Consider the following 72,089-nt stretch of genomic DNA (forward strand, 5'->3'; position numbering starts at 1 on the left):
TGCTTAGTGTACACTCTATCCCCTTCTCCAGGTTGTTGATAAACATGTTGAGTAAGACTGTGTTGTGGTGCATTTATTACGTTTCTTTCTCTCGGAGTTGATCATAATGTGTAATCTTTCTATCCTCCTCTCAGCATTCTAATGGTTCATTCTTAAAGTTGCTCCCTCCTAGTTTACTGTCAATTCCCCTAAAAATCCCACTTATTGTCTGAAGTTCTGTTATTTTCCTCCCCTTAGCTGTTATACCTACCCATTCTTGTTCATAACTTCCTCATACCTACCCATTCTTCTAGAAAGTTTTGTGTCCATATTATGTTCCTCAGTGCCACATTGGTTTATGTGAGTTATCCCCTCCCCTGTCATCTTGTGTTTTGTCACATTGTGTTTTGTTTACTCCCTCCTTCCTTAATCTCCTCCCCCATAGTACCCTCATTAGTTGATACCCTCCCATCTAACCTCCCCAGTTTATAAGTTGCTACAGAGCTGTGTCTGGGGTCTTCTGTCCCTAGATCCTCTAGATATTAAAGATATTTTCTAGAATTCATACAGAAGGCCTCCTTGCCTCTTTGCTCTTAACTGCACCCAAACATCATAGAGCAGCTACTCTAAAGCTGTCTCTAGGAGGAAATTAACTCCTAGGGATACCCACTCGTCATAGTGAGGATTGAACGAGCTATCCACTCCAGCGCTGCAGCAAGACTGGACTCAGCATTGATCCCAGGAGAAAACCACTGACCACAGGCCTCCAACTGGATGGTACCCCACTGATTGTGATCTTCTGAGTTCTGACATTTAGCCAGATCTTAATCCACCTCACTGTCCATTAATCCAGCCTACATTTTCTGATCTTACCTAGGACGGTATTATGTGAGACACTGTAAAAAGCTTTGCTGAAGTCAAGGCAGACTACATCCACTGCTTTCCCCTCATCAATCCATCTTCCATGTCATCACAGAAGACTATCAGATTTGGCCAAACATAATTTCCCCTCAGTGAATCTATGCAGTTCTTAGGTTCCTAATAACACAGCTGTAAATCTGTGTATTTATGACTATTCTGCAATATAAAAAAAAAAGAAGAAAAAAAAACAACAAAAAACAAACCGTACCTGGAAAATCTAACCCAAGAGCAAACCACACACAGAGACATGTCAGCTTCCAGCCTGCAAGAGTTCACTGACTGTGCCCTTGCTGACTATAAGCTCATCTTACACAGGACACCCCAAATGGCAGTAAGAGCCATGCACAGCCTCCTGGAACAGAAGGGATGGGATGGGATGGGATGGGATGGGATGGGATGGGATGGGATGGGATGGGATGGGATGGGATGGGATGGGATGGGATGGGATGGGATGGGATGGCATGGCATGGCATGGCATGGCATGGCATGGCACAGCATGGCATGGTATGGCATGGCATGGCATGGCATGGCATGGGTTGGGATGGATCAGCAGCTCTGAAGCAGCACAGCTCACCCAGCTGCCATAGCACCATTGCCTCACAAGGAGGCAATCCACTGATGCCTAAATCAGCCAGATAGAAACTTTCCAATATAGTTTTGAGTACTAGAAAGCAACAATTCTTTATTACAGCATGTTGTTCACCTCGAGGATCCTTCTTCCATTCCAGTGTTCAATGAGCAGAGATTTTATCATGCATACTGATTACATATTCATTATCTATCCCCACCTCCTGGAATTTATTTCACATAATCACATTGGAAGTTCTTGTATGAGTCTCTGGGATCTGTCTTCAACATCCAGTGGATCTGTCTTCAACATCCTTTTCATGTGGCTGTTCCTCTACTGACTGCTTTTAAGCACAGTATCTTTGTTTTGCATAACTCCTACTTTGTCAGACTTACAGAACTGAGCTGGCTAGCATTTTTCATGAGTTCTGTTTCCCTAAGTTGCATCCTTTATTTCTCCAAAGCTGAGCAGTTTTGTTTTGGGGTCCTTGATAAAAGTAAAGGTTGTACTGTTCTACTATTCTTATTGAGTGAGTAAAATGCTGTTCTAGTGTCCATAGGAGGAAAGAGGTCAATCTGACCCTGTGCTTGTGCTGCCCTTGTTTTATTCTCTCTGTCCCTGCTAGGACATTTCACAGGTGGAAGGCAGCAACTTTACTTTGATCCCTGTATAACACTGTAAGCTCTCCGAAACCAGAAGACTAAGATATTGCAAGCAGTTTCCTGTATAAATGTAAAAACTGAATTGGAAGGGAGATTTGTCTCTCTTTTCTGTATTAAAATAAGAAGAAAGATATGTAACAACAAGCAAGTGTCCAAATACAGGTATTAAACTTCTGTAAACTGTTCCATGAATATTATGCATGACATAACACCAACAAAATTTTAGAAACATGTCATTAAAAAAAAGTAATATTTCTCTTTACATATAAAGCATTGTACTCTAAATGACAGTTACCAATTTCTACCTCCAAAAAATACTACTTTCAAGTTAAGAATATTTGAGCCAAATCTTCTTTTAACCTCACTAAAACAATTGTAGTGAATCCAATCACAGTGCAACTTTATGTCTGCCTACACAGGGACATAACTCTCAATGAATGCAAAAAGAATTGGACATGCTCAGAGACAGGCCATATGCAGCATCTTCAACTTGGCTATGACCACAATTGCACTGTGTACCTCAAACAAGCATAAAAATCTTTGAGAGAGCAAGGCTTCTTTTACATGGGCTCTAATTTCCACTAATCACAGGTAAATCAACTTTCCTTCTTCAAAGAGTGCAAGGTCTCTAGATTTCTATTTCTTGTCTGCTCACTTGTGTGGCTACATATATGTTAATTTTTTTCTGAAACCAAAACCATTAAATGTCTAAAACTAATGTTCTTCATGATTAATATCTGTAAGAATGGAGGATTTCATTACAAAAACGCCAACCTTTTAAAAACATGCTCCAAATAAGGTAGGTAAACCCCCTCTATAAAGTAAGATGGCAGAAGTCAAGATTCCCAGCAGCCAATTTGCACAGCTGTACACCACTGCAAAAGGTTATGTTCACCTTGATTCTCTGTACTTCTAAAAGTGTTGACAGCATGATTTCTTATTCAAGGTGGCATTATCTCCCATACTGTGCAAATGAAGTTCCAGCAAATATGGAACTTTGGTGGTTTTGATAGATTGGGTGCTGTGGCAACTGTTATCAGACACAGTGTCTGGGATTTAGTACCACTGAACACCTGCATTGGGAGTGGCTGCTGGGGTCAGGTGCCAGGGCTCTGCAATGCCCAGAGACCACTGTGATGCTCAAGGGCCTTTACCTGGCTTGTGAGGGCACTGAAGGAATGCAGAGCCCTTGGATGCTGTCCTAGAGTGACGTTATGATGCTCATATCCCCAGCTGTGTGTTCTGTTTATGCTGGATATTCTATCCTGTGCCTTCAAGACTGGCTCTGAGAGCAAAGGCGGGGAGAAGAAGCACAGAGTTTGTTTTCAGCCTGCACTCACTTCTCCACACTCTGCTGGACACAGAACTCCACTGTGCTCTCTGGGCACGGACAGGGCAGAACACCGCGCTCCTTTGCTGTTTAGCTCATTCAGCGAGCTGAGGCAGCCCAAGTTTCCCTGGACTGGTTTTCTTTCCCTTTTCTTGGATCCATTGGACCCTGCTCTGGACTGTGCCCGGGGAAACACCGAGAGCTCGCACTCTGTGGCCCACCAGGGCCTTCCATAGGCAGCAGCCTTCCCCAGGGCTGGCGGGACTGGTAACAGGGTGACCACGCACTGCAGAGACTTTCTGAATCTGTCAGCTCTTCAGAGTGACAAATGAGTTTTGTCACCTCGTATTGTTCATTTTTGTGTGCTGGGTGAGTGCTTTGCCTGTTAAATAAACAGTTTTTTTTTCCACTTCTCTCTGAGGAAATTTTTCCAAACTGACTGGGGGGAGAGGCCATGTGGGTTGGCTTTCTGGGGGGGCCCTTTCTGGAGGTTTTCTCCCAAATTTGCTCTAATCCAGGACAGATGCCCACTCTCAGGAGAGCAGTTCCTTCAGAAGACAGCACCTTCCCTGGAAAGTCTGTGGCAGCAGATGCCAAAGACATCAATGGAGATCCCTTTGGAGAACTCCAGTTTCCAGCCTCCCAGAAGATTGCGAAGCCTGCAGATGAAGGCTCTGCAGAGGAGCAGCTGGACCTGGCCCAGGCAGAGGGCTCAGTGGAAAAAAGTTATCCTGCAGTGGCCACAGGACACTCTGGAGAAGGAGCTGCTATAACAGAAAGGTGAGGACAGATTGCCTTCCTGACATGGCCTTGGCCGCTCAGTGACAGACCCAGGCAGGTGAGTGCCAAGGATAAGATGGGATGGCATGGGAAAGGGGAATGAGCCTTTCACTTCCTGAGGCCAGCTGCAGTGCCACAGGGCTGCAGTCCCATCATCTCGTGTCCTAGCAGCCACCACTGACAGGTCCCCAGCAGACATTTATTGGTGGGAGCTAGGCAAACCATACAAATCACAGAATAACAGAATAGTTGGAAATGACATCTGGAGGTCAACTAGTCCAACTGCCCAGCAAAGGCAGGGTCACCTAGAGAAAGTTACAGAGGAATGTATACAAGTGGATTTGGAATGCCTCCTGAGAGAAAGACTCTGTGACCTCTCTGGGCAGCCTGTTCCAAGTGCTCTCCCAACCTCCATGTAAAGAACATCAGGAAGAACTCTTCAAGAATTCTTCCCTCTCTTGATTCTCATCTACTGGATGAATTCTTATTTCTCAACCTTAGACAGCTGGAGCTGACAGGCCTGAGAGGGGACAGAGATCATCCAGAGGATGCAGAACGTGCTGGAGCATGTTGAAACCCATGTCTCTAGTGAGCCAGGGAACTTGGCTGCAGAGGAGGATTGGGAATGCAATATTGACAAAGACTTGCCCTATGAGACATCTGAAGAGAACCAAAAATGTCTGGTGCCCTTGAAGAGGTAGAAATACTACAGCAAAAGCCAGGTGTCCAGAGATGTGTTGGAAGACCACAGTGGCCAAGACCTGTTTCAACATGAAGACAATGAGGGCACAGAAGCATTAGGAGAGACTTGAAGTGCTGCAAGGGCAACCCAAACTCTTGTTAGAAGATCCTTTGGGTGAAATGCCATGAATAATTGGTGTTTGTAAATATACACATGTAGGGTTTATTATAGAATGTGAGAAACGATGCTCACTTTTAAAATAGCAAACATTTATTAAACCTTCACAGCACATGACCAGCAGCCACACACACATACAGAATGGATGCTTTCATTTTATAAACTTGGCCCCTCCCAAAGTCTTGTTAGTCAACTCTTTCTCTGCTGTCCATTGGTGGAGATCACTTTCTTACAGCTTGATTGGAATTGTCTCCCTCCCCTAAATGCCCTGACTAGTGACAACAATACAAGGGGGGGAGGGAAAGAGGACCATGGGGAGAACATATACAAACAACATAAATATTCATCTATAAAACTTCTTTTAACATACACATAATATTAATCTCTTAATTGTGAGAATCAACCATTGCATTACCCATTTATAACATAGAGCAATTTGGTTGCAAAGGAAAACAGGTATGTAGCAGTTTTGGTTAGTATTATCTCTAGTTATATAAAAACAAGGAAGCATTGCAATATTAAAATGCAACATCACCCAAGGACATGCACAAAGGAAAAGAAAGAACAAGAGTGTGAAGAAAAAAACAAAACAAAACAAAAAATGGACAGCACAAGAGTGTGAAGCTCTCACCACCCGTAGGCCCTTCACCAAGACTTGGCTGCTGAGCAATCTCAGTCAAAGTGGTGGTTTCAGAATTGATTTTTTGGGTCCTGAGAGAAGTACCAAAAAACTGGTGGGGAAAAATCCCTAGGAAAATCTGCTGAACACAAAATCTATTTGGTTTATAGTCAGGTTCAGGTGGCTATGCCCTAGGTATCAGGTGCCTAGGTAGCTCCTCCAGGGCAGGGAGCTTCATGTAATTTTGTGGATCACTGGACACTTTGGGTACCTTGACACCTCCAGAGAAAAAACAATTGCCCAAGACAACATGGACATCCAAGGCAACACAGTTGCCTTGGCAGGGCAGTTGAGTCAATTACAGCCCATCAGCCATATGACCCTCAGGCCACATATGAAGGTCCCTGGTACTTGGGGAGGTGTGGGTTGGGGTGGTGAGACAGGATGGAGGGGAGGGGAAAGTAAGGGGAGAGGCAGGGGAGATGGGGGTTTGGTGGTTTGTGCAAGGGAGGACAGCTTAGCATGGCAAGAGGCCCTATCCTATCTCCACAGGATTATTTCCTATCTCACTTATAGCCTATCAGTCACTCTCTTTTATCACATCAGATGTTAGCTACTACACAGTCAAAAGCTCAACTCTTCCATCTTCAAGCTGGGCTTCAACAAAGCTCCCTGGTCTCCACAAATGGGGAGAATTTTGAGTCATTATCCAGTGGCCTCAGTCCAGTGCAGTCTCCCACAGAGAGGCAGTAGCAACCCTCAGAGCATATCCCTGCTGTGGGTGGTCACAAGGACACAAAGGATGACACAGCCACATCCAAGCGTTGAGCATTGCCCCAGAAAGTGCACGCCTGGCCCAGCTGTCCCACAGAGCAGCATCCAGCTCAGGCCAGCAGCATCACACACACCAATGCTGGCCATACACCACATCTACCACTCCTTGGGAAGAGTCCTCAGTGCCATCCAGCTCCTTGGCATTAAGACCCTGTTCAGGTAATTTAATTCCATGAACTACAAAAAATGGGTTAAAATACATAAACCTTGCAGGTATCTAAGCTGAGATAAAGTACAATTTTAAGTTTCAGAGAGTATTTTTTATTATCTCTTAGCAGGTGACTAGCTACTGCTAAACATAAGAATTACCTCAGAAAACTACCTATAAAGTTTCTAGTATTTTTTAAAAGTAGAAATAGCTAACTTAGAAGTCTACAAACCCAATGACTAATTAGAATTATTTTCCCCAGGATGACCTATCTTCACTTACCAACACTTTCAGCTGATATATCAAGTCACTCAAGTTCATTGTATTTTTACAACTCTTTATCATTTTGATTAAACTGAATAGCATTCTCCAATAAACTCTATATATTTGCTATTAATGAGCCCTCCAGATAGCTTAAAAATATTGCTAAGAATACTCTAAAAGGCAAAGAGCACAGAACTGGGAGGAACCGTACTAGTAAAGTCTCTTCATAAACTGAGTATTTATTTCTTTGCTTTGTTTTCACTTATTCGGATAACCAGCTCCTTATAAGGACTATATATGCAGCTCAGCATGTGAACAAAACTGTTCTAACTTTAAATTCTGTATGCAACAAGGACATAAATTAGTGGTCTGCTGAGCCCAAATCAATAGCCATTACAGTTGATCATTTGATAGTGGTTTGTATATGAAGTGGATTAAATACTTCACCGATATATGCAAATATTTTAATGGTGAAATTTTCAAAATACAATGATGAATTAAAGTAATACATTTTACATGAACCTCATTTGGTAGACAGGTTTTGGGCTGATACATCAAACTTATAAATTCATATATTTCTGACTGAGGAATCTGTTTGAATTCAAAAAGTTCACATTCCTTGGAAGCCTGTTAATTAAAAAAAAGCAAAACAAACCAACAACAAAACCCAACACTGAAAACGGTACAGTATGAAGTCCCTTGCCTTTCAAGTCATTAGAAAAATGGTTAAGTCTTGAAAAAATATGACTATATTTCATGGTGACTATTTTTGAAAAAATGAAACGTTTTGTAAGAACTTATAGGCTACTAGAACAAAAAAAAAAAGTGGAAAGCAAGCATGAAATTCTACATACAATTGGCTTGGGCAGGCAAGGAAGTGTAAAGAATATATATTGATTTACTAATCCCTATCTAATAGGATATAATTAATTTAGGAATTAGAATTCCCATTCTAATAGGAATAAATAATTTTGTGCTTCCATTTAGCTCACAATAGCTTGTTACTGGCTGGATGAGCTGGGGGTGTTCAGCCTGGAAGAAAAGGAGGCTCAGGGGTGACCTGATCACTCTCTACAACCACCTGAAAGGAGGGTGTAGCCAGGTGGGGGTCGGCTTTGTTATAAATGAAAATTTGTCCAGCCAAATTAATATGAAAAAATAAAATATTTATTTGCAATCAAATTCTATCTAGCCAGCCACAAGGAAAGAACAGAGCTGAGCCTGGGGTCAGCCCTGGGTGTGCAACAAGGAGTCAGCCTCAGCAGAGGTTTCCCCTATACCCACACACCTCCATCCTGGCACAAGCGGTTTTTATAGGGAAAATTCTGCCTGAGGCCAAGATTTCAGCAATCAGTGTTTTCTTCCATTCAGACTCCATATGTTAATAAAATTTTCTTTTTTTGGTGATGAAGAAGAACAATTCAGTGTCAGGAGTTGGTGAATCCCTTGATGAAGTTTACGGGAACACTGCATTCACATGTATCTGCCCGAGGATTTTTATGATATCCATCTCAGGTTGTTCATGCGATGATCAGTGCCTGGGGCCCATGTATCTCTCCAGACATGGCCCATCCCTGGCCGAGCCGCATCCTTTTACGTGTACATCGGGTTCTAACATACACCAGGTTTCGCCTGCGAGGGTGGGAGGGACTCCTAATACAAACGTGTGCACTCCAACAAATATTCAGTATCGCATATATCATATTAGAAATGGCGCAAATTAATATCTACTACACATAACAGCCTCTTTTCCAGGCAGCCGGTGACAGGTTAAGAGGACACAGGGAGAGGTTTAGGTTGGACATTAGGAAGAATTCTTCCCAGAAAGGGTGGGTGGACATTGGGATGGGCGGCCCAGGGAAGGGATGGAGTCACGGGCGCTGGAGGGGTTTAAGGGAGGACCCGACACCGGGTGAGGAGGCGGTGTTCGGCCGTGGGCGGGACTGGGCGCCCTCAGAAGCCCTTCCCACCGCAGGGACGGCGGCTCCCGGGGGGAAGCGAGCCCGCCCCGGGGGCGGGCGGGGCCGGCGGCCGGGCGGGCCCGGCGGAGGCGGCGCTGCAGCCGCCGGCCGGCCCGGCCGCTCCGGGCGGGGCCGTGGTGGCAGCGGCATGAGCCCCGAGCCGGAGCCGGAGCCGCCTCCAGCCCGGCGCGGGCCGGCGAAGGAGCAGGACGCGGAGCCGCCGCCGCCGCAGCCGCCGTGGGAGGGCGGCGGCGGCGCCAGGTGTGGCGGCTGGATCATGCTGGGGAAGAGGGGCGGCCTGGCGGCGGGCGGCCGCGGCGCGGTGAGTGCGCGGACCCTGCCGGCCCCGAGCGCGGCCGGGCGCTGCGGGCCGGGCCCCCGGGGCGGCTCCCCCTCGGCTGCCCGCCTCCTGCGGCACCTCTCCGGCGTGCGGCGGGTTCTTCGCCTCGGCCCTGCCCTGCCTCGCCCTGCCCGTCCCTGGCAGCCCCGATCATTCCTCGCGGGCTGGTCCTGGGCGGAGTAACCTCAGTAATGGCAGCTGTGAGCAGGTGGTTGTAAATAAGTTTTCTTTTAAAATATGTGAATGCGAGGTGCCAGGAAGGTAAAACTTAAGTTTTCCTTTGGAGCTCTTGGAGGTGCTCAGTGTTGAACCTAACCCACGGGATTACCTATGCAGTTCTTACAAGTGGCTCTGCTTTCTGTTTCGTTTCTTCACACCAAGCACTGAGATCTGCAAGGAAAGGAGCTGGAATGCAGTGAGAGTGATCCATGTAAAAGTTGTGTTTGTAAATGTGGTAGCCGTGCCTAAAATTGCTTTCTGAATAAAAAGGCTTAAGCCTTTCTGTCAGTATGTCAGTGTGCTCACAAGGTGCCTTAAAGCCAGATCAGAGATCACATCCCTTGAGCTTTCTGCAGTACATGGCAGGTGACTTGTTTCTGGCAGGATGGTACTGGTTGGGGCTATATAACTCATCCTGTTTTTTTGGAGTTAACCCAGTGGTCATGATGAAGAACCCAGGGGAAGGTGCAAAGGAATAAAACAGGTGATCCTGGCACTAACCGTTTTTAAAGGGGTTTTAACAGTTTTTGCAGGTGCAAAACAAGGCAGTGCCTCTATCATGCCAAATATTTTTCAGCAAGTTGAAATCACAACTTGCAATTGTGATTTTTTTTGTGTGTCTGAATTGCAAGCTGCTAGTGACTTCTCTTGAGGTATGTTTATGTTGATGTGTACCTGAATAATTTAGTGTTAGTTTACTCACAAATTTGGGTGTGCTGAAAGCTTTGCATATGCCAGAAGTTATAAAACAGTGCTAGGTTTGGGTCAGGGAGCCACCATCTCCTTTGTTTGTTGCCTGTCATCCCACAGATAAGTATCTCTTGCTATCAGAGAGAAGATGGTGGGCTGTTTTATGTGAAGGTGAAGAAGTATTTTTAGCTGTTATATTTAGTACATTAACAGCGTAGCAGTAATGTGATATCATGGCTAGAACTGAAGAATATTAAAAAAAAGTCTTGAAACCATCTGTTTGATGCACATAAATTCTTTCTACCTTACTTGTATTTGATGAACATTTCAAGGTACTTTTAGTAGACGATTAATGCAGATAAAATATAGAAAAATGTTGTTCTGTGGAATTCATTAGTAAAATAATTTATTTTATGTAAGTTAATTCCAAAATGACTGCTTCACTCTTCTTATAGTGTATCACTTCTGTATTTGAGTCTTTCAGTTGTCTTTTAGAAATGGCTATACCCTTCAAAAAGCAGGTTGGACTCTTCAAAAAGTGCAGCTGGTGTCTGCTCTATGGTAGAATTGCTGTTCAGATTTGTGTACAGTATCTCTGTTAAAGCGTCGAGTGTATTTGGAATGCAGTAACCCAATCTGAAGTCAGACTACAAAAATATCTCTGAAAGAGTTTTGAAAAGTTAATGTGTTAGTTAAGAAAGAAAATGTTTCTGTTTTATCAGCTCAGAAGATTGGTGAAAGAAACAGACGATTGATCTCACTATATAGAAGAAAAATAGTTGAATTTTTTGATACATGAACAGAGGCTAGGAAATGAAAGATACAGGTAGGGAAATTTAAAAAGAAATCAAATAACTTATTTCTTTCTTTGATTTTGAAAAGTAATTAAATCCATAACTGACAAAAACATTAGCCCATGTTTTTATTAATGGATGGAATGTCTGATAAAGTTGGATTAAGTGTTAAAAAATGCTTTTCAGTACTTAATATATGCTCTTCTATAAGTTTGAAAATTTAGCTTCAAAATGACATAAATTTTTAATTTTGTAAAATGATCTGAGATTTGTTTTTTTGAGTGTATTTTTTGTCCTTTCCTCTTAGTTGTGCCTTTGGAGGACTTTGTGATCCTCTAAAGCAACTTGTAGAAGACAGACTGCATGGGGCTCTAGCCTTATCTCAGTAGTGCTGTTATATCATGTTCCTGACTGAACAGTCTGTTTTGTAATTGCACTTCCTGCAACTCCCTGTGATTCTCACATGGTTGTCATATTGCTACAAGACTCTCTGCCTAGACTTCATTGAAAGAGCTTATTCACAATAAAATATGAGGGGCTAGATTGTGGTTTAGGTGTAGTTGCAGAGATCTGTTTGATTTTGGTGGGAGTGCATCCCTGGCATTTGGAAGAGGAAGCTTGCTGCTTGGACTGCTGCTGAAGAAATAAATGCAGAAATGAAATTTTTGTGAGCTGCTTCTTTGGTCTCTGAAGAATGTCTTTTCCTTTTTAATTTTTACTCATTCTTCACATCAGTAAGACAAAGTGGAAGAGTATGACCAAGTCTGTCAGGTTGTGCAAGGCTTTCTTTTATCCCTCCAGCTTAGGTGAGAATGCTGAATGCATTGGCTTCACTGAATCAAAGAGCTGAAATACAAATGCTGAACAAATGACTTCATATGAATTGAGTTACTGCCTCAAAATTAATAAGAACAATAATATGTTTAACTAAATTCCAATGGAATGAAATAATTTTTCTTGGCTGTATTGCTGTGATTTCAGTGAGCCTCAGAAATTGAAGTAAATTATGCCATGGGACATTTTGTTAGCTCTTGTGCAATATTGTTACATCTGAATTGGGAATGCTGGTAGTATAAAGCTTAGCATGGCATTCAGAATAATGGCGCTACGCACTTCATTTCTGTGCAACCTATTGTCAGTAAAATGTCACACTAAGGAAACTTTTCAGCAAAAGAGTGTCATACTTCTTAAAATAAAGTGCTTTTGTAGGAGAAGTCCTAAATAGGGTATGAAAAGAAAGTTACACGTATGTACTTCTTTGAGAATTAATCAGATGTTAGTTTCATGTTCTTGGACACTGCAGAATGCCTCAGCTATTATGAAGCCCAAGACCTTTATATATTTTGAAAAGATAATATAAAAATTCTGAACTGTGTATCTCGGAAGCTTGACAGCCTTTATTATTTAAATTTTATATTGGTTTACACAGTGAAGCACAACTGGTGTGTACCCAAAGAATTACATGTTCTTGCCCTTAATGTTAGCATTTTTCTTTATTATACTCCATAAAAAATACAGCACAGTAAAACTAAGGCAGCATGATTTAATGTTACGAGACTTTACTGAAACAGGTCTGAATTCAGTGAGCTTGTTTCTTAAATTTCTTGCTTATAGAATTTAAATTGTATTGCTGGTGGTTAAAAACATAGTTAATTTGTCAGTTTGGATGTTAAGTCCTTTGTGGAGCACTGTTTTCTCCCACACAGGTTATTTTTACTGTTAAATCTGAATAATTAGAGATGAACATTCTCAAGACTTTTAGTGTCATTCTAAATCTTGCCATCTTGTTAGATTGACATCATGAATTGTTACTAGGAATGTTTAGCTGTTCTATTTAAAAGCAAATCACTCTGTTTTATATTTTTGCTGAGAGGGCACTTCTGCTGTTACAAGTCTACTGTTACTGATGCTTTGGGTTCTATCAGTGTGGATGATGTTGCATTCCAAGAGAAGCACTGTTGGCTAGATCAGTAAAAACTTAAATTATTAAGTCATACTTATGTAATTGGTTATGAAGATCCAAACCTAGCCTGCTGGACAAGGAGTTTGACTAACCATCTGGAGTGTGGAGAAGCATGTGCATTAACTAAGCAGCCAGGGCTTTTTAGAGGAATTTCTCATTGTTGTGCATATTTCTAAGTTTTACAAAGAAAACTTAAGCAGATAAATTGACTTCCAACTTGCTGTAGTGTAATATACTGGTTATATGTTATTTCTGTACGAAGTATTTTATATAAGCAATGAGATACTGTCTAGAATGGAGCTTTCAGAATGTGGCAAGATGTATGGCAATTGTTTACTTGGGTGGTCTTCCTGCCTCAGTGGCCTCAGCCATGAAGACTGAACCAGAAATGGTCTTCATGCTTTATGTGCCTTAGAAGATTCTTGCTTCTAAACTTACCCAGTCTAAACTAAAACAGGAGTGTGTTCCCAGCAGGAAATACAGTATGGCAATTTTAGAGCTTAAGAATAGATTGTGTAAAGTTGCAGTTATTTTCTTGTATGTTAGTTATAAGGAGGTAGTGGCAAATTTTTTTAACACCCTTCATCTCACTCCCAGTTCAATGAAACCCATTTGTATCATTCTGCAAATATGTTAATTGCAGTTTGGAGGTAGCTGCTTCAGCACTCCTCCATAGCTTTGGTAGTGTTCTTTTTCTTTCTGTGGGTCTCTTGTGCTTCTGTAAAATAGATTATTCAAGAATGAATATTGCTTAAAGCTCCTGAACAAAACAGTCATGAGATAAGAGGAGAATCTTTACATAGAGCTAATAAAAATGGTCAGAACTTCAGAAGAAGAGGATTAGCTAGGCAGGCACATCACATGATAATGCAATAGTATAGTGATAATCTATTTCCTAACAGAGAAAGTTCTTTTGAATATGTGTTAGTAAGCCACTGCTGAATGCTAGACTAATTTCTTTAATTGAACTCTTTTTTCCAGGATCACATTCCTATGTTGTAATCATCCTATCTGTGGAATTAAAATTGTTTCTTCTTGTTTGCATTGCTTAAATTAATATGCATTAATTTCAGTCTGCCATTTCATTTGTTATATGTACTCCACAAACTTTTGTTGTTCTTTACCATTGCCCTATAACTCTTCCAAAGTGAGCTGCATTTTGTTATCAATGAACTTTGTCACTTCACTTTCATCCTTTTTTACAGCTTACTTCTGAATGTGTTGAACAACATAGGTGCTAGGACAGACCATTAGGAGTCATCTGGTAATGCTGCTGTGCTGTATGAACAGATTGCAGTGGGCTTATTTTTTTTCAATTTCTTTTTTTTTGGTATGTTTTGGGATATTTTGTGATTTGGGTTTTTGTTTGTTTGTTTGTTTTCTCTGTGTTTGTGAGGGTTTGTTTGCATGTTTGTTTGCTTTCCTTTTCAATTCCTGTGAAAAGTTTACTTAAGAGCTTTTAATGAGCATCTTTGGGTATGTTTACTGAATTTTCAGAAGGCTTATTGATGTGATTTGCCTTATCTATATATGTGCTTTTGAGAACTCCAGGAGCTTTTTAAGGCACAATTTCTCTTTGCAAAATCTTCACAAGCTTTTCATTTTGAATTAATTGTTGTTCTGATACTCCAGACCTGTGCAATATTATTTTGCCTAGCTTTCTGTTGAGAAAGTGTGTCATGATCTTCCAGTCCAGACACAGATCTGTTGAAGGTGTTTGTTTTGCAACTGAAATACAAGTTTGGAGAATGTATAATCTGAATTAACTATGATTTATTTTGCAGCTCACAAAGCATACCTAAAATGCTGTACTGGATTGGAAAGCACTTTCATTTGTGTTCTATGTATTTTTGCACTGAATTTTTGCCTGCTCCAGCAAACAGAGTATTTGTGGTGAACAGTTGGAATTAAGATGGATCCAAAATGCTTCTATTTGAAAATTAAAGAAAATAGTCACTAGAAAGAGACAAACATACAATATCCCCAGAAAAAATACCTGGGTAATATGTGTGGAAGAAAGAGAATCCATCATGAAGTGAGATGGACTGGGGGCATAATACTTGTGCCAGAATGAGGCAAAATGATTGAATAGTCTTGTAGTGAGACATACCAGGAAAAGTTTGCATTTGAAATGGTTGTACTTTGGGAGAAACTATTGAAATAGTAATGAAGAAAACTGTGTAAAGGGAATGAATTTTAAATTTGTCATGAAATTCAAGCTCTGAATGATTCATACATGAAAGCATGTTTCTTGGAGTGTTTTACTGATTCTGTTATTTCAGTTTTTTTTTTCCTTGAAAATACCAGAGTTGACATAGGGAACTGCATTGCAGGTTGTAGTATAAAAAATGAGTATTTGAATGAGTTAGTTAATTTTTGTAGGGGAAATGTAGGGGAAAAGGCACTTACAAAAAAAGTAATTAAACGTATACTAACTCATTTGAATGTTGTTTTACATATTGTTGGACAGTGGGTGCTCTTTGCAAAGGTATGTCTGTACTGCAAGCAGAACAAGCAACTAGCAGACTCTTCTGAGAGACCTTGGTGCCTGGTAGGAAGGAATTTCCCAGGATATGGTGTAGGGGGAAAAAAGCAAGTTCCTGTGGTTTGTCAATTCAGAAGTTCAGTTTGAGTTTGGTTCTTATCTGCCTGAAAGATAATAGGATTCTATGACTGCAAAGGTACTTCAGGGAGATACCTTCCTCTTCAGGACAGGATCAGCTGTGTGGCCTGAGCAGGTTCCCCAAGTCTTTTCCAGGTTGATATTGAAACAAACCCTTCATGTCCAGCTCTGCTGCTTCACCCTTATGGGAGGAAAGAAAGCCTGCTGTATTTATCCAATTGAATATTTCATTTAATTCACCTAGTGGAATGTGTGGCTCTCATCAGAATAGAAAAAAATGAAAATATGCTCAGGAGGACTTAAGGATTTAACAGTAAGAAGTGATTTTATTCTCAAAAAAACATATTTCTTTAGAGAAATAAACAGCTAGACATTCTTGAAATTGATGTTACGGTGCTTTTGCAGGCATTCAAACAATTTTTATTACATTACGGATTTGAATTAACAGATAAATATTATCTAAAAACTGTATGAATAATAAATACTGCCTGTTCTTGGTTTGCTCTGCAAATCTGGACTGGCTATGAGATTGCATTTTGCTGCAGAGTATTTTAGGGTGAATTGTATTAGCTGTTCTTCAGAATGTCTTAGATGAGGTATTGTTACTAATACTAGTAACAATTGTTTCCATCCTCCTTTTCTATGAGAAATTATTACCAGCTGGATTTATCATTTTGACATCCTTTCATGGATTTATTAATGTTCAACAGCTGTTTCACTTTGAAAAAAAAAATTGTACTGCCTCCCAGCAGTTATCCCAGTTTCCTTCAAATTAACTTTAGGATTTATTCTGATTCCAAGAAAGGAGAAGAAAAAAAAAGATTTTTTAGAATTGAGCAGTGAAAGGAGGCATTGAAGGAGCAAAAGTGCAAAACTGGAGAAATAACAGATGTTTTGTTGGAACTTTTAAGACTTCAGATTTTACAATGATGGCCTTAAATTTGTATTGTTAAGTATTTGAGATTAAGTAATGTTTTGCTCATTAGTGATTGTGCAAGTATAAAACCTTGACAAACAGCTGCATTTGAAGGTTGTTAAAATGTTCATACATAGTTTCTCAGCCCACACACAATTCTATGACATTAAGGTAATCCATGTGAGTAGCAAATAAGCCCTTAACAATTTTAAGGCTTTCCTGAGGGCACTTAAAACACTTCAAATTTTGAGGGCAGTGCATGAGGCAAGCAACTTGTATGTTGACCATATCTGTACTATTTCTGAAATACTTTGAAAAATTTTTTAATCATAAGGAATTCAGCAGGTTATTCCAATATTTCTTATTCCAAATGCCTTAATGTCCTTGTGTTTCAAGGTTTACAACCATTTTTTGCATATTCAAAGTTCTTTGTGTAAATTGCTTGGAGTTTTGTCGCAGAGTATTTTCTCAATGCAGAAATGAACCTTGCCCAATAGTTCTGATACAGCTTTCTGGAAAAGGCACACGTGAAGTATTTTTAGAAAACACTTTGATTTTGAACCAAATAAAGAATTTTAGTTGTTTTTTTTTTTTTTTTAATCTGTGGACCAGGCTATGTACATGATCAATCATAAACTATTTTGGTTTCTTAAAAAAGAAGATGATGCTTGATTAAAAATTGAAAGTTTCTGTGATAGAATTTTTGGGAACTACAGTAAAGATGAACATTCAGAAGTAACTGTCTTCATCAGTTCATTTGATAATGTCAGTAAACTTTCCTGGTTTCATGATCTTAGTTTTCCCAATACAGCCCTTAGCACGAGATTTTTAATTAATCTAGGGATTGGAACACAGTAAAGAAAACTGAAAGAAAATAATCAACTACAGTCAATGTGGATCATAGACTGGTAGTGCTAGTATATTTGATGTAGAATGCTTGTCTTATTTTTAACAGGTACATGTTCCTTTCAAGATCTGAATTTTAGTTTTCCAGGTCATGGCTTGAATCCAAAAGGCTGTGGTGTTTTCTGTTTTTTGAATAGGTCAGTGCAGCTAACTGTAAGCTGCATGATACTGCCAGAAATGATTTGCTGACTGTTTTAATCGTCATTGTCGTCTTTGTGTGTGTACATCATCTTTCTGTTAAACCATATAAATCTCAGATCAAATTTATGTGTATTAAAAATACTATTAAAAAACTCCAAACACTCCAAAACTTCATTTTTCATGGCATTAGAATTGTTTGCTAAATGCAGACCCAGGATATATGAAGCAACAACATACTTAGTGATATAAAGTTGTGAGGGAAGTAAAGTAGAGTCAGAAGAAGGTCTGTCCCTTTCCTACTCTACTGCAAAATTTGCTTTTTTCAGAAGAAACTGCTGTGGAAGGAGTCTTCAGAGTTCAGTGTATTTAGTGTTAAGTGCTAGTGTGACTGTCAGACATCTTGGCAAAAAAGTATTCATAAAATTGTTATCCTATCACCTTATATAGGAATACTTACAGTCATCTTAAATGAGGAGGACTTTTTTTAAACTCCCATAGTCTTTGGAATCTTTGCTATTTAGAAATTAAAAATTGCATGTTAATAATGCTTGAAAGTTATTAGCCTTCCAGAGCTAATCTTTAATCTGTGATATTATATTGTTTCCCAGGAGAAAGAGAATTGTTTTCTTCAAATCTTCATGCTTGGAAGCAAGCTGCAATGTAGAAAATAAAATTTTACTAGATAGAATACACTGCTGCTGCAGGTTTTGATAAACTGATCTAAAAATTCATACAGATTTACTGTTCAAACAATAGGAATTTCTTCACAGTTTTTATTATAGATAGGTTAAATGAATCTTGTACTGCAAGCATTTTCAAAACATTGGTGATTTCTACCAATTTGGGCAAAAGTTTTTGAGTTTTTGAGCAGGGGAGAAACACCGAAGGTGTCTGTACTCTACCTTCTTCATAGGTTGTCTTGACTTTTTTTGTGTTCATTAGGAGGTCCTGAGTTTCATGCTCGTTCTGGTGTCCGCTTGCTGAAATGAGTCAGGTTGATATTTATCACTAGATAGTGTCCCTTTGACTGAATTCTGCATTATTAAATTGCACTCATCTGTTGGAGTGAAATGATCTTGGATTGGCTGGAAACACTGAAAAACAGTCTTCTGCAGGACAGTTGCTAGGAGAAAATCAAAGAGTCATTTTGGAACACAAAACCTATGTAAAACAGTTACTATGCCAAGGTGTAGTCAGAAATGAAAACATCACAGAATGCTTTTGCTTGGAAGGAACTTCAAAGATCATCTAATTCAAACCCCTCCACCAGAGGAGAAGATTCTACCCACTAGATAAGTTGCTCAGAGCCCCATCCATCTAGTCTTTAACACTTCCAAGTATGAAATGTCCACAACTTGATGCAGTGCCTTACTATTTGTTGAGTGAAGAATTTCTTCCTAATACCTAATCTAAATTTCTCATTTTTTCATTTAAAACCATCCCCCCTTCTATCATATTCTGCCCAAGTAAAAAGTCACTGTTCCTTTTTTGAGTCACTCTTATTCAAAAGACCCCTTCAAGCAATGAGAGGCCACAGAGGTCTCTCTGGAGCCTCTTCTCTTTCTTTTCTCTTCTCTCTTCTCCTCTCTTTCTCTCCTCTCTCTTTCTCTTTCTCTCCTCTCTCTTTCTCTTTCTCTCCTCTCTCTTTCTCTTTCTCTCCTCTCTTTCTCTTTCTCTTTCTCTCCTCTCTTTCTCTTTCTCTTTCTCTCTTCTCTTTCTCTTTCTCTCTTCTCTTTCTCTTTCTCTCCTCTCTTTCTCTCCTCTCTTTCTCTCCTCTCTTTCTCTCTCCTCTCTTTCTCTCTCCTCTCTTTCTCTCTCCTCTCTTTCTCTCTCCTCTCTTTCTCTCTCCTCTCTTTCTCTCTCCTCTCTTTCTCTTTCTCTCCTCTCTTTCTCTTTCTTTTTCTCTCCTCTCTTTCTCTTTTCTCTTTCTCTTTCTCTCCTCTCTTTCTCTTTCCTCTTTCTCTTTCTCTCCTCTTTCTCTCTCTCCTCTCTTTCTCTCTCTCCTCTCTTTCTCTCTCTCCTCTCTTTCTCTCTCTCCTCTCTTTCTCTCCTCTCTTTCTCTTTCTCTCCTCTCTTTCTCTTTCTCTCCTCTCTTTCTCTTTCTCTTTCTCTCCTCTCTTTCTCTTTCTCTCCTCTCTTTCTCTTTCTCTCCTCTCTTTCTCTTTCTCTCCTCTCTTTCTCTTTCCTCTTTCTCTTTCTCTCCTCTTTCTCTCCTCTCTTTCTCTTTCTCTTTCTCTCCTCTTTCTCTTTCTCTCCTCTCTTTGTCTTTCTCTTCTCTTTCTCTCCTCTCTTTCTCTCCCCTCTTTGCCTTTCTCTCCCCTCTTTCTCTTCCTTCCCCCTTCCCCTCCTTGACAAAATCAACTTCTTATTTGCTCATATTATGGCATTTTCATATATAAAAGTTATTCCTCTTCTGATTATGTACATTGTCATGATTTTGTTGAAGCAGTGCTGTGATCTTAATGAAGTGGATGTATCTTGTCACTTATAGAGGAAGCAGGGAGAGGTATACCATTAGTCACCTTGTCATGGAAGGGTTGCAAATAATGCAGGAGTGGGAGGAAGCCTAAAGGCATGTTGGAGCTGAAAGCAGTACAGGAGTACGGCCAATAATTCTTTTCAGTCCACAGGTGTTCAAGGGAACAAACTTGAAGTTCCCAAGGGATTTTTAATTGTTTTGTAATACAGAACAATTTCTCCTCCCTTGTTTGGCTTATTGTTGTTCCCATGGGCTTAGTTAGTAGGTCATGCTGAAAAGTGGTTATGCTCAAAACATATTTGTAAGAGATATTTGCACATGTAATGAGCTGGATGCGTATAACCACTGCATTTGTTTTTCTTTCTTAGCAACAAGGTATTGGTCGGCCGAGTGTATACCATGCAGTGGTGGTCATATTTTTGGAATTCTTTGCCTGGGGGCTCTTGACAACTCCAATGTTAACGGTAAGTATCACTCATCAGCTGTGTTCTTGGTATTTACAAGTGTTAATTTGCTAATTTCTAAGGATTTGGGATGTAATTTGCTTTACATTAATGCATATCTCGTTTCCTCAATTCAAGAAGTCTAAGCAGCTGAGATCTGGACTGCTGAAAGACTAGAAGATAAAGAACAGGAAATTAATTCTGCTGTACTGCTCTTTAACTCTTATATGCCTTTTAACACCAGTTTACTCTGTTGATTAAATTATCTTTGGAAATTCTGACTTTTTCAAGACTTCATAGTTTAGTTAATCTTCCCATAGTAACAATTGAGTAAACTATTCAACCCTTCATTAACAGTATACTCCCATGGGCTGACTGTTTTGTCAGCATGTAACTTAAAGTGCAAAGTCATTCATATAGGAAATGGGTTTCGTAAGTATTTAATATGTTCTGGTTATTTTCCAGATGAACAGATAATCTGAGTGTTTGGTAATAGAATATGAAGCATTTCATTTGAAGGCATGGATCTCGTTCATTTTAGTGGGCTCTGCCTGTGAGCAATTGCAGGAGGTCTACAAGTCCAGGTTTTAATTGCCTAATACTTGAAAACACACTTTGAATACATGGCAAGCAAAGTTTTGTGTGATTGAAAGAGTTAATTTTTTTCCTTCTCCAAACTCCAAGTAAGATAATGTACATAACTCTTGGAATGTGTTTGCCTAACTTTTCTAAAGAGAGTTGCTGAACTTCTTAACATAACTTAGTAATAAAAAAGTTTATATAAACAGTTAATGCATTTCCATAAAGCAGCTGTCTCACAAAATGACTGTCCTGTTATCCTGTCTTGCCAGTGTCAAAATACAGGGAAGCTTACTGGGTGGTCTTTCCTATATTTTCTTTATCTTTGCTTTTTTTTCTTAACCAAAGTGTGCAATTTCAACTTGCCCAAGTTTGACACTTCTCATCAAAAGGATAAATGTGCAAATCAATTCTTACAGATCTGTAAACCCCCACCAATTTTAATAAAACTATGTATTAGGTGGATTCTTTAGTAGTTGCCCAGTATACTGCTCCATTTGAAATAGGTCCATAGTTGAGGGTGATCATCTTTATTTGTAATCAGCTCTGTGAACACTGAATGGCTGCTGTGTGGTTTATATAATTTCAAGTAAGTTTGATACTTTGCACCTGTCTTGTGATGTACCTGTGATAGCTTACATTGGCATGCTTATGAGGCAGCAGTACTGATGTCATGTAGAGATATCTTATGAACAGGATTCAGCTTTGAACTGCCAGCTGCCTACTTCTGCTCAATCAGGTTAGTCAGGAAGGAAGGCCAGAAATTGACATGTCTGGCTTGTTTATCAAAGTTCATGGTTACTCATTTTTTGTGGGCTTTTTTCATGATTCTGTAGGTCATTGTCCACTTCAGTCTAATTAAAATGTTGCATACTATGAAAATAAATTGTTTGTATTTTTGATAGCTGAGATTATTTAAATTTTTAATTTTTAAATGGCTTTTTCAGTTCTTTTGACATCTGTCAGCAACTTGTAACCAGTGTTAGTAAATTACCATAAGCAATATTAATTACTTAATGTTTTCTCTTATACATATATATATATATATATATATATATATATATATATATATATATAATGTATCTATTGTTAGAACCTGAGTAAAGATGTTCCCTCTACCAGTTTGTCAACTTGCATTTCTTTTGTCTATAAAGTTACAAATTAATATAAAAAAACTTGAACTTAATATCAGCATCAGTGGTTGCCTCTCAGGAAAAAATACTAGAAAACAGCTCACAGGTAATTAGATTTGACTCTCTGAGTTTCCTGTTTTATGTTTGTTTTGTTCTTCTTTAACTTAAAAGATATCTACTTTTAGATCTGTAATTTGAATTCTGATCTTCTTTTTCCTCAATTCATAAGATCAGTGTTCTATCAGGTGAAAAATTGTTTTAAATACCTCATCAAAACATGATTCCAGAAGGGAAAAAGTGATGTAAATAAGGAGAATTATCTGACCAGTAATTAGTAAGAGAACCACCACTTTGATTAAACCTATGATTTGAGAATCTCAGTCTTCCTATAAAAAATAATGCTGATACTTTTCAGTGGCACTTTCTCAGTACACATATAAGTAATTTTTGTAATTGGTGGCACTTATCTATAAATATCAGGAGCAAATAAATGTGAGATTTGTTTTAATGTGAATTTTTGTGCATTTGTGCTTTGAACATCGCAGTAAGTTTTTTTAGTCAACATGGTACCACCTGTGAGGCCCCTTAACTCTAGCATATTTATGGTAAATCTGTTTAGCATAGATTAACATTCTTGCCCTTGAATTAGGACTGGTAGTAAAGCACCTTACATGAATTTGTAGCTGTATTTAAACACTCAGAACTCTTGCTGGTATTTGCAAGCATCTACTTACTAATTGGAAGTGTTTCTAACTATTCAGCTATTTAATAGCTGCTATGTGTTCAGTTGTGAAAACACTGTTTTTTCCTTGTCAATGTAAGTTTGCTGAATCTCATTTTCAGTCTTAAATATTGGCAGTGTTTGAGTCAACCTTTTACGAACTTAACTACATAAAAATTTAGTAATTTGTACTGCATGGTTTTTGCTTACACTGATCTTTTTGAGCAATGTCCCAAACCAACTATCTCTGCATTACAGTCTTTGCCAACAGGAATTTACGCTGATAACAGATATTAAATCTTGTTTACATTTTCTTGCAATGAGAAAAAAGAAGTAGATGCTACTTTTATTCTGGTTGTTCCAGGGTGGTTTTGTTTTTTTTCCTTTTCTTTGGTTTGATTTGGGTTTTTTTTTTCATGTTCTTTTTTTCTTTTTTTGTTTAGTTTTTATTTTGGGATAGGATCCTTTTTTTTTTGTAACAAGTTCTCATAGAGCTATCCTGTTTTACAAATCAAATTTAAACTTGGAATCAACTCTCTCCTGTCTCTCATTATTAAAATAGTGTTTTTTTCTCCTCCTGGTCAGGTCTTACATGAAACATTTCCCCATCATACATTTTTAATGAATGGTCTTATTCAAGGTGTTAAGGTAAGATGTTTTTTGAACCTCTGACCTAAATATTCTGTGTGTTGTCATATTTTGACTTGTCTCAACTACATTTTCCATAAGAACATACAAAACACTGAGCATGTAGTTAATTCTTAAACCATTTTTTCACTGTAGTGGTTGTTTCTTAGGCTGAATTCAAGTTTTCCTGTGGAAGTGGCAGCATCTTGAGACAAGTGGAATGTTTCTCAGAAATTTAAATTCCTCTCATTTGAATAGGTACCACTTGTAGCTATTTGTAATTTTGATAGGGATCGTTCTGAGAGTACAGCTAGGTTTTTATTGTCTGCTTCCTAATGTTGAATGATTTATATCAGAGGGAAATTAATGCAATCATGATGATACCATTGAGATAGAAAATGAAGCATTTAATCACTGTGATTTTGTCTTAAAATGTGGTATAAGAGCTAATTTTCATCAGGTTTGTTTTATTTCCTGGTCCTGTTTTTTTTAATCAGCTCTTGAACATTCTGTGATATTCAAGATATTCAGGGCAATTTATAGCTCACTTAGACCACTGCATTCACACAGTGATTATGTTGGATCTGTGGCCACAAAAAAGCTTGAAAGAGTTTTATATGATAACTAATGTAAAGTCTTTTCTTTGATAACTGTTGTGCTGAGAGGTTGCAAAGCCCTTGCTGAAACTTATGACTAAGATATTTACAGCACTTAGAAATGGTTTTTTATGCTGCGTAACAAATCTAAGGCATTGCTTTCAGCTGTAAGAACATAGGGTCTTTAGGATCAACCTGCTGTCTTGCATGGTGGGCTGGCAGGGCTGGCAGAACACAGTGCACTTGAGATATTGTTTTGTCTCAGACTGAAAGAGGAAGTTATCTTCTCATTGTTCTCACAGAAAAACAAAGCTCATGCTCCTCTTCCTGTTTTAAGTTTTTCTCTCACACTGCAATGTAACTGTGCATTTAAAGTAGTAAATAGAGGGTTCTCCATAGATTTTTTACAGAGCATGTCTGTAGAAAGTGCAGTAATGTAATGATTATTTGGGTTTATCTAACAGGTCTAATAAACTGGGGACCAAAGACTAGAGAGAGCTTGTACTTCCATGTCTTTTTTCTTTAAAATTTTGTTTGTGAAACATTTGAAGTGTTTTTGACAGCAAAATATGTTAGTTCATGTGGTACTGAAATCTGATTCTAAGGAACAGAAACACTTAATTTCAACTGAGTAAGACATCTGACTTTCTGAGGATCTGGTAGTCTGGCTTCGCAGCTTTTGCTCTCAGTCTACTTACTGAAAATGTTGAAAATCAGGATTTGGCAGAACACTTACTTAGTACAGCAGTCTGTATGCATATTAAACTTGTGACTATACTTGAATAAGAGAGCTAAGCTGAAGTTAGCCAGAGTAGGCTTCCCAGGTATTAAGGTGCTTACAGAACCATGCATTTACTAATGTTTGGACTTATGGCACAATTGGATTGATAAATGAAGAATGTAATAATTAGGAGGAACTGTTAACAAACCTGTGAAATACTTATTTTAATTCTCCTGTGTAATAAAATGGATTCATGAAATTCTGGAAAATCTAGTATTTGATCCTTAGCCAGTTTTTACTGTACATGTGACCTTTGCCACAGGAATCTCATTCTAGTGTCCCATCATCTCAAGTTGCTGGGCTTGCTCAAATGATTTTCTTAGTTCTTGCTCTTCCCAGATGTACTGTTCAGGATGAATATGTAGTATAAAGCAGTAAGTGTTTAATTTAATTTAAGCTATTATATTTGTTTCAGAGAGCAGTTATGTTACACAGAGTTCTCTTCTACGACAGTGCAAATTAGAGGGTAACTTGGGTTTGAAATCTAGCACAGAGTCTTTTGATAGAGGCTAAGATAATGTTTTTTGTGGAACTAGACTGTATTTTGGAGATTTTAAAGATTTAGCAGTCTATGTTATTTCTATATTGAATCAAATGGACCTTGAAAAAATGTATGCTGTATCTTTTATTTTTTTTTTTAATTCACTCAGGTTTAATAGATTTGAAACATAAAACATCAGAATCATGGAAAACTACACTATAGAACAAATAGTGTAAATTTTCAGTTATCTACAGATTCTGTATTTAGTTTCAAATCAATTTTCAATTTTATTATTATATTGTTTTAAAGTGAGCTTTACTTTGGAAATGTTGATGCAGACATACTAATTGTTTTTCTTCTGTCACAGGGTTTTTTGTCATTTCTCAGTGCTCCACTAATAGGTGCTCTCTCAGATGCTTGGGGAAGAAAATATTTTCTTCTTCTTACAGTTTTCTTCACCTGTGTCCCAATTCCACTAATGCGAATAAGCCCATGGTAAGTGGTACAAACTGCAAGCTTGTCAGGAGAGAGGAGATGTTTGGGGAAATGAGAGACAGTAAGACAAGAAGAAAGCAGCTTTCCTTTCAAATCATGATTGTATTATTCAGTAGCTTTTCTGTTCAAGATGTATTCAAATTCTGTATTCTAAAATTGGAAATAATGGAATGTGAACTGTATTCATACAAGTAAAGCAGTTATTGTAAGGATTTGATAATCCTGTCTAACTCTGTTTTAAGATCAGCTGATAATTTTTTCCCTTAATGACTGACAGTAATAAACATGTTTTTAAAGCTAAATGAACCTTAGTCTTTATTTGCTAGAGAAAAGTATAATTGTTGCAAGTGATATACTTTACTTCTTTGATTAGGACTTTAAAACCAAGTCAGTACTGCTTAGTTAAGACTTCAATTGCATTTACATTAATTGTGGAACTTGGAAGAATTACAAAAGAATTTTGTATATACTCTGAATACATTCAGAGTTCAGGTTCCATATATTATATATATGATAGTTTATTCCTTAACTGGCTGATGAAATGATTTCTAAGATAGTACCTATAGATATTTACACTCTCTAGTTCAAGTTATGAAAAATAAACTATGTCCTCAAGGGACCACTTCTTCTTTTAGATTGATGTATAGTAAACAGAAGAATATAAAAGAATTTAAATGCTGTTTTCCAGTATTTAAATGAGATGGTACAGTCATTCATTCATCTCCAGTAGAGTTCTGTGTTAGTTCTCAAGGAGCCCTCGTTCTAGGCTTAAACACAAACTTGCTTATTAGTAGGATAAAAAGCAAGAGATCTTAGTTCAAACTTTCTAATTTTGCTTTTAAATTATTAGGTGGTACTTCGCTATGATTGCAGTATCTGGAATCTTTTCTGTTACCTTTTCTGTAATATTTGCCTATGTAGCTGATGTAACACAAGAACATGAAAGAACTACAGCCTACGGACTGGTAAGATATGCTCAATTTGGGGAAAAAGGTCAGATTTAGACCTTCATATTGAACTTGGGTTTTGTTGTACAGATTGTTTCCAGATTACTGTAGAGAGTTTGATAAAGGAATGTACCATGGCTCAAGACACTGTGTTACAGTTCAGGCATGGAGTACTGTGCATTCATGGGGAACAGAATTAATATTTGACAACTTGCATAGAGGGCATGTGTAAGAAAGAATGTCTTAAGTTTTGCAAACAGAACATTAAATGTTAAAGACAATGCAAGTGATTTAATCTAGCAATAGTTTTCCATCACCTGAAATTTGCACATCTAGTTCATACAGCTTCTTTTTGGTATAGAAGGGCATTGTCTAATGTCAGAATGGTAAGGAAGGATGAAACCACATATTTAATTACTTAGATAAGACCTTTCTTAATGATCAAAAGATGAGGAAAATAATTTAGTTAGTACAAGCTAGTCCTTTCAGTGGTAACATAACTCCTGCCTAGTTTGCTTTCCTAATACCTATATTACTTTAAGTTTTAGAGGTCTACTGATAGACTTCCGTAGCGTTTAAACTTGTTTTAGGCAGGCATTTAAATTTACTGACAACTTTTGCCATCAAATCACTTCAAATTCATAATTAGAAAACAAAATCAAGGTTTTAGTCTATTTGAACGTAAGAGCCATTTTCCTTTGAGCTAAACCTGATCTTGGGAGTGCAAATCCTGTTTAGTGTGGTGTGCTGTTGAGAAGGCTGTATAAACTGTATTTAAGACCTATACTTACTGTTGTAAATGGTACGTGGTTTATTTACTTTTTTGTTTGGTTTGGGTTTTTTAGTTGAATTTTTACTGGTGTGTTTTTTAACTCACACTTCTAGGGAGGGGTGGTGGTGGTGAGCAAGTTACTTGCTTTTTCTGTAATGGGAGATTAACCACTTTGCTGACTTTGTAAACTGTTGTTGTGCATAGGTATCTGCCACCTTTGCAGCAAGTTTGGTAATCAGTCCTGCCATTGGAGCATACGTGTCTGCCAACTATGGGGATAGTCTGGTTGTACTGGTGGCCACGTTGGTGGCTGCTGTGGACATCTGCTTCATCCTGCTAGCTGTACCAGAATCTCTGCCAGAAAAAATAAGACCTGCTTCATGGGGATCTTCTATATCATGGGCACAGGCAGATCCTTTTGCAGTAAGATGTACTTTAATAAGTAATTTAATAATTTGGTGATTAATAAATAATAATTATTAGTTGCAGTTTGTAAGCTTGAGAAGTCGTCAGCCTTCCTGGTAGCTTGACTATTCGCTATAACATAGTCTCCACTTTCTGCTCTTGCCCGTAAAGATCTAACTACATTTGAAAAACAAAATCAAACCAAACTTTGTGGAATAAATAATTCTAAATTTGAAAATAATGTTTGGTGTGATATCCAAAGGGACAATACTTTAATTTTCTAACTTAGGTACTCCATTTTATTGCAAACAGAAATGCTGATTTCTTACGCCTCAGAAGTCAAGATTTTAAGGTTTTACATACTTTATGACTGTGCTTTTGGCAGTCTCTCTCCCCACCCTTATATCCACGTTTGGTTATATGTGATTTCTTTCTAGTAGAGGATGGATCTATAAAGCCCGGTTTTTTTTATATGCATATATAAGAAGGGCTAAAACATACTGTGCAGCCTGTATAGTAACTTGTTCACTCACTCCCATATACTCAGTTATTTTATGTTTTTGTTACACCTTGGTATCTTAGGAAAGGAAGAAGTGATTTTTCTTCACGGGATCTGTCCTGCTGGGAAGTGGTTGTGAATATTGAGAGATGAATGATATGCTTGAAAAACTGCAGTTACAGAATTTATTTCCAATTTATTTGTTCCTTAAAATAATTAATATAATTGATGAACAAGTGGAAGACTTGTATATTATTTGCTAGTATCTTTCAAAACAAATTATTACTATGGAGGTTCATTAGAAGGTATTAGGTCCATTAGGTATTATACTTATATAATGCTGGTTTTGGGGAGTAGTTTTGACTTGGCACTGAACAGTAGCTTCAAAAATCTTAATGGAAACTTTATTGAAGAATTGGGTTCCCCAAACTGTATATAAAGAGATTGTGACTTAAGGTTCAACTTAACAGTATTCGTGTGTAATTGTTTTGATGTGTATGCATACACAAGAAAAGGGAATCTATTTTTCTCTTTCCGTATGCTTTCATTAGACTTTGTACAAATGTTTCAGTACCTGCCTTGTTCTTTTGTTTTACAGTCTCTGAAGAAGGTTAGAAAAGATCCTACAGTTCTCCCGATCTGCGTTACAGTGTTGCTCTCCTATCTGCCTGAAGCTGGCCAGTATTCTAGTTTCTTTCTGTACTTGAGGCAGGTAAATGTTGGTGTCTTCACATCTTACTAAGGATGTTTAAATTAGTATTCCCTATGACCCCTTTCTTGTTATATACTTTCCTTAGAGACCTGCTTTTTGACAAAGTAAAGCTTTAAAATTAAAGCCAGGGTGCTTTGCTAAGCCAAGAACTGAGTAACACTTGACTCCTGATGCATAAAGCCTGTAGTGTCTTAAGCATGTGTTTACCTTAAGCATGCCTTTGTTCTCATTCAGTACAGCAGTTTCTGAGTCTGTCTTGAGGTGGGATCTTGCCTTTCAAAGACCTCTTGTGTTTGGAGGAGGGATAGAGAGCTTCAGTTTCCAGGTCCATGAATTCTTCTGTCTCCTTATTTTAAGGCAGTTTTGTTTTCCTGTATACTTTTCTTGGCAAAGAGTCAAGCATTATTCTTGAAAGTAGACACTTCCTCAATGGATCTTGTATAAATCTAGAGGAATGAGTGTTTTCATTGAGAAGATATTCATTGCTACTAATTGCTCTGGATTGTGTTTGGCCTTTGTTTCACACAATTTTTGCTTCTCTACAGATTATAGGCTTTGGATCTGCTAGCATTGCAGCATTTATAGCTGCGGTGGGCATTCTGTCCATAATAGCTCAGGTAAGCTTTGTTTCTTAGTGCTTCATTTAAGCTTATCTAAAAACTTTTTAAAACTTGCATTCACTAAATGTTGTATTCATGATACAGGCCATGTAAATTTCTTGCTTTGTATCAGCTTTCCTTAGAAATACTGGGTCTAGACATCAGAATGATAAAAATTGCTAAACTTGGATCCATAAATTCATTGGAATTCTGAGTTAAAATCATTAAAATTATACAGGAAATTTGTAACTAAATGCAAGACATTCTCAAAGGGAAATGCCTTATTTTAAATAAAAGTCATGCTGCTTGCACCCATTCAGTTGCCTTGTGCTATCAAATTTGCATATAGGCAGTCTTTCCAGGGTGACAGGCTCAGCTTGGAGGCTGAGGAGCTGTGAGGCCTTGGAATCTTCTTAAATGGAAACAGTGAGCTGATTTGTCAACAAATCCTTTATGTCTTTTGTAAATCAGAGTTTTTATGATGTGATTTTTGGTATCTTCATGGATACAGTTTGTCTTCTGTTCTGATAACAAGAGGAGGAATGGCATATAGAGCATGTTGTACCCTTGCTGCCATTCTCAGCAGAATGAAGGTCTTACTGTTTTGATGTAAACAACACATTGATCAATGTTCACCAGTTTTACTGGTGTCAGATGTGGCCTTCATTAGCAATTCAAATAATTTTTAAATCTTTATCCTGTGGTTTATTCTGAGACTATTGTGTGCACTCACATATGCCAGTCATACTTTATGCTGACCAGTATTTTTGCTAAAAATCTCTTAAGTTGGGTTCCCTTCTGGTTTATAATTTTCAGTGTTAAAATGAGGAAAATATTTTGATTTTTGAGCTTTTTGAAGAATACAGCTTACTGAAATAATCTTTGTTTATTGAAATAATCTTTGCTTCATAAGTACTGATTTATGATTTTGGATATCTCCAGAAAGAACTGAACACATGAAGGTAGAATTATTGTATTTTTTTCTATGTAGCATTCAAACTAGAAATGAGAAACAAGAAAGCTAGGGTGAGCAGTTGTCATTGGCTAGATGCCAAGTGCCCACCAAACTGCTCCAGCACTCCCCAGCCAGACGGGGAGAAAAATTAAGGTAAAAAACAACTCTTAGGTGGAGATAAGGCGGTTTATTAAAGCAAAAGCAAAAGTTTAGGCATGCACAAACAGGGGAAAAAAAAATAGATTTATTTTCTACTTCACATGAGCTAGCAGTGCTGAGCCACTTCCCAGGAAGCAGGAATTCCACATGTGTTGCAGTTGCTCTGGAAGGCAAACGTAAATAACATTCCTCCTCCTTTCCTCAGCTTTTAAATCTGAGCTGATACCATATGGGATGTGTTACTCCTTTGGTCAGTTTGGGTCAGCTGGCCAAGTTTTGTCCCCTCCCAGGATCTTAACCCATTCCCAATTTACTCTGGGGGAATGTTCAGAGACAGCGCTGATGCTCTGCCAGTGCTCAGCAGTAGCCAAAGCACTGGTGTGTTAACAACACCTTTCCAACTACCCACAGACCAGTGAGAGCTGCTGTAGGAAAATTAATTCCATCTCAGCCAGACTCAATATAATCCGGAAGAGACAAGGCAAGAGGGGAAGTGTATTCTGCTCTGCAGTTGTGGTTCCTTTTCTCTGTGTTTTTACTGAGACATTACTGAGTTTCTCCTGTTAAAGAAAAATGTGTGTTCCATTACATGAGTCAGGTTGTCCATCTGGACTTTGCTTTACTAGGAAGTGTCTGCATCTTGCCCGAGTGTCGTGTTGTATCTGAGTTCAGATCTCCTTCTCCCTCAGCAGTAATACTTCTAACAAATGGAAATACTGATCTTTGGTTAGGATTAGCTTCCATGTGCAAATGAAAAGGTTGTATCAGTGGTGTAAAGAGTCAGTACAAAATGTAATTTATGGTGCCTAGGAATTGGCCAAGTTTCAGTGTATGTGATGAAGGTGAAAAAAGGTCAGGATTTACTTGTAAGTTTAAATGTAAATTGGCAAAATAATTCCTTAGCTGACCTAAGGAGTTTATTTTCTTTTGAGCTAACAGTCTTTTTTTCTCTAGTATTTGTAGATACTGATAAATACAAGTAATGTGCAGCCTGCACTGTTTTTGCTTGGTAACAGCTTTTATTTTGTGGAATGCTCTATTCTGTAATACAGTAGGCTTGTAGAGGTGAAAATGAAAGTCTGCCTGCATTGGAAATAGCCACTGTCATCTAATATACATAGAGAGGGCAATATATATGCTTCTGGATTTCCCAAAGTAGTAACAATTTAAATGTTAAGAATATCTGTACATTAAATGTTGAAATGACTTACTTGTATTTTGGGCTTAATATAGGAGGAGAAAGAGGACAAATGGTGTGAATTCCTCATAATTTGAAAAGTCTTCTGAATTACTTTGCATGGGAGAAATTACTTTAGCAAGTCTGACTTCTAAAAACTTTTTTTGGTTAAACTAATTTCTCTTGCAGACTCTGTTTCTCAGTATCTTGATGAGATCTATAGGGAACAAAAACACGGTTCTCCTTGGTCTTGGCTTTCAGATCTTTCAGTTGGCTTGGTATGGTTTTGGATCTCAGTCTTGGTAAGCATACATTTTGCTATGTACATATTGGTTAAGGAACTGAAAAGTTTTTTTTCCCCCCAAGAAATTCTACTATTAATTCTGTTGTCATGGGTATTTGAGTGCTCTGGGAATTAAATATTCCCATTTTCATTACACTACCAAAATTTGGTCTGCATTTTACATATGTAGGAATGATGGAATTTCCTGTACATACAGCCCTTTTGAAAAGGGAGTCTTTGCAGCATTTTGTTCCACTGCGTATTAAGTCTATGAATGTGGTTAAAACTTTTTCTTAAACTCACAAGCTAATAAGTAGTATGTTCTCTTTAGTAATTCCACTACATCTATTTTACCCATTAGCTATTGGATTTACACTTGTTTTTGTTTTTCTAACATATTCTCTTACTCCAACTATAATCCCTCTTAGAAACTATCTAGAGTTTCTTCTGTTGGAAGAACTGTCTTTTAAGTAGAGACAATTAGAACCATAAGCTACAAAAACTTCTTTACAATGTGTGTCCTACTGAGAGGGATGAGTGCTTTCTTGTTGTTTGTCAGAGTACTTCCTAGTCAGTTGTAGAAGCTAGAGAATTGCATCACTGGGACACCCTGGGAAATTGTTTCTTCATGCAGTGTTTGGAGAGAAAAACCCACTTCACTCCTGTTCCCCTCTTTCTCTGCTAGGATGGAATCAAATTAAATGTGCTTCTGTTGCAACAAGTTCAGAATAATATATGGGAAGGGAACAGGAAGATAACCAGATAATTTCCGGTTCTTTAGGTGTTTTAATAAAAATATTTTGATTGGGAATGAAGCGTTAAATAAGGGTGCCCTTGTGGCTCTTGTGAGAGTGTGGGGAGTAATTATAAGGGCAGTCTCATTTTTAATTCAAATTATGTATTTAACACAGGATGATGTGGGCAGCGGGAGCTGTAGCAGCCATGTCAAGCATTACATTCCCAGCAATTAGTGCTCTGGTCTCACGAAATGCAGAGGCAGATCAACAAGGTGAGTGTTGGATAAATTGCTGTTTATGCATTAGACTGATTTTTTGTGTAGAAAGCAGATGAGTTATCTAGATGTACTTTTCAACTTTGTATGTTTTCACTTGGCAGTAGTTGTGGAAGTCTGCTAGTTTATGAAGAGAGGAAGGAAGTGCACAAATTTATCATATTTGCATTGTAAAATACATAATTGCTGATGAGCTACTTCTTGTCTTTCTTTCTGTAAAAGCACTGCAAAGGCAACAAAAACATTCTCTTTTTTTCTCTTCCTTTTATTATATGTGGTATTCTCTAAGTAGTCAGTGAGGATTAATGTAGCAATACTACCTTTTTAATTACACATTTTACCATACTGAAATAAATGTAGGAAAGAAGTTTCATTTTTTTTGTAGAAAAGTTGTGTCTATATGATAAAACACTTCAGATTTTCAAGGAATAGGAAAGGATGCCAAAGTAATCAGTTAATCTGAGAAAACACAGAATTTACTGGTTTTGATGTGAAAAGCAATATACAGTAAGAAATTACTCCTCCTTTAAAGCAAAATGAGAAGTCATTACAAATTAAAACACTGGTAAAAAGACTTAGTATTGTTCTTGAATTGAACTTGAATTTAGCATTCTCTAAAAAGTGTGTACGTATAGATTTTAAGTATCATTTATTCTTTACCATTGTATAATACGAAATAAGGTAAATGCAGTTAATCTGAGAAGTACAAGGGAGTTGCTGTTCCAGGAGGTAGATTTCTGTTGAAAGATGCAAAAGAGTATTTTACAAGGGTTTTTTTAATTATTCCCCTCTCCTCCATTGTTTTTTTTTTTTTGAGACATTTTAAAGATTTTTAAAGACCAGTTTTCTGTTTACATCAGGAAATGACAGTTTAGTTAAGCTGACAAAAGCCATTGAGCTTTGATTTTATGTGGAGGAAATCTGTGTTAATAGCTAAGGCTTTAAAGACTGAGGTTTTGCCACCTAGTGGCATGAAGATTTTAAACTTCCATTATCATCAACCTATGAAGTAAAAACTCGGACAGCTATCTTTTTTGCATGTTTTCTTTTCCTCCCATTTTATAAGTTATTGTCTTAAGAATGAAACAGATTATTAATATTGGAAAATAGCATTTTTAGACTCTTACTATGTGAAGTTATCATCAAAACACTTTTTGCACAATTATTGTCACAATTTCTTAAGTTGAAACAGAAATACACCTATAGCACTTTGGATTCTTTTTAAAGCTTGATTAATCAATGTAGTAGAGTCAATCAAGTATTGAATTTACTGCTGTATACTTAATTTACTGCACTTGGTAAGTTAGTTGGTATTTAAATACTCTCCACAATTTGTGCATATTTTCCCAATCACAGCTCTTAACACTTAGATACATTACTCTAAATTTCGCTTGAAAATAAATTGAATGGGAACGACATTTAAACTGTGCTATCTTCACTGTCTTTATTGTAGGCTTTGGGTGATAGTGGAAGAACTCTAATATTAAAAATGAAACTTTATTCATCATAAGTTATTAGGATAAATTTCTTTATAATCATAATGAAATATTATCCAATAACAGAAATAATAATTCTTCCAGTAATCTGTAAGTATAGTGACTGAACTATGGTGTGCAGAGGATTATTTTAGTCCAACAAAATTTTTTTCAATATACTTCTTACATCTTAGATTGCAGAAATAATTATTATATGCTCTAGTTTGGCACAATCAGAGCTCTTGGCTCTGAGCATTTCTTCTTCACTTAAAAAAAAAAAATCCTACTTTTTTTTTTTTCCTCATTAGGTGTTGTTCAAGGAATAATAACTGGAGTAAGAGGACTGTGCAGTGGCCTGGGACCAGCACTGTATGGCTTTATTTTCTTTCTCTTCCATGTGGAACTCAATGAATTGCTCCCTGATAACACTTCTGAAATAAAAATAAACCAGAATCCCAGTGATAAGGTTAGTTCAAAATTTGGTGTGGAGTTTGCTGTGTAGAACTCATAGGGCCAGAAATCTGTCTTCTTGGTTGACTTAGAATCATCAAACATTAACCTTAAACTACTTAATTCTCACTTTTCAGTTTTATTAAATAATTAAGATAGCTCATAATTTAAATGTAATAGTAAATACTTAAATTTACAGTAGTAGCAGCATTGGTTTCAGTATTATAACAGTACCAGGTAACTTCTTTTGATGTAAATTTACTGGAACTATAGTTTGAGTGAGGTTGCATCATTTTGATTATCCACAGGAAGCCCTTGTAGCAAACAGTGGAGTTGTAGGCTGTGTTGGAGAGTAATAATAACAATTGGCAATGCAATGACAAAGGGCAGCCTTTGAAAGATTTTTACTCCTCTCAGTGAAACCACAATTATATAGTACTCAAAAGCTGCTCAGATGAATGAGCTGTTATACTGCAAATGAGGGTGTATTAATTTATGGAAATTAATTTCTTCTTTTGAGTATTTGTGTGTGTATTACCTGTTGAAGATTTAATATAATAAAAATATATTTTTGATATGTTTACATTCTTTGTACAGATCATCAGCTGAAAAATTAGGCCTCTGGTTGTAACAGGAATTGAGGCAAGGGAAGTACCCGGTTGCTGTATAATTATGTTCAGCTATTTTCCCATTTCATTTGAGAATAGCTTCTTACATTTCTTTTGGTAGAATAAAAGTTCCCTGGATTGACAAGCTTCACCTTCTGTTTGATCTACTTTTAGTTTACACAGATACAGTTAAAGAAAAGTTGTTAAAGATTAAAAAATAGCTGGATTGTTGACATTTTTCTTTTGTGGAGGTTTGTCATCAAACCTGGCTGATTTAAATTTTATCTTAAAACTTTTTGGGTGTTTGTTTTTAGTTGGGGCTTTGAAATGTGGGTAAGATTTATTTCTGAATTTTAAAATAAACTGCTTAGAATCAAGAGAGACTAACTCCAAATACTGAGTTATCATACATAAATAACATGTCTCTGCAATGGGGATGATCTCACTGTTATTTTGCTCACCCATATTTTGATTTTTTTGGAGATGCTTATTTATTTGGCTAATATTTGGCTGGATTCTAGATATCTGATTTATGGAAAAGTGAAGCTAAGGTTTATTGAGTGTTTGTACTTCTGGTTGTTTGTGTTCAGAGGAGTCTCGTTGATTTAACAGGCATGTTGCCTAAAACAAAAAAAAAATTACAAAAAAAGCATGCAGTCAATATCTGTTTCATTAGCTAGGCAATCATACTTTCAATTGAAAATTTTATGTCTTTTTGGTTTTTAGATCAATGTGGATATCAGGTGAGGAATCTGTGGGGATTTTAGATGTAGAAAATTTAATTTACAGTGCACATATGAACCTGTTTGCAAAAGTTTTATAGTCCCCATAAATATGTCTCTCATGATCTCCCTCCTTTGTGGTGTAGTTCATAATGTAGATTTCACAATTCTGCACATTTCAGTGTCTGAAACATGAATTGGTTTTTATGCTTGTTTTCCTGTAGAGAGCAATCATTCCTGGTCCCCCCTTCCTGGTTGGAGCGTGCATTGTTCTCCTGGCTTTTCTAGTCGCCTTATGTATTCCTGAGAACAACAAAGCCAGCAGTACCAAAAAACACAGCAACAGCATCAGCAGCAGTCTGAGTAACAACCTAGACCAAAGCAATGAAGAGGACATCGAGCCATTGCTGCAGGATAGCAGTGTATGAAGGCTGAATTCTGAGGGGCCAATGGAACAAATTCATGTGCTGAATTGTGGCTCTGGAAGCTTGGTGGGAGGCACAGAGTGTCTTGCCTTTGGGGAGAAGGCAGCTGTGACAGGAGGTCACCTGCTGTATACTACTTGAGGTTGATGTCATGCTTGCAGGAGTGTTTTTTTAAAACAGCAGGTCACAAGCTGGTGTGATTTTACCTGGTATTGGACTGCAAATGCTGCATAAAATTCTGATATTGGGTAGAAAACTGTATAGAGAGATAGAATTTTTTTAAAGTTTGAATGTTTAGTTCCCAAAATTGCAAGATAATGTGAAATGAACAGGTTTGAGTCAGAACAATTTCAGCCATCACTATAATAGGTTATTTATGCCTTTTTGTCTTCATCTATGCCACATGTAGTCTTCATAGTATGGAAGGCACTGATCCCTATATAGTTTTGGTACCTGAAATAGTGGTTATCAATTAAATTCTCAAATGTTACTTACTAGCAAGAAGTTAGTAGTTACCAGAAAGCAGTGATGAAACTGAGATGGCAGAATTGTGAATGTGTGTGATCACACATTATAGTACTTACCCATAAATGAAAGTCATACAGAAACCCTAAACCCACACTCTGGAATAATCAGTTGTGTGCAGTTAAAGCAAATCCAGATGACACCCAAGATTCAGGTCCCATTAACATTCTGCATATAAAAAATACAATTTTAATATTAAAATGAGCAGTGTCATAAATACAGACACTTTTAAGTGCGTGCCAGAGTACTTTACATAAAAATATATATGTCTGCACTGCATTATGTCACTTTATCTGTCATATAAATGAATTTTTTCCTATTAATTCTTTCACCGCTGCCTTAACTGCTTCTTAGTGTTCAGTTATTAATCATATTCAGCCTTCATATCACTGTCTTACCTGCTGAATATCATGGATATATTAATATATTTTTTTAAAGCTGCTTCAAAGGAGTTATGAGTAATAACAAATGTGCTAATTTTTAGAGACTTTTATGAAGAAGACAGAAATTTGTATGTATTTTGCTGCAGTGTAAATGGACTATTAAACCAAACTTTGATGAAATACTCCTATGAATGTTTTATATGTATGCAATATATGTAGATATTTGTAAGGAGTTTTAATTTTTCCAGATGGGGTGCTGTGTAAATCATGTATTTATAAATGTAATGAGGGTACAGACAGTTATACAGTTTTTTAAAAGGATTGTGTATTGACTGAACAAATTTTAAAAATATATATTTTGAAACTTGTTCTACATAGAGCACAGATAAGAAACCTTTTGTACTATGCAGGTTGTTTTTTAAGTTAATAAGCTTCCTAATGCGTAATAAATATAAATATTAAGCCTCCTAGGTTTCATGAGTAAGTGTGTGTTTTTCCAAGTTCACTGTTGTGCTTTTGCTGCTTCAGAGCAGAGGTGGGTTTATGCTAGTGTTGGATGACAGTACCTGAATTCCTGTTCTGTTGTGTTGTGTCTGTGTTATCACATGGTGAAAAACATGCTTTGCTTAGAAATTTCTTTGGTATCTGACATGGTATCCACTGGGGTAGAGAAGTGGAGAATGAAAGTACAAAAAAACTCCCAAGAATAATTTCTGATCTGAACAGTGCTGCAGAATTAATATGTTTTTTCTGAGGAGGCTTGGGTTGCTGTTCTTTGAATTTCTTGTAATTCAACCCCAATGGGTTTTTATGCTCGTTAATCTTTTTTTGCTGCAGGCTAGACTGCAGTTGGGTAGGTTTTGTGTGATCCCAGCTTAGAATGTACTTAAACTTGATACATGGAATAAAATACAGTATGTTAGTATTAAAAGTAGCAGTTGTCAAATTTTTTACTGCTGATAGTATCCCAGCAACAGATCAGATTTTTTGAAGTAAAATCTCAGAATCAAAGAATGGTTGGAAGGGACCTTTAAAGGTCATGGGACAGGGACATCTTTCACTAGAGCAGGTTGCTCAGAGCCACCCTATCCAACCCGACCTTGAACTTTCCAGGATTTCCAGGAATGGGTAATCCACAGCTTCTCTGGGCAGCCTGTGACAGTGCCTCACCACCCTTATTGTAGACATTTTCATCCGTATGTTCAATCTAAACTTAACCCTTTTCATTTTAAAGCTCTTACTCTTTGTCCTGTTCCTACATGCCTTGTTGAAATGCTGCCTCCTTTCCTAAAGGTCTTTTTTATATATTGAAGGGCTCACCCCAGAGCCTTCTTTCTTGCTGGCCAAACAACCCCAGCTCTCTCAGCAAGTCTTCACAGGAGAGCTGCTCCAGTCCCTCAATCATCTTTGTGCCCTCCTCACTCCAACAGATTTATGGTTTCCTGTGCTGGGGAATCCAGTGTGAATGCAAAAAATAATTTTAAGCATGCACTCTTACTGAATATAAATTATTATATGTACTACTCTGCTGATTAAGTACACAATAAAAAAGTAGAAAGGTAAGCTATAGATTAGATAAACAGTTTTTAAATATTTTTATGAGTAGTGTAAAGGATTTTTCTGTTCCCAGTAGAAGATTAGTAAATGATACTCAGAAATACCCGATGCCTCATTAGTTTTAGAAATTTTTGTTCAATACAGTGGTACAGAGATTCGAAGTTTGGTTCTAATTTCAATTTACCTTGATTTTAATCTTCAATATGTATTTAATATGTTTTTAGTATCTGTCATTACTGAAAAAGATACCTCACAAAGATATTGATCCAAATGGAAAGGGTGTTGAAGGCTGTGCTTACAAAGTCATGATCTTTTTCAGTCCTGCTCACTATGTATGCAGAGGTGTATTAATATTCAGTTTAATACTCAACCAGTAAGTTTCCATTTTCCCTGATGTCAGTCAGTTGGATTTGCAAACTAATTGAAAGGTCTTCAATTTTTGTATTGTTAACAAATGGATTGAAAAACATCCCTCTGGAAGATTTTTAAAATGGGTTATAAAGTTACTTCCCCTGTAGAAGTGTACAGGTACTAGAGGTTTTTATGGGTGAGACTTCTACACTTCTTTTTGCAACAAAATTGCATGATGACGGAAACTTTTTAAACTTTTGTTTTTAAAGTGTTCCCGCCATAAAATAACTTTATTTTAAAAAGGAAATTTTTCTTGCTTATTGTTAGAACATATTTATCTTGAAGAGACACATTGAATGTTTTTATTTTTCAAAAACATTGCATAGTACCAGCAGGCCCTTTTCATCACAGAAAGGGTCAGGAGATGTGGAACAATGCTTTCTCTTCTGTGAAAGAAAAATGTAAGTTTGACATGGGATAACCAGTGAACCCTGGTAGTATAGAAGACTTTCATGGTAACTCCCCATCTGATTCCAAAGTATTGTAAAGATTCTAATATTGAAAGGTCTTGTTTTTATACAATTACCACTTTGATGACAATGTAGTACTTTGTGTACTTTTGTCTCCAGTTTATTTGCCGTACTAGCTTGCCCAGTGATCCAGTGAATAAACTTCACTCTTGCTGTAACTTATCCTTAGATCCCTTTTTTGTAAGGGATTCTATTCAAAGCAGCCACTGTATCAGTGGTTACACTTGTACAGTTTTTTCACAAAAGAGAACTTTAAATAAAGGAACGGCTTACTTTTGAGCATCTGCCTTTTCTATTACGTCTTTTTATTAGGGATTGACTAAAAAGTTGCTCTTTATGAACTTAATAATGAAAAAAAATCTAGCAAGTACCTTAAACTGAGACAGGTTAGGAATACTTGTAGTTTCAAATCTCCCACAACCCATAACTTGTTCTAATATTTTTTCATTCAAACCTTCAGTGTTTTTCTTCAAACTTCAAAGTATTTTCTGTGAAATTTGTGAAATACTGGATTGAATCACAGGACTTCAAACATTGCTGAAAAAACTTGTAGAGGCTGTTCTTCATGTCCTGTATGGGTAGTCTGTAAATGCCCTGTAAATACTTGTGGCTCTTATACTATTGTTAGCTAATGCCTAAAGGTACAATATACACTCAAAAAGTGGTTCATTATTAGCAATAACACTTGTAAATTTGTATTTCAAGTTCTTACTTTGATGATTTCAAATTTTTTGGGCAACTTTTTCTCAAATTCGACTACATTATCAGTGATATTACCACACAAAGTGGTTGATTAATGTCTTGCACTAGGGGCAGAAGTATCATTTGTGTTACCTTTGATCTGCATGGATTCTTTTCCAGACTATTTTGAGAGACCAGATCATTTTGTGAGGGTTAGTTTAGTTGCAAATAGGTAATACAGTCCACAGATGCACTTAACTGGGCACATGTAAATGTCAGTACACTGAAAATGAAAGAAGGAGTGCGGGTATCACTGTCAACTCCCTTCTGCATTGTGAAGCACCCAGTTCCTCAAGGGTGCCTTGTGTTCTGTCTGCCTTAAGTGTGACTGTCTGGCACACACACCAGATGAGAGTGCAGTGTCAAGATATGTTATGTATTAGTAAAGTTGTACTTATTTCTTAATACTTTCAGGTGGTAAATAAAATACTTTTATTTTAGAAAAAAAAAACAACAATAACTAATGCTTTCCTTCTTGTACCCCTAAGGTGTGCTTAGCCTCCAGGCAGGAGACCATTGCTCCAGAGCATGTTTTATTGCAGTGTAAGAATGTGCAGTAAGAGTAAGACAGTGCTTCACTTCCTCCATGTGGTAATGGGCATGCTTCTTTGGGGCAGTTGATTGTCTCTGTTTGTGTGGAGCTGTGCTGCTGATCCAGAGGAACAAAGTTCTAGTTGTTCTAATAAAATTTATCTTTCTTTTTTTTTTTTTTTTTTTTTTTAATTTTTGTTTTCAGAAGAAATCAAACACAGTTTCCTCTCCAAAAAAGCAGGGAAAGACATTATGAATTAACAGTACAAAGATCTGCAAAACTATACTTGGGAAACTTCTTTTCCTCTATCCTCAGAAATTTTGCTCTGTTGTGTACATGCATTTATAGTGAAAATATGATGCTATTGTACTTTGATTATAATATACTAGAAGATCATAATAAAACCTATGATAAATAAACTTAAGACTTTTGATTGTTTTAACAGGCATGTTAAGCAATATGTTATGTATATACTAGCATCATTATGTCTCCTAGCAAGAAGAGGATTTAATTTTAAAAGTTGTTTAAAAATTTTGGTTATACTTTTCTGTTGTGGTCCAAAAGCTTTCACTCGCAGGATCTTCCAAGCTCAGTTGGCTAAGCTGAGACGCTTCTGGGCAACCTGAAAAAGCTGATAAACCAGGATGAATTGATCAGCTGAATAGCCTATTTTTTATGTTTTTGAGGAAACTGAGCATGACTTCTAGCCCTCTGTTAAGTGGCATGCTGTCTCATGGGTTCCATTTCATGATCTTAGTGGTGAGATTGATCTAAGAGTAAAATCTTGAATCTGGCATGTGTAAATAATTAAATCAGACTTTTATTTCCTAGACAATTTCTCCTGAACAAGTCTTACAGAAAAGAAGTTCATCTTCTCCCATTGCCTCAAAAGAATAGTCTTGCTCTGTTTTCTAAAAGAACACTGTAGTAAGAGAATGGAAGGTGGGTGTTGGGCATGGTTCAGAGTACAGTCCCAGGCCTAGCATTGCTACTCTGCTGCCCTTGCAGTCTATTTTCTGTTGCTGTAAAAGTGCCTTTATATATTGCATTTTCAGCACTCGACCTTAAAGCAAATGTGTTAAAATCCTTCCTTAATTTGAAAGTAAATGCTGCATCACCAGCTGAATCTCTGAGAAGTACAGAGCTGCGTGATTTAAGTGCAATTGACTGCATTACATGCTAGCAGTTTGGAAGTCAATATTTTTTATAGTCCTTTTTTCTGTTGACATGAAAAAATGGCCACTTCTGATTGCAAGTGAGAACTTAGGCTTATGGATTTCAGAAAATTGCTTGTATCTGAAGTGTCCTTTAACTGATGCCTGATGTATGCCTTAATGCTTGTGTTTTGTAAGAAACAGGTTGTAAAGAAGATTGGGCTGCTTGCTCTGCTCATCTTAATGTAGGCAAAAATCTGCTCAGCAGGACCTTACTTGATGATGATGCAAGAAAAACTATTGGTGAATAACAGGCAGACAACATAATTCATGACAGATTACTTTTATACACGTGGAAAGAGTTGATCTTGAAAACTTTGCAGTGGTTATATTGTTTTGTCCAGAAAATCTATTATAAAGGAGATTTTGTAGGCAATTATTTTTTTTCCCCTTCTCCCAGTTCTGTTGAAGAGTATTTTTAAGGGTATTTTATATTTTGAAGCAAGTCAAAGTCTAGTCTTTTTCTACAGTCTTTTCTGAAAGTCCTGATGAATTCTCTTTAACTAAGAGGAACTTAATCATATATGGGAGTGTCTGCTTTATCATATGTAGGTACCATTTTTGATAACTTAATGCTGTTTCTTAGTAAAGTGGTTCAAACATCTTCTGAAAAGCAGTGAAGGGTAAAAAAACCAAAATAAGACAAAATTGTTTTAGTAACAGACTGAAGTGTTAAGCACTGAAGAAAAAAAGTTAAACATGAAGGTCTAAGCATCATTCCATGTTGCTTAATGCCCAAAAGCAGCTTTTTCTTGCTTACTTCTTTATGTTTGCATTATAAAAAAAATGTGTATTTTTTCATCATTGGCATCACCTCTAACTGGCTTATAAATAGTTGAAACATCAAACCTGCCCGGCTACCTAGTCCTAGTATGCTTTGTGCTCATGCTTGACTGTATTGGGAGTGTTAATTCACTGCAGCTAGTGGTAACAGAAAGTTCAAAACATATATTTAAGTAAAATAGTAGCATATTTTAAGTACAATGTTTAAATATACATTCAAAAGGTGTACATATTTTTTAACACTGAAAGAAAAATAAAACTTAAAAGGAAGATTGAGAAATGTAAATATTCACTAGACTATGCTACCCAAAGTAAATTGCATTCTGCATATCCTTGTCAGGCACACATTTTGACCTCAGAGAGATGTTGCAGGCCTCTGTGCAGCCCTTAGAGGAAAAAGCTGTTTGCAGAGCTGATAATTTGTGACTTTAACTGAGTGGTTAAGGATTTAATCTTCTTGGACAATAGATTTTCATTTTTCCTCAAGAAGTAAGCTCTCCCTACCAATGAGTTTGCTTTCATTTTTCAGACATGAAAGCATGTTTGGAAAAGCACCTTGGGAAATATAGAGCACTAGAAACTCTTAATGATCCTGGTATAACGTAATCAAAAATAAATTCAGGTTTTTTTACTTTTATTACAAATCACAAAAAAAACCCCAGAAGATGTTGCAAGATCAACAGAAGAGCTTAATTTTTAGTGTTTCAGAATAATTCTGAAAGTATTTGTCTATGTATGAAATACATCAACCACAGCTGCCTTTCCTGAAGGTGACAGGAAAGAAAAATGTGATAAAGGTCAGACTGTCAGGCAGCCTATTATGAGCAAAACACTTTCATAGGATAGAGCCTCCCCAGGAGTGGGTTGGTTCCACCTTGACATTACAGCATCTGTCAAAAGGAAAAACAACTCATGACTCCAGGTAATAACTGAAGGTAGTAAAAACAACTCATTTGCCCTATTTCTTCCATCTCTAGGGGGAAAAATACATCAAGCTACCATGTCGCAATCATATTAAAAAGTTCTGCACAGTTGCCTCAAGCAGTTGGTTGAGGTCTTTTACTTTATTACAAAATATACAAAAGTAAAACCTAATCTCTAATTTTGTGGACGGAGCCCATGGTAAATATATTTGAATTTATTTTGTTTTATTCAGTGTTGGGTGTAGTCATATTTGGAGAAAGAGCAATAAAAATGGAGCATTACAGGTTTGTACCTTTAGAGGTAAATTTTTAAAGTTCTCTTTTAAATTTTTTTCCCTAATTGCAAAGGCTCCAGAATCCAACTAAGAGTTTCAGCTGATGTATTTCTGTATTATTACTGTATTTCTACATGATTACCAGAAATCCCAACCTACCTAGAGCAGAGTGCAGACAGAGTAATTAAATGTATTGAAAGTGCATTTGAGAAAGTGTGGTATAACTGAAGAAAGAGGAGGAAAGAAGACAGCATAACTTCTAACCAACTGTATTTTCAAACCTGATTAAAAATCCTCATGAGGTGAGCAAGATTTATCTGTATAAAGCTACATGAAAGATTAACACTGGTTGCAGAAAGTTTTGTTAATATAATTTTGATAGAAGGTGTTTTCCTTTAAGACCTAGCTTTGAATTGAAATATTTTTGACGTGACATTGATCAATGATTTTGGCAAAGGTTATACCTTAAATGTACCTAGATTTTTGAATTTAAACCTATGAATCAATAACTAATAAGAAAATCTGCTCAGCGAACTTGATCTCTGAGAAATGGCCTTCAAAGAAGAGAATTTGAATTCAACCCCATCTCACATATCCATTTTCCTCTCATACCCTGTGTGCCATGAACTTACAGGAAACAGAGGAAAACCTACACCTTCAGATAACTTGCTCTTTAAAGGCTCCAACTGCCACAAGTCTCAGGTGTTCATTTTGCAATTGATTCCAGTAGGATACAATTTCTTAACAATAGTGCTGCAAAAATGTCTTTTATTTATTTGTTCATGTTGCAATATTATTTTTGCCCTTAGATGACAATTCTTTTCTGCCCATGCAACTTTTGAGAAGGTTTGTAGCAGTTGGTACATGACAGCATTTAGCAGCAAATGGCCATGCTTTAATTGGAGTGTTCAGCTTTTTGTCAAAGGAATGTTTGCTACTCTCTTGTGTAGCTTTTGTCCTGCATAAAAAAAAAAGACCTAAAATTCTAAGGAAAGGCTGACACAGCAGTCCTATTTAGAGCAATGTGCTGATCACTTAAGACTTGACTGCATTGTTTCTTTACTGCCTAAGGTTGTGGTGATAATCCCATTGGCAGGAGGGACTGATAGTGCCTGTCACTGCTAGTTGCAGATGTCTAGAAAGCCTACTGTTAGCAAAAAAAAAAAAAAAATATACCAGAAAATCTTGTCTTTTGTTTTCAGACTTTCTACTTTCATGTCATGATCTCAAGAGCACTGTAAGGTGCAGGTGTCATTGTAAAAAGATAGTACCACTTTATTCCTAAGAGAAATTAGTCATAGAAGAAAATCTTAGCTGAGGAAGTAGTACATCCATCCACAAACCCCAGAGTGGTATTTGAGTTAGAAAGTGCCTTAAGGCACTGAGCTTCAAATACTTGGGTGAAACATCATACACTCTTTTTTGATGTTAGTCTGAGACCTTGTCAGTTCTTTTAGACAATACAACACCAGTGTTCTATCAAAAAGGTACTGAACTATCTGATAAAATTATATCTGGCATCACCCTAAAACTCGAAGGACCACAAAAAGCTTTACCAACTGGAAGAAAACTATGGTTCTAATGCTAAATAAGACAATCCCCAGCACAGACATACTGAGGAAGTGAAAAGTCCTCCTTGGCTCTTTGAAAGTGTCAGTTGTGAAATCGGAGATAATTTGTATTAATGTATCCTGTGGATAGACTAAAAATCCTCACCTATTCATGCACAATCTTGTCTAGTCTTTGTTGTTCAAGTCTTACAAAAATTTTAGTAAGCTTGAGCAGTTGTCTTCAATTTGTCTACAGACAAATGGGTTAGCCTGGGTTTCGTTAACCTGAAAAAAAATTTAATTAAATAATTTCCAAAAATACTCACCCTCTGTGCAATAGAAATATGTTTCCTGAAACAGCTGATGGCAAGTAGAACACACTCCTGTTTTATAATTAAATGTGGCAAATATCAGAATACCTTTGGCAAGAGTCAACTGTTGTGTTAAATAAACTTGCAATTGAAAGTAATCAGATGTAGGAGGGAGAAGTCATGCCTCTGTGAGGTTAGATGGCTAAATTATTGAAAAACAAATGGAAAAAAAGATAATTGACTTAGAGAATGTATAGATATTTATACCAAAAATATTAAGACTGGTGCAACTGCAATGTTTAGAGAGGAATGTATTAAAGCCTTAGAGACAGCCAAGCAAGGGTATGGTATGTGTTAATTGCTACAGAATGCTGTATATAGTTTTTCATTCATATGCCTTGATAGTGTCATACTTTGACATTTGCTGGATGCCAGGCACCCACAAAAAATGTTTGCTGGACAGGAGAGAGAAATGTAACAAAGGATTGACATAAGGACTGACAGAAATCACTCATCAAATATCATCAGGGCAAAACAGGCTCAAATTAGGGACATACAGTGAATTTATTGCTAACACAATCAGAGCAGGATAATGAGAAGTAAAAAAAAGCTCTTGAAAACACCTTCCCCACAATGCTTCCTCCTTCCCAAGCTCTACCTCCTTACCCCAGTGGTGCAAGAGGACAGGGAATTTGGGTTATGGTAAATTCATCAGCCGTGGTTTATCCTGCTGCTCGGGGGGAAGAGTCATTCTCCAGCTGCACTGTGGGGTCCCTCCCACAGGAGATTGTTCTCCATGAACTTCTCTGATGTGAGTTCTTCTCTCAAGAGAGAAGCTTTCTGTGACCTGCTGCAATGTGAGTCCCTCCCATGGACACACAGTCTTGCCAAGGCTGCTGCAGCAGGGGAGCAGAACCCCTCTCTTCACAGTTCTCAGGGCTTCTTAGTTCTCTTCACAGCTTCCTATAGCGTCCACCTGCTCCAGCCTGGGTCTCCTCCATGGGCTGTGGGTGGATCTCAGCATCTCCATGGGCCTCCCTGGGCTGCAGGGGCACAGCTGCTTCACCATGGGCTGCACCAGGGGCTGCAGGGGAATCCCAGCTCTGTGCCTGGAGCCCCTCCTGCCTCTCCTGCTGCACTGACCTTGGTGCCTGCAGGGCTGTTCCTCTCACATACTCTCACTCTGCTCCTTTTTGTCTGGACTTTAAAATGTGCCACCAATTTTGTTTTGATTTCTTCTTAAATATGTTATCACAGAGACCTAACTACCATTTATAATTGGCTCAGCCTTGGCCAACAGCATGCCCATCTTTGGAGCCAACCAGGGACTGGCTCTGTTGGACATTCCAGCAGCTTCCCAAAGAAGCCACACCTATGGCCCCCGCCCTACCAAAAAAAGAAGCTGTACAAACCCAACACAGGTAGCAAGAAGGGAGAACTTGCAATTATTAATGCTGTCAAATTGAGAGATCTGGAGCCACGAAATGTTCATAGAGGAAATGAAAAGAACCACAAATCTTGGGCATTTGCTCCTGCACTGTCCACATTAAAGGATTATGTTTAGCACATGCCCAGTCAGTGTGCAGGAATCAATCCAAAAGAAATCAAGATATATGAGAGTTGCATAGACAGCAGGGTTTGTCCTCCATGGTGAGCCCAAGTGGCTCTGGCCAGGCTGCTTAGGTGTCCTAGAAGTGTAGAATCATTGAATGGCTTTAGTGGGACATTAAAGATCATCTAGTTCCAAACTGCCTACCATGACACAGACACTTTCACCGGGTCAGGTTGCTCAGAACTTCATTCAACCTGGCCTTGAACACTTTCAAGGATGGGACATCCATATCTTCTGTGGGCAACCTGTTACAGTGCTCACCACTCCCCTAGAATTTTTTCCTAGTGTCTAATTTAACCTGCTGTCTTTCAGTTTGAACCCATTTCCCCTTGTCCTGTCTCTACATGCCCTTGCAAATAGTCCCTTTCCATCTTCCTCATAAGGCTCCCTTCAGGTACTGAAAGGCTGCAACTGGGCTACCTGAGGCCTTCTCCTCTCCAGGCTGAGCAATCCAAATTCTCTCAGACTTTCTTCACAGGAGATGTGCTCCATCCCTCTGATCATCCTGGTGGCCTCCTCTGGACTTAACTCCAGGAGGTCCATGTCCTTCCTGTGAGACCCATCTTGTCCTGTGGGACCCCAGAGCTGATGCAGCACTGCAGGTGGGCTCTCACCAGAGCAGAGCAGAGCAGAGGGGCAGAATCCCCTCCCTCCCCTGCTGCCCACGCTGCTCTGGATGCAGCCCAGGACACGTTTGGCTTTCTGGGCTGGGGGTGCCCATGGCTGGGTCATGTCCAGCCTCTCACCACCAGAACCCCCAAATCCTTCTCACAGGGCTGCTCTCCTTCTGTTCATCCCCCAGCCTGTAAAAGAAAAAGAGAAGCAATATCTTGGTACTTCACAGAATGCAACTGCATGCACAGTGTATTTGAGATAATTTTGTTTAATGAAATCACATCCCTCTTCTGTAACATCTTGCATTGAGTTTTGCTACATTAACTTCCCGCAAATATGGGAGTGATTTAAAAGCCTTGCCATGACTGTTGGCATTTCAGTAGAGTGGATGATGACTGAAGAGCACTTTGCTTTGCCTCTGTGTTGTCAAAGCAAGTGGTGCTACCAAGAAGGAAGTCTGTCAGAGGAAAATTTCTTACATTGCTGGCAATGCTATTTCAGAAACAGTTTGGTTTTAGTGTCTTTCCTTTATCTCAGGCAGATGATCTAGCTGTGCAACTGCATTACAAAAAATTTAGGAATGCTGCTTTCTGTGCAAAAGTGAAGCATACATCAACAAAAATTCTAAGTATATAAAAAAAATTAATAAAGCATATGTATGTGTATTGATGGTAGTAATTGCTGGAAGGATGAGAATGAGTACCTGATCAGGTAATGGTTTATGTGGGACAGAGAGGGAAAAATGGAAGTCAAGATCAATGAGCCTTTGGCTGGTGAAAGTTTTTGTATTGTAGAGATTTGAGGGCTGTGGAGTGGATTATAGAAAACATTGTAAAAACTGGCATAGAATAGAATGATCCAAGAGGTGATAATTGTGCTTCTGCAGTCATGGACAGCATTGGAACTGAAAGACTGTCAGTTTGAAGCCCTCTAACACAAGCTGCTTGTAGCTGCACAAGTTAGTAACATCAAGCTAGTTGAAAAAGTGCTGCCAATACCTTTTTTAGCAAGAAAACAAAAATAAACTTCCTCACACTGGAAATGGGAGAAGAAAACATGACATATAGAGCTCGATCATAGCAAGACCAAAGCTGCCAAATCTGACTCATGGGAAGCTGGAGCTGCAGAGCATCCTTTGGCTGGAGGACGATATGTGTCAGCCACTGAATACAAGAGCCTGAAAATGTAATGTGGAAATAGGCATTTCCCTGCAGTTTGGTACTTTTGCGAGTATTGAAGGAGAATCTAAGAACTTGAATGAGATGAGCTCTGCAGTGCACTGTGGTGGCTAGGAAAGTCTAAGTAATCCCTCTATCCTTGTGGAGATGACTACAGCCCATCTAGAGTTATTAACTTCAATGCTTGGACAGGAAGTTTGCTTGTGCAGTCAGAAACTAGGGATGTGCAATACCTGGCACTCCTGAGGCTGATTAAATTATTTGTTAACAAATTACTTAATTTTTTAAATTAAATTTAATCTTTGTGTTTGAAGACCTACATTTTCTTAATTGTGACTAACAATATAAGAAGAGCTTGGCTTTGTTTACCCAATAACTATTTTTATATCTTCATTAGGAGATCACATGGTACATCAGAAAGGGATTGGTATTCCGAAGCTTGTTCTGGACTTCTGATTCTGTTTACAACTATTGTATGGGGGATTTACTCTGAGTTACATCTAACTTGATCCCCTATGCCAAAAGTCTCCACCATAAAAGTGATTTGGCGATATCTAAAGATGAAATGTTTAAAGCCTGACTAGACTTTTTTTGTGAGAGACTAATTACAATGCCCAAAGCATTTGTCCAGTGTACAGGAAAACCATCCTGTGTAAGCAAACTGTTCAGTAGGGTCAGTTAAGGAAAGGGCTTCAAAACTGCTCTGAAAGAGCTAGTGTGGATTCAATCTTAAGGGAAAAAAAAAATCTTCCTTTTTTAATTCCTATTTCAGATTAAAATGTGAAATTTGCCTTCACTCCTCTTTTTAAAGACTTCTTTTAAATTAGGTCTTCCATTATAAGTAGCAGATAATTTTAAAGAATTCTGAGTAAGGCCTCTTTGGTAGATCTCTGCCTTTGCTGACAGATCTGCTCCTCTAGGGATGGTCCTCACATGAATTTTAATTGCAGTGCAATTTTCCATACAACTAAGGTCTTGGCCCTCAGACTCAGTATCTCAGGTCACACCTTGGAATTATCCTGACTCTGAGAGTCATTTGCAAAGCTGCCTGCTATGCTTGTACTTATCCATGAGTAGTCCTGCTGAAGTCAGAATAAAATTGAATAGGCATGTAAGTCTTTGCAGAATGATGTCCTGAGGCTGGAAGGACCTTCAATAGATTGATTTTAGGATATGTTTGCCCAGTCCTTTACAGGCAAAACCAGATTGGTCCTACTGGTGCACATTGCCAGTATAAGCATGGTGTGTTCTCATTCTGAACTGTCCGGGCCCCATAACCAGCCAGCTCTGAAAAGAAAACTGCACAATAGATCTGTCTGCAGGGCAGGAGGAATTAGCACAAATTTGTAGCAAGGGGATGATTGCTCCCAATTCTCATCCAAGTCTGAAAAATACAGTTTTAAAACTGGCTGCAAATGATGGCATAGTAAAACTTTTAACATATTAAGACCAGAAATTACTTAACAAGAACTCTTTGGTAACTGTTTACACCATCATAGGCTTGCCTTTAATTTCTTTTATAATTCCCTAAAATTTCCATTTTTTATTATGTTAGTCTGGAGGAAATTTCGGCTTCCAGTATGTATATTCTGCTCTATGAGCTTTACATACTGACAAACAAATGCCAACTGACTTAATTTTTGCAAATGTACTATAGCTACTGAAGCTACCTATAGAAACATTTAAAGGTATATGTTTTTGCAGGATATAACGTTTATGTTGGGATCCATTCTTTCGTTCCTCCTTTTCTCTCTTTGTCCATATTATGCATTACTTGGTGTTCATGTTCCTTTATATCTTCATAAAAACAGCTTGTTTGAATCTAAACCTTAGATTACAGAGAGAATTCAGAAAGATGCATAATTAATATTTTGAGTGTAATTATTATAAATGCGCACCTTGTTATAAATGCAGGTTCCTGAATTTTCTTAGTTTCTATTGTATCCATTACATGTTTGTTTAGCTGATGTCTGTGCCTTTGTAAGAGTTTACTTATAATGAATAGACAGTCTTTAGCAGCAACAATTGTAAAAAACCCTAAACCATATTATTGTCCAGGTGTTAGAAGATACAGCTCTGAGATGACATAGTAAAGTCAAACAACATTAATGAAAATATGATATAGTTTCCTGCAGCATTGGAATCAGTGATGTTATGAACTTAAAATTTTCATGTAATTTTCACCTGGAAAACTAAACATAAATGAAAGACTAGCATATTCATGAGCTAAATGTTACCTTCATACAGAATTTTATGTTCTCATAGATAAGGTATTGAAATATGCTTGCAATTTATTTGTCATCTCCTTAAACTACAACTATAAAAGGTTTTATTACATTTCAAAAATATTTAAACTGTGCTAGAATTGAGTTATTGTGCTCTGAAGTCAAGTGACCACTAGCTGGCAATGTTATACAGCTCTTCCTGTTACAGATTCATTGCATAATACATCATGGTTTGACTCAAGACCTTTAATTTTAAAAATAGAAAAAGAAATTGGATTTCAGTGGGGCTGGGCATTTCTGAATATTTCACTGCTCAGGCTCCAGTGCAGATTAGCAAGAAAATAGGAAGGGCAGTGGACAGAAATAGTCTCTAAAGTAGTAACCTTTGCTTATAGGATTTCTTTTGTTTCTCCTATTCAGTGTTTTTAGTTTTAATTTTGATTTTAAATGTCTTTCACTTAGCTCAGACCATCCAGGGTGTTTAAAATGAAGCTTATATAATGATCTGCAAATAGCCTGGACAGTGCTGTCAGGTCTTTGAAACTCCAGTGTAGATGTCCTTCATTGCACTTATTTCAAGTGGCTTTCCCTCACATTCAAATATCTTTAAACTGTATCATTTCCTGCCTAGTCACTATCCCTTGCTTCCTAAGACATAGTTTCATGTCTCCTTTGACTATTAATCAGGGGAGACAAACAATTAAAACTACTCAAAACTTTAGGGTACTGAGGATGGCTACCAATGGCAGGACAAGCTGACTACATTTCTGTTCTCATGCTCCACATACACCCACTGCCATTATTCACTGTACTCTTTTATTGCTGCCAGATCACGCTCTTGCAAGTAGGTGGGGTCTCACACATGTATGAAACATAGTGGTCAGAATCTATTTCCCAATGTAAGTGAATGAAGCACTTAGGCAAATGAATTAAAAATTAAAAAACAAACAAACAAACAAAAAACAACAAACAAACAAAAAATGGTCTTAATATTTTGCACTGTAGTTGTATATTTTATCCTGGAAAAGGCCAGACTGGGGAACAGAAAGGTGACATAAATTCCTGCTTTCAATTCTGAGAGGGTTATGGAAGAGAAATCATGCTCGCGCCAGAAATGATTTCATGTACATTTATTGCATGAAGAGTTTTGAGATTCTTGTATCTGTAAGATTTTTGGAAACATATTGTTTGCCATTTGTTCAGTTAGCAAATAGTCTTGTGTACATTCAGGCCTTGTGTTTTTTTCTTACTCTAGTTAAATCTGTCACTTGGTAGCTTCAGAAATAAGTAAAGAATAAGGCCCTGGTGAAGACAAAACAGTTAAAAAGGAAAAAAAATATAGAATCATTTAAACAGAAGCATTTAGAAGGCAGAGGTGCAGAAGGAGGATGTCGTGAAGTCAGCTTCAGTATGGAATAAGCTCAGCATAAAGAGCCAATCTTTTCACAGAAGTGCGATTCTTTGCTAGTCCAAAGTGATGGCCCAGCACCCTCTAAATACAGGGGGAAATCTGGGCCACAGGGACTGAGGTCAGCTACTAAAGGACTCCTCTACACATGAATATTCCCCTGCTTTGAGAAAATTGCTACCTTCAGAGGGAATAGATATGTGAAAAGTACAACTGGGCATTAGACATAGCAAGCTTTTGTCTGAAAATAAAAAGTGACTTCAAACCAGTGATTTGCCTGGTGGAGTATGGCTACAATTGGGATGCTAGCAAGAAGGCTGAGGTTTTGGTATTTAATTACTTCTATGTTTCTTGGGTTTTCATGCTATTGATACATGCCAACCAGTCTTCAATATGAAAACTCTTTCTTTGATTATATCTCTCTGTCCTTTTCTCTTTTATCTGAAACATGCCTTCTCTCTTAGGATAAACTGTTCCCTTTAGAAAGGTTAATGAAATGTTTGTCTTAGGAAACTATCAAGTAGTAGATATCTTCCTGTGCTGGATAAATTTTCAGGTAGTGCTCACTGAGAAACAAAGGTGCAAGCTGGAGCTGAAATAGTGAAAAGTATGCTTTTCTTTCTGCATAAGCATTCATTAACAAGAGAAGATTTTTAGTGAAGTGATAGAAAAGCTTTCTTACTAATATCATATAACTCTAATTTCTAATATTTAAAATGGACTTAATTTATAGTAAGCACAGAGATTTTTCTGATACCAGGATACCTGAAGTAAAAATTTTCTCCATTTCTAGATGCTGAAATTTGTTTATATTTTTTCTGAGTATGTCCAAAAATGCTAATGATCTCAAACTGTAGTAGCACTTAAAACTGGGACACAAACTCCAGGTTTTTTGAAGTTAAAACAATCTGCTCTCATGGAACAGACCACAAAAGAGATCAAGCCTAAACAACGTGTTGCTAGATTACACTCTTTTTAAAGTAGCGTGCTGGGCAAAAATTGCTATTACAGGCTAGAGGAGTATTATATCATCATAAAATGGCAAATCTAGTCATCCTTTGATAACCAATACCTTCTAGTTTACTTCTCTTCAGATCATTGCAGCTGCAAAAAAATATTACTAATGCTAAATTAGTATTTTGAATTTCTGTTTTCTCTCCTCTGCTGGTCCCTAAAGCAGCACCTTCTCTGAAATGGTGACATAGCAGCTAATCAGGGAGGTCATGAAAAGATTTTGTTTTGAGAGGTTGCTGAAAGAATGAATAGTTTGCCAGAAGTATCTTAACAAAAACAACATGCTCAATTTTGGCAAAGAGCTGGGCCAACAGGCACAACAAAATGGGTGGAATTATGGTGATTAAATGTTGAATGCTGTTGCATTTATTAACAACAAATGCCAGTGTTATGACATCAGTTGTAGTTCTCCACTATTTTGTGGGTGTTCATCTGGATTTCTTGGCGAAAAAAAAAAAAAAAAAGAGTGGAAGTGTGGCAATAAGGGATCTCTTAATTTAAGAATTTATCAAAAATGCAGAAAGAGTGTGTCGTCTGTACATGCTGTTCTCAGAGAAGCCCACATTGCAGTATAGTCCTATTTCTATAACATTCCTGGATTTTGTCAGGGATTTTTTAACTGTTATGATGATGGTGATGATTATTAATGATGATGTTTATTGTAGACATTGTCTTGGAAAGGCCAGTAAATGGAATAAAAACAAGAAAGGCTGTTTATTTCTGAACCTCTTACCCTTTTTATCTTATTTACTGCAACAAGAATTTAGACAGATGCAAAAATGATGTTGCATGGTAGCTGTCTGGATTTTTGTGTGTTGTGCAGCTATTTAACTTGATGGGAGACTCTTTTCTAACAGGAACCATGCCATTTGCACATTTGCTTTATTGAAATGCAGACCTCAACAGCAGACATAAGTTATGTAAGCAAACTGGTTCCAATGCACAAAATTATGTTAGTGGTTGTCATTTCTGTGAAGTGTAATTGGTTCAGATGGTCTTACCATTTCCACACTGTGCTTGACTGCATTCAATCAGCTTCTGAGTAGATTTTAGCTATATCAAATCTTATTTTAAAAGTTTCCTTTGCAATTATACTGTTTGCTGTAACTGGTAAAGAAATAAGATCTTTCTTCTTGTTCTTTCTGTTTTGAACATGAAAATATGAGAATTAGAAAATGTAATTTTCTTGGCTTGAGTCAGAAAACTTACTAGCTAAAAAATGATTGGAAATTTTTAATGATGTCTTCAGATATGACTATCCAGTTTCCATTTTATTTGTTTTATAATCTCAGATTACTTAATACTTCCTCTGGGTTTTTGCATTTCTAAGGATTGTTTTGTTTCTCACTTGCAGCTGAGCACACAGGAATGCAATACAACAGGTTTTTCTTCATTACTATTACAGTGAATCAGACTATCTTAAAAAGGTTGTGAGTGATATCATGTTAATAATAGAGAACTTTTGAGAATAGCTGATTCATTCTTTCCTTAGGGAGAATAATTCCACAAAACTCCAAAAAACTTCAAACATACCCACCCCCCACCAGAAGAAAAACAAACCAGGAGTCCAAAGTACTGGGATTATTTTATTTTTTTTTCTTGGCCCATTATTTTTTCACTGTTATCTGTGATACTTGAAAGTGAACAAATTATTGGCTAGAGTGTAAATCAACATTTTAATACTGCCCATGAAGTACACTTTATCCTGACTCTGCATCTTAATTAGTACTGACAGCTTTGTATTTCCCTAATTATTTGAACTAAACTGCAGCTGTATATCAGAGATATGTAAAAAGAAAACCAAAAGATAGGTTGCTTTTATATTTAGCTCTAGAGCAACTTTTTTCAGAATGTTGGATCTTTTTTGAGTGTGCAAAATTCAAAATAGAAGTTACTAAGTCTGAGAAAATTCAGTGAAAGTCAAGAAAAGAACAAGTTTGCTGTAAATTGAGAGATTCCACAAAATAATTGTCTGGTAAAAGAGAAAGAGAAGAAATTGTGACTTACAGGTATCTGAGAAGGGACTGATGTCTTAGAAGATATCTAAGAAATATATGAGAAGAAGAGATTGAAGTTATAAAAGAAGACTCAAGTTTTGGGAGTTGAGATTAGATGTATTCAGATTTAAAATGAAGACTGTCACCAATGGCAATAAAGTTGTGGAACAATTTAGTAGCTGGTACAGTGTATTTTCTGTTCAATTTGTTTGAGATTTAGGGGTTTTTAAACATTCTTTGATTAAAATGAGCCCTTAGGTTCATGGTCTGTGCTATGGTATGGAACTGAGGAGCATAGCAGTAACTTTCAGTAGTTCCTTCTGCCTTTCTACTCTAAAATTTCTCATGAATAAAACCACTACTCTACTGTTCTAAGATTTAATATGCCATTATCTTCTGATTTTTTTTTTTTTTTTATAGCACTCCCTATTAGAGCTAAATTTTAAAGGACTGGTATTGATTGTACTTTCAAAAATACATTTCCACATAGTGTTAACATGTGGGATTAAGAAGAGAGTCTATCATCTGGGCTCTGTGTGGACAGGTTGTATTTTACTGAGCTGAGCAATCTTTTTAGCACAGCTTAATTAAAAAGTCTGTGTCAGCAGGCTGAGAGTGTGGATTGCACACCTCATCAGCCCAAGTGAAGCTGTTTCATTATTAAAGGGAAGGGCCAGGATTTTCAGCACCTTTGCTGTTGTCACATCTGAGTTATGATGAAGGAATGAGCACAAGCCTGCAGTGTGCAGGAACAGATTCTCTTCAAGTTGTGTCCACCTAGTATGTGGGGAACAGGGGAAGCACCAGGAACATATTCTCTCTTAGAATTTGTAATGTTTTGGCTTGACTATTCCGGCCTATGTAAAAGATGATAACAGCTTCTAAGAAGAGGAGTTTTTCTTCTGTGGCCTCCCTCAGGGGTAGAAAATTGCTGAATTCACAAGATCCTTTACATTGATTGAAGTCTGGTTCCTGGGTTGGATTCTGTGGCAAAGACATCCTATTTTAGGGATTGATAGCCTTGCAAAAAACAACACCAAAGTTAATAAAACATTAGTCTATTCATAGCTTTTCCATTGTGACAAGACATATCTGAGGAGCTGGGCTTCCTGGCCGTCCTGAGGTAAAATTCTGAAAGAACAAATGTTGGTATAAGGTCTCAACTTTTTTTCACATATGTAGGGTAAAGATACAACTATACATTGATATGGATGGAAACCCCCCTTTATCTCCTCTGGAAATGCTGACTTTGTCAGCAAAATTTTCTGAGGGCCTGGAAAGGCTTTGCTTATTTCATATTTATTAGTTGTTTGCACCTGTATTACTGCTTAAAATTTATTTGCTGAATGTATTGAAATGATCAAAAGTAAATTAATTTACGACTGAAAATGGTTTCTTGGTTTTATTTATTTATTTTTGGTGTTTTGTTTTTGTATTTGTTTTTTATTCCTTGCACTATTGCTCTGTCAAGGATTTCCTGTAATTAGTTAAGGGTTATTGTGGAAATTGAATTTTCAGAAGCACTTGTTTTAAATTAATATTTGCTTTGTGGAAGTCAGTGGTGCTGATGGAACTGATTTATCTGGGAGCAACTGAGAAGATATTCTGTACTTTTCATAATTGCAATTTAGTTTGTAGTTGTGAAACCCTGGAAGATGTGAAATTGGTGGTTACAAAATGCTTGGTACACTTCATGGCTGGTTTTTGAGGGTTGGCTCTTTACTGTGCCTAGAAAAATTCAGGCATGCATTCACATTTGGAATCTAATACCAGAGGTCACACCTATTTCCCTAATTATTTACTTAAGTATAAATATAATGCAAACAATATTTTATTGAACTCTTAAACTCTCAGAGTAATTAACTTGAGTGAAAGTGTGAATATTTTAGGAATCCTGCCTGTCGTTGTACATCTTTATCTGTTCCAGATGAAAATTTTATATTGCTCCTTCTAATGCATGTGATGTAGAAAAATGACAGCAATGTGGAATTCATCTTGAAATAAATTCTCATATATTTGTAAAAATTGATGCATTTTGGATTTTATTATAGCTATGATTAACTCTTTTGCAATGCAAAAGTAGTAATTGTTTTGCTCTTGATCTTGTCTTAATTTTTTTTTTTTTTTGTTAGAAGGAAGATTCATTTTTTTAATATATTTATATTGGAAGGTAGCTTTTATAACTGTCACATTCACCACATTCATACCTCTTGAGAGCTTAGTGAAATCACAAATGAATTTGATCACAGTGATGTGAATTTTAAGACAAAATATAGAGAATAACTTGTCCCTTTGTCCCTTGCAGTTTTCTCATTTAGATAGGAAAAATATTCCTTTCTTTCCTCTAATGGAAAAAGATTTTTGTGGTGAATTTAGAAACTGTGTTCAATAATATACAGGGCAGTTTTTCTGGTAGTGTTTTTAAGACATATGAGATATTTTTGTTAATCTCTAGGATAAGAGGAGCTGCAAAATACCTGCTTTGTTCATCCTGAGTATCATGAAAGATTAGGAGACTTAATTATTCTTTGTGCTTTTCTGCTCAACCTGGGATCTTTAAAATAATGTGAGACAAGTTAACTGAAAAGATAATAAAATGAAAGGAAATTTTCTCTCACTGCTAATAGTAGAGCTAATAGTAAGACCTACATTGATCATAGTTATTATTTTAGAGGAGTATGTTTTCATAAAATCATGAAACAGTCAGACACTGATATAAACTATTAATACAAAGCATATAAATATTTTTCCATCTGTTTTCCAAGGTAGACTTTTTTCTACAAGGTGCTCTTTGTATGGTATTAACTTGACTACACAATTAAACAAAACAGAGAAAAGTAACTCTTGCTGGCTGCATATAGAGTGGTAATTTGACTGACTATAAGAATGACATGGAGATCTTTCTAGGCTCAAATATACTGTCTTCCAAAGTGACCTGTGCATTACACATAGTCATTTGCAAGCTTTTCAAACTGTGCTTCTTTACTGCCTGTTTTACTCTTGAACAAGAAATAATGCACCTGTGAATAAATGTCCCACCAAACCATCAACCTACATTATTTTCCAGACTGCTGCAGTTTCTTGTATTGATTATTTTGTGTCTGATTTCTAGAGGAATAAGCTTTTACAGTATCTGTGCGAAACAACAAAGCTAGTGTTTTCCTTTCTACTTTGAGTGAATTCAATGTTATTTTTCTGGGAACACATACAAGTCTAGAGGGAGATTTCTCTTTTAAAATTTTTTCCCAGAATATAAGAATCCTGTCTTTCTAAAAGTTTAAGCCAAAAATGAATTTTGATTTTTGTGCTCTTTCTGGAGGCCCATGAGTTTGAAAGCAGTTGGAGCTGGTTTGGGAAAGTGATTAAGAAAAAAACTTGCATTTTGGGCTTGATCTAGTTTCTCCCTGTGGAACGATTGGCATTGGTCCAGTGTTTTCCTCACCAATTGTATTGTAAGTGGCCAGCAACATCTATCCCACTGTGGCCTTCTATGACCACAGTGCCAGACAGATATATGTAAGGGACAGCTCATGATCACTTAGGTCTCTGGAGACACCTGTTACCAGCAGCTGTAGACTTCATTGGCAGAGCCTGCTTTCTTATCTGTAATTTGTATGAATTCCAGTTCTGGCAGCTAAATAAGACCTTAAGAGAAGCAGTCAGCATTTATCTCTCCTCAGCAGGAAAAAAACAGGAGATCAGCCTTAATTTTTAATACCTAAGAAGGTATTAAGAATTCTTAATTCAATTACTAAGAAAATTGGAGTGATTTCTCATTAATGTTTTAACTTTAATTTATACATCTAACATTTTTTTTTCCCCATTGTGAACTTCTTTACACACATGGTTGTTAATACGTCTCTTCATTTGGAAATACCATTGATTCTCATGGTTTGGTCACACATCACCTTTGTAGAAGACTTTCAACCTGATAGCCTTCAACTGGGTTTTGTTGAGATTACAACAATCACAGAATGAGTCACATTGAAAGACACCACAGCTGGCCATCTGGTCCAATCTCCATGCTCCAGCAGGGCCATCGTAGACACATGGCACAGAATTGTGTCCAGACTATTCTTGAGCATCTCCAGTAAGAGAGACTCCACAGCCTCTCTGGACAAACTGTTCTAGTACTTGGTAACATGCACAGTAATGCTATTCCTTGTTTCTATGTGGAACTTCCTGTGGACCAGTTTGTGCCCATTGCCTCTCGTCCTATTGCCTGGCACCACTGAGCAGAGCCTGGCTCCATCCTGTAGACACTCTTCCTTCAGATGCTCACTGACACTGATCAACTCCCCCCTCAGTCATCTTTTCTCAAAGTTGAACAGGCCCAGCACTCTCAGTCTTTTCTCATAAGACAGATGTTCCCTAGTCCAATAATTTATCCTCATAGCCTGGCACTGGACCCACTCCAGGAGCTCCATGTCTCTCTTGTTCTGAGGAGCCCAGAACTGGACACAGCACTCCAGATGTGCTTCATCAGGCCACAATGGAGGGTCAAAATCATCTCTCTTAACCTGCTGGCAAAGATCATCCTAATGCATCCCAGGATCCCATTGGCCCTCTTGGCCCCAGGACACACTGCTGGCTCATGGACAGCTTGTTATCTACCAGGAACCCAGGTCCTTCTCCACAGAGCTGCTTTCGTTCCTCCTCAGGTGCAGGACTCTGCATTTACCTTCATTGAATTTCAGAAGTTTCTTTGCTCATCTTTCCACCCTGTCAAGGTCCTCTGAAGGGCTGCACATCCTTCTGGGAGCCACTGCTCCCAGCTCTGTGTGTCAGGGATCTTGCTAAGATGTTACTCTGTCCCTTCATCCACATCACTGATGAATAAGTAAACAATTCTGGGCCCACTCTGGCACCTTGTGGGACACCAAAAATGACAGACCTCTAACTAGATCCTGTGCCACTGATTACAACCCTCTGTGATCTGCCATCCACCTCACTGTCCACTCATCCAGCCCACACTTCCTGAGTGTACCTCTGAGGATGTTGTGGGAGACAGGGTTGAAAGTCTTGCTGAAGTCTAGACAGACAATATCCACTTCACACACATATCCACTGAGTTAATTGTTTCATTTAGAAGAAATCAGTTTGGTCAAGCATCATTTACCTTTGGTGAATCCATGCCGATTGCTGCGGATCACCTTCTTGTCATCCACGTGGATAGAGATAGCCTCTAGAATGAGGTCCTCTGCCTCCTTTCCAGGGACTGAAGTGAGGCTGAATGGGTGGTAGTTCCTGTGGCTCCTTCTTCTCATTTTTGAAGACCGGGGTGCCATTTATTTTCTTCCAGTCTTTAAGCACCTCTTGTGGTTGCCATGATCTTTCAAAGATTGTTGTGAGTGGCCTTGCTACAGTGTTCACCAGCCCTCTCAGCACTTGAGGATGCACTCCTTTAGGGTCCATGGATTGTGGATATCAAGGTCATGAGGGAAAGTGCCTCTCTCCCTCCCCCTCACTCCTCTGGTCAGAGTCATGATCCTTGGTTGTGTCAGTAAATACTGAAGCAAACAAGGCATTCAGTAATTTTGCCTTTTGCCTTCTCTGTGTCTTCCGTTACCAGGATTCCCCCTCCATTTAGTAATGAGCCCTTTTTTCTTTTTTTTTTCTTGCTTTTGTTGCTGATGTGTTTGAAGAAGCCTTTCTTGTTGTCTTTGACATCCTTGGCTACATGAAATTCCACATTCCTCATCTAATTTCCACTTTGCAAATTCTCTATATTCATTTCCAGTGGCCTGAGTGCTTCCATCCCCTGTGTATTTCCTGTTTAATGCTTAATGCTTGAGTAGACTGGAGTTCCTTGTTCATCCACACAGACCTCTTGTCCCATTTGCCCCATTTTCTTACTTGTGCAGTCAAGAATAAAATGTCTTTCTTACTTCAGTCTCTTTTCTTTTTACAGTCAGAGACATTCACAGGGTATGGAAATGGGTTTCTTTCAACCAAAGAAATCTTTCTAGAATCAGCCTTGAAACAGCCTTAAAAAAATTGGAAAAGTAAAATTGAAGTGCAGGAATGAGAATCTTGAGGAGGAAAAAATTACAAGAATATGTCCCATGCACTAATTTTTTCTGTGTTTTCTGACAAAAATATTGGTCAGTTGGACTTCAGAGTTTTATTGGAAAATACAAAATCACAGGCATCTCTAAAGAATGAAGAATTTTTACTAGCCTTTATGATACCTTTCGTAGTGCCTTGAATTTTTTTTTTTTGTTTTGGGAATATTTTGGTGTACATTCCAGTATGACACATTTGTTCTTCATGTCTGTTTTGAGCTGTTGAACATCTGCTAAACTGTCCTTTCAAATTTTCTTTTTAGAATTTCCAGTTTCATTTAAAAGTGGCATTACAGTTGCAAAAGGTTCTAAATTTAGAGCTTGAAGAAGACTTGAGGGAATCAGCATGGACTAGTTCTAAGGAAATCATCTGCACTTCTACAGTGTGTGTAAGAGATTTAGATAATTATTTTGTTTCCAAGGTTTTGACCCTAATCAGGAAAAGAACTATAGGAATCCCTTTTTACTTCTTTTCTAGGGCTATGGGTCTCTAATACCACATGGATTGTTATTTCTTACCATGACTTTTCAAAATCACCATGAAATACCTTATATGTTTCTCTCTAAGTGAAAAGCTTCATATAGTTATCTTTCATAAGGGAATAGAGAGAGTCATTCCCAGAGGACTCTTCCATATTTCTTCAGCTCTTGAAGAAGAAGCAATCAGCAATACTTAAGTATGTCTCTAAGGCACTGAAGGGAAAAAAAGTCTCCACATTTTTGACCTCATCTTTTAAGTGGAAAATAGAAAAGATGGAATTGCTTTAAGGAACCAGAGAATACCTTGCTGAATATCTTGGAGTCTCTTTTTCCTCTGGTATTGTCTCTCCATATCAAGTCTTGCTCCCATCATGCATCTTAGACACCTTTGTGAGGCACAGCTTAATGAAAGTGTGAGTTGGTTATGAGTATTTTTGACAAAATGCTTTTTCATGGGGTTTTAGCACGTGTGACTGAACTTTCAGAAAGAAAGTCCATTGGATGTAATCTTGTATTAAAATCACAAAAAAGGAGGCCACAGTGCTTACTTCACATACAGCAGTCAGGTTCAATTCTCACATCAATTATATAACTATCTGTAGAAAGTGAAATGCTTCTAACAAGAAAATACTAAATGAAACTCACTCCAGGACAGAAAGTATGTGAGAGAATTTGAAGTTGCCATGGTTTAATCCCAGCCAGAAACCCAGCTCCATGCTGCCACTCACTCACTCCTCCACCAGCAAGGGTGGGGGGAGAACCAGAAGGGTAAAGGGCAGAAAACAGGCTGAGATAAAGACACTTAAATAGGGGAAGGGAAAACTCTGCACACAACCAAAGCACAGCATGGAATTAACTCCCTGCATCCCATGGGTTGGGAGGTGTTCAGATATCTCCAGGAGAGCACAGCCCCACTGCATGTAATGGTTACTTGGGAACACAGACATCATCCCACCAAATGTCCCTCCCTCCCTTCTTCTCCCACCACTTCCCATCCTGAGCATGATGCCATATGCTGTGGAATATCGCCTTGGTCAGGGGGTCACCTGTCCTGACTGTCTCCTCTCAACCTCCCTTGCAGCCCCAACTTCTTCACTAGCATGGCAGTGTGAAAAGCAGGAAAGGCCTTGGCTCTGTGTAAGTGCTGCTCAAATAATCTCTGCTCAAATAATCTCTTAACAAAATAATCTCTGGTTATCAACCCTGTGTTAAATACATATCCAAAACAGCCCCATGCTAGCCACTCTGCAGCAAATTAACTTTACTCTAGCTGAAACCAACAAAGATGACCAAACTTAAATGGGAGTATCTTAAAGGCCACATGATTGGTCTATATGCTGGAATGTGGGATGTTTTTAAATAATAACTTAGAAAGGTCTGTTTATTTCACTTCAGGACAGAGCAGAAAAACTTTAGAATTCAAATCTCCCAGTTCAGAATGAGCAGATGAATTGTTACCAGAGAAATGTTTTCCTGGAAATTTGCTTGGTATTTTTGGAATATGTAAAAATGGTCCACTAGTCATGGAAGAAATGAACCTTTTATGACACTATACAGCACAAATATCATTATTCTTGGGGGAATTTAAATATTTGAACAGTTTTCTTCACTGAGATAGACCTGTAGATATCTGTGGGACAGCTGCAGATATAGCTTGCCGTTCTTCCATGATTTGTGAATGAATCTGTGATCTTCAGTCTTCAAGCACATTGAGCTTCAAAACAGTTCTCAGTTTTCATTATTCAATGCTTGAACATTAGTGTTGGTAATATTCTACTCATATTTCATTTTGGGATTTGACTCCTCTGGCCACTAGACCACCAAGATAACTGATTATGCAGCCAGATATTTGGTATGCACTGAGTCCACCTCTTTTGCTCAGATAGTTTTATTCCTTCATATCACTGTACATGGAACAATCTGATTAAGCAGCTGACAGTTGCATCTCTTACACTGCACTGTGTTCACCCCACATATTATCTTGCTTGGGTTTTAGTTCTTATGCTGTGCTGAACCTTAGCAGGAATGTATACTGCAGAATATATTGGTACTATCTAGTATAAATCCACTTTTCTTGTGCCCAAAACCCACAAACAGAGATCCTCAGACTTATACCTGTGGAGCAGAGTTTGTGGCTGCAGCTCAAAGCACTTAATACTGACAGGTGGCATCAAAACTCTTCCTGGAGTGTTTCCTATTATTCCACATCTGGAGAGGCAGAAGTGCAGAAAAAAACTAATATGGAGTTAATACAGCCTTAAAAGCTTAGAAATTAAATTATTTTTCATAACCTGTGTATTTGGAGCTGCATACTATCCCTGGGGTTTGTACTCTGAGACAAAATTATGCACATACAAATAATGTATTTACTTTCTGCATATAAAAGCATGTGTAAGGAACAAGTTTGAAAATCTGGAGTGGTTGAAACTGAGTGGAATTGTTTTGAATAATTAAAATTATTTTATTTCCAGTGAACTCTCAACTGTCATTCCTTGGGATACTTGCCACCTTGAAAGGAGCTACAAACTTCAACTTGAAAGGAACTCTAAACTACAATCTTGAGATGAAGCCTTGAAAAGACTGACACATCAGTGTGAAAGCAATTCAGACCAATAAATCTGGGAGTTCTCTAGCCAATATAAAACAATAAACTGATCCTATAAAACATTCCAAACCATATTTTTCCCCTAAGACTGGAATGCTTTCATACTATTCCAGGGAAAGTATATAATAGTCTACAAAACCTAGACAGTAGAGATTTTTTTTACTCCATAAAATCTTGAAATCTGGGATTATAGACAATTTACACTGAAATAAAACCTTGGTCTTCCAAGATTTCTTTCTCTGCAGAAAAAACGGAAGAAAAGATGTCTGAAAGAGAGGACCAGTGTAGCATATGAGAAACCCAGGTGTTAACCTGCTCTTCTTGACCAAGGCCAGGAATTCATACCCTGTCCTGCCAAGTCCAGGTAGATGCTCTGACCAGCTGCTTTTTCTGGACCCAGGAGCTACTGCTTTGATTACACAATCCATTTTGCATCTAAGAGCTATTTTGGTCTGCAACACCCATTTGTGTTTTCTCAAGAAAAAGCAGCAAAACAGCTCCACATTTGACTGTGTTTCTGTTTTGGCAAATAACTTACCATGTGTACAAAATTTAAACCTCAGCAAACGTGGAGTTCTACAGTCCATGAGGAATGTTGTGCTGTCATATATAATACAGGTACTGCAGGATGTATTGCAGATATTTCACAAACAATATAGTTTAGATTATATACTAAGGAATTTGGAATCTAGCAGCATCTGGGTTGGTAATGATCTGACAGCTCATTTTTGTGAAAAATATGATAATTACTGTTTGGGTTTGGAGACTTCAGCTACCAAAGTTTCATTCTGTGATTTGTTAGATAACATGGTAAGGGAGTAAAGACCAGTTTGTCATTATGACAGCAACTGGGTTTAGTACTGTCATGGAGGAAATGGCTGCTAGAGTGGGCAGAAGAGTGCAGGGCTGCCAAGTTAATGGCCTGCTGTCATCATCTGGAGACTGGGTGGGTGCTGGATGCCTGACAAGGTCCTGTTGCTCCTGACCACACTGCTGCTATCACTATTGTCTTTTTATAGTTAGAAGTCTGGGTGTTTAAAAGAAGATATACTATAAGATTGACTCAGTCCCTTGTTTCAGGCCCTGACAATAAAATCGCAGAATATTTTGGGTTTGAAGGGGTCTTAAATGCTATCTAGTTCAACCCTCCTGCTATGAGAAGGGGACAGCTTCCCTAGGCAACCTGTGCTAGTGCTTCAACACCCCCACAGTAAAGACTTCCTTTAAGTTTGAAGCATTACACTTTGTTGTATTCCTCCATGCCCTTTTAAAACATCCCTCTTCAGCTCACTTATAGGCACCTTTTAGGTACTGAATGCCTGCCGTGAGGTACCCCTGGAATCTTCTTCTGGCTGAACAGCCCCATCTCTCTCCCAGCAGGCCTTTGTGTGAGAGGTGCTCCCCCTTGATGGCCTCCTCTAGACTCACTGCCACAGCTCCATGTCCTTCCTGTCCAGGGACCCCTGTGCTGGATTCAGGGCTCCAGGTGGGCTCTCACCAGAGCAGAGCAGAGGGGCAGAATCCCCTCCCTCCCCTGCTGCCCACCCTGCTCTGGATGCAGCCCAGGACACCTTTGGCTTTTGGGCTGGGAGTGCCCATGGCTGGGTCATGTCCAGCCTCTCACCACCAGCACCCCCAAATCCTTCTCACAGGTCTGTTCTCCATCCCTTCTCCACCCAGCCTGTGTTTGTGTTGTGAATTGCCCCAACCCAGATGTAGGATCTTACACTTGTCCTTGTTCAGCCTGATGAGGTTTTCACACATGGACCTCACAAGCCTGATGACTGCAATTGAGTGTATGAGAAAGGAAAATAAAATGTTTGGTGATCCATTCCATTATGCTTACATTACCCTATAAATGGAGAACTTTTTGTCTTGAGTTTCTCACAGTAGTAAAAAGTGGCATAGAATATCTCCATGGGTGAGGATTAACTGTTTAGATTTTCTCTATATTATGGAAACCAAGTCTTGGTTTATTAAATATTGTAACAAGTTGTCTTGACAAGATGGCAACTCTTTCTTGGGATGATTTGTAAAAAAGGTCTTGCAGACCATTATCTTAGCCCATCCAAGAGCTGGTGTCAACACTGGCAGATGTGCTGGTGCAGTGACTGTATATGCAGGGATGACACTGACCTTTCAACTCTGTCAAGCCTGCTTGTTGACCTAAAGAAAAAGACATGTGGTCAGCAGTGTGAAAGTCTCCTATAGGGAGAGAATGAATTCTGAAATAATGTGACTGAGTAAAACCTTGGCAGAACATCTCTGTTAGGTAGAATAGGAGAGAAAGACGAAAGCTAGCCTGAGAAAGACTCCAAACCTTTCTATTTTAAACGCTACATAGAATGTAGAAAGTTTTGCTGTTCTCACTTTTACTTGCCAAGATGCCTCAAAGTGATATGAAAATTGCAGACATGAGAAAAAATAATCAGGTGCAAAATGAGATCTCCTATTGGAGATCTTTCTTATGCAGATATTTTTTGTACATTTAAGACAGGCTAGATATATGAGAGAAGAAAATATTGAAAAAAATAAAACCAAAGAACAAATATACTCCTAAAAGACACAGCTAGAATTTCTTGTTTATTCCTAATTTTCATATCTAACACTTTCAATTTGCAAGTAAAAAAGATGTGGTGTTTATCCTGGATACAAGTCAATTTCTTTGTACCCTACCTGTCACTGCCACTTGTACTCTGCAAGTAATATAGGTAATGCCACCTACACCAGAACTCATTCAATCTGGGATTTTCAATATGCTCTTTATGGAACATGTTCAGGCTTTTATTGAGCATGCAAATATAATTCACTGGATTTAGTAATGCTTAGAGAGGAATGAATGCCAATGCACGCAGCTAGACTGTGCTTGTGGGGCCCAATGGAATGAAATTACTGTTTGCAAAGTCAGTACATGCAACCAGCTCCTGCAACGTGCAAAGCCAAAACATGCATTTTATACAGCTTAATTAGGTGTTTTCCCCAACCTTATCACCAATATCTAAAATGCAGATTAAATGTGTTCTGTGAGATTTTACTTTTTATTGTCTTTATTTATTTTCAACTTTTAATCTCCTAGCCGGCTACTGAAGGCTCAGGTCCTAAACGATCAGCTTTTCAGAATTTCACCTGTCTTTGTGCAGGTTTGTTGCCAGGTAGCCATAGAGGCTGCACTCTATGTTTCAGTATGATTGCAGTTGTGCAATCACTCATTTTCTTCCTGCTCTTATGCCCAGCTGGTGCTGGCAGGGTGTCAGCAAGCTGCTGTCAGAATTCTTCAAGTTACGCAAAAGCAGTGGTTTAAAAGCTGAACTTGTGCTGCACTGCTTCTTATTTGGACAGAGGCATTTAAACTGTTTGCATGTTTCTTCATGTTCTCATTTTCTGCTCCAAATATTTTCTCCTGCCAAGTACCCCTCTCTGTCATTGCTTCTGAACCTTGGAGTTCAGCTCCTCAGACCTGGTTTGTTATCCTCACAGCTAGATGACAAATTCTCTTGCAATGATACAGTCCCCAGTCCTTCTCTCACAAACAATTTGCCTTTTGCACTCAGGAAAAATGGCTCGAGTCAGAATATTCACATATCTCAATGTTTGTAATGCTCCTTTTTATTTGGACTATTGGGTGGTTTATTCTTTCCAAATGGTATGTGAAGTGGAATCACTGGTGTATACAACCTTCGATTTGCTTCTCAAACAGGATACAGTTTGTCACCAAAAGGTTTGCACACACTTTCTAAATCTGTTTTTATAGGCAAGATCAATCTAAACTGCTATCATGCCAAAAATTGAGAAGGCCTTTGAGTGTGAAATTTCTATTCTGGTGTGCAAGAAGGTGTATAACTGAATCCACAATTTACAGTTCTAACTAAGGAATTTGGAAGGTAGCTTCACATGGAATTTGTTCAGTTCTACCTCAAATTCATTATGGTATAAACTGAATTGTACCTCTCTGCAGGATTTTGCTTAAAAGCCTGATTCCAAACATGGACCTTATAATAAAGGGTTTGCAATCAGCAATGTTGCACAATATTTTACATATGAACAGCTATTAAATTAAATTATCACCTTTTTAAAATTTGTATTAAAGACTAATTACAACTATTTTAGCAATGTGCAACACGACTTCTTGATTTGGGCAGAACTACAAAAAAAATTGTCTGCTGTGATGTTTATTCTTCCTTGATTTGATCTCACATCAACTTCTTAAATATTGTACTGAAATATATCTGACATACAAATATTTTCCAACTGAATATGCTCGGGAATTAAAATTTGTTTGAAGAGTTATTTAGTCTTTACATCTTATTTATACACAATTCCCAGTCCCTGGACTAGTCTTCAGTATAGCCAACTATTCCAGCTCCTTGTGTGTCTTTTCAACCATTAGGCTTAGCTGGAACAGTAAGTTCCTTCCCTAGCAAAGATTGGCAAGTTTGAATCCAAAGCAGAACTTCACTGGATCCAGCAATATAAGTAAAGGCCTGTCTTACCTAATGAGTAGAGAATGCCAAGGAGGGGAATGAAAGTGTGATTCCTGTTCTACACAGCTAATTAGCTAGTTAAGCCCAAAATAGAAGGAAACATCTAATGCTACTCAGCGGTAAACCCTATCCTAAAGCTGGGGTCAATCCTATGTAATGAGAAAAAAACCAAATACAAAAGTTACTTTGTTTAAATTAGTGGATAGAATATTTAATGGGCTAGATTCTAAAGTGCCTTTATTTTCTGATCTGGAGAAGAGATCTAATACAATACACTTTTCTTATATACTTCAGGCTTGTGGTTTTCCTTCAGTGAAATTATTTAATTTTCTATTAATATTTTATGGAGCTGGGGGTTAGACTAGTTCAATGTGTGCACTAACAATTGTATTATCTTTTCTACTTCTTCCTACCAATTTTCCTAGGAAATTCTCTTGAACTGTGTGATGCAAAATAGCCTCAGGTGGAGAAACAGGGAAATAGAGAAACAGGAAATCCATGTTACCATGCAATTCAGGCATTGTCCAGAGGTGTGGAAAATTTATACAAGATGTTGATCCAAATCAGGCCAAGTTTTGGATCAGATTCATGCTCTGACCTACTGGATTGTGGCAGAGAGCACTTCCTTCCAAAAAGTCTTGTCAATCACAGCCTCTTGTAGATGGTTTTATTCAGATTCACACTCTAAAACCAGCTTTATATCAAAACAAGCACAGTGGAGAAGCACCTACTAGTGTTCATCATGAGTTAAGATGCCTGTTAGATCAATGACATTAGGTTGTAGATGATATCATGGATATAGCAAGGCTTGCAAATTGTGGAGTCCTCTTGCTGAAGAGTTTTTTGGTTTTTATGCCTCTAATTCCATTTTTGCAGTTGTAATGATTGGAAGATTCTTCTGAAGGTGAGAGATGTCTCTCAGGTTGGAAGAATTTAAAACCAGAATTTCTTTAAATTTGGATTCTTTAAAATTGAAACAGTATTCCTCACCTTAAAATTACTTTCTATAACACATGCTACAAGCTCAAAATCTCTCTGCAATCATGTTTATATCTCTGTTCCTTTAATACTTGTGAAAAACATACAGAACTTTGCATTCTTAAGTAGTGACCACAGCTTTTGAGGTGATGGAACTGTCACTATAGTTCATGACATTCAGAAAATTAGTTATTTTATTGATGTTATGAAGGGACTTTAAAATGAAGTGAGATGAAGTTGTAGACTTGCAGAAGCAAAATAAATGTGAAGATGTGAATTTTATTCAGGAAGAGTCTTAAGTCACATTAAGTTGATGAAAGATGTGTTCTCTATTAAAAAGAAAATAATTTTTCCTTATTTCAAGTTACATTCAGATCTCTTTCTCTCTGCTTATTCTTAAGTAAAGCTTTTCAGTTCAGATCTTGTTAGATGGAGGGGTGATGTCTGAATAGACAAACACACAATTCCATCTACCCTCCCAGTACCCAGATAATGCAATTCCATTTGAGGCAGGGAGAGTACCTCTTGACTAAGGGACAGGTTTAACACAAGATTAGGTTGTAGTTCACAGTTTTGCTAAAAGCATCCTCTGATATTTCTCAAACGGTGGATACTGATACTATTTTTTCATCAAAATATGAACTCATAATGAATTATTAAGGCTTGTCAGTTTGCCTTAAATTAAATATGCTTATCCAGTATCT

The 72,089-nt window shown here is 37.7% G+C and overlaps 1 protein-coding gene across 1 annotated transcript; it reads left to right on the forward strand.

The window, feature by feature from the left end:
* Positions 1-9,135: 9,135 nt before the first annotated feature.
* SLC71A2 (solute carrier family 71 member 2) lies at positions 9,136-38,430 on the forward strand. The gene is made up of 12 exons (XM_021541483.3): positions 9,136-9,247; positions 20,365-20,460; positions 23,458-23,520; positions 25,725-25,852; positions 26,703-26,817; positions 27,776-27,994; positions 29,074-29,187; positions 29,733-29,804; positions 32,267-32,379; positions 33,272-33,369; positions 35,156-35,313; positions 36,852-38,430. The coding sequence occupies exons 1-12, from the start codon at positions 9,203-9,205 to the stop codon at positions 37,053-37,055; spliced, it is 1,425 nt and encodes a 474-aa protein (XP_021397158.2). The 5' UTR covers positions 9,136-9,202; the 3' UTR covers positions 37,056-38,430.
* The last annotated feature ends 33,659 nt before the right edge of the window (positions 38,431-72,089 follow it).

This window comes from Lonchura striata, chromosome Z (genome assembly GCF_046129695.1).
Source record: "Lonchura striata isolate bLonStr1 chromosome Z, bLonStr1.mat, whole genome shotgun sequence".
Classification (NCBI taxonomy): Eukaryota; Metazoa; Chordata; class Aves; order Passeriformes; family Estrildidae; genus Lonchura; species Lonchura striata.

Bases quoted from the DNA above. Each gene is read 5' to 3' on its own strand.
- SLC71A2 (XM_021541483.3), top strand. From the start codon at position 9,203: ATGCTGGGGAAGAGGGGCGGCCTGGCGGCGGGCGGCCGCGGCGCG. The intron at 32,380-33,271 runs GTAAGCATACAT...TATTTAACACAG, and splicing joins GGTTTTGGATCTCAGTCTTG to GATGATGTGGGCAGCGGGAG. The intron at 33,370-35,155 runs GTGAGTGTTGGA...TTTCCTCATTAG, and splicing joins TGCAGAGGCAGATCAACAAG to GTGTTGTTCAAGGAATAATA.